The sequence below is a fragment of the Cryptomeria japonica genome, chromosome 2 (genome assembly GCF_030272615.1).
Source record: "Cryptomeria japonica chromosome 2, Sugi_1.0, whole genome shotgun sequence".
Taxonomy (NCBI): domain Eukaryota; kingdom Viridiplantae; phylum Streptophyta; class Pinopsida; order Cupressales; family Cupressaceae; genus Cryptomeria; species Cryptomeria japonica.
The window spans coordinates 548,640,684-548,712,772 of NC_081406.1; positions in this window are offsets into that span (position 1 = coordinate 548,640,684).

Here is a 72,089-nt window from a genome sequence, read left to right on the forward strand (position 1 = left end):
CACTTTTCCGGGCAAAGTTCTCAGAAATCTGTTCACTTCCCACATACGCCCCGGAATCCACCCTAAGTCATTGATCTGTGTTCATCCGACGGTCGATGGTACCTGTTTTAAGATGCAGTGGGTCCCACAAATTTTGCCATTTTTTCTGGCATGTCACCATACTCGTGTCACTTATCGGGTTTGATTTTTAGTCTATTTAATCATTTTAAGCCTCTGCCCAAAAAAAAGCTTTATAGACTTAATTATATTTAATTAAATTTAAAATGTCCAATTCTGGGCGAAGTTCTCAGAAAGGTGTTCACTTCCCACATTCGGGCCGAAATCCACCCTAGTCGTTGATCTTTGTTCATCCAACGGTCGATGGTACCTGTTTAAGATGAAGTGGGTCCCATGACTTCTGCCATTTTTCTGGCATGTCACCATACTCGTGTTACTTTTCGGGTCTGTTTTTAAAGTCTATTTAATCATTTTAAAATTTTGCTCGAAAAAGAGATTTATAGTCTATGACTCTATAGACTATAGACTTAATAATATTTAATTAAATTTAAAATGTTCAATTCTGGGCAATAGTTTGAGGTAACTATTAAATATAATGTTAATATTAATTGTAATTAAAGATGTGCAATAGTTTGAGATAACTATTAAAAATAATGTTAATATTATTTGTAAAAATTTAAAATTCAGAAATATTAAATCTAAAGTATTAATTTAAAGTTTAACAAAATTCTTTGAAAATATGTTTACGATATATAACTTTCAAAAATAGTTTAAAAATATATATATAAGTTCAACATAAATTTAGTGTATTAATTTAAAAAAATGTGTAACTGCAGTCCTCAACCTATTAAGGCGAGCAAATTTGGAAAGTACAAATGCCAAGGTGGCGATTAATTGTTGCACAAGGAGTTGTTTGTGGCATGCCGCACGAAAGGAGGAAGGGGAGGATGGCAGGAAATCTTTTTCCTAATCTCATGGCATTAATGTCTTATCGTGCACATTCATTACCCGACCTATAAGACGGAGGCAGATTTTTTTACCTTTTGATCTGTGTACCAATTTTTGCTTTGAAGCAACTGCAGAACAAATCTGTAGTTCGTAGAATCGTACCTTCTGTAGACATTTTTTGCAGGAAGTGATTTTGAAATTACAGGTGACAATGGAAGCCAATTTCACACTTCGAACAAACAAGAAGTTGGTGCCCTTTTTGGGCAAAGTATCTGATAAACGAATGCAAGGACTGTTCAGGTTTAAGGAGGAGAAGTTGTGGGCGGCAGCTCGACTGATGCTTGCGAAGGAGGTGGCACATATCAGTCACCGGTATCGAACTAACATGGAGGTTTACTCTCTGATTATGGTGTGGGCCTGTGAATTTGAACCGGAAGTGGAAAAGGTAAAACTCACATTGGTCAGATTGATTGATGGGGAGTTTTTTATTAACCTGGATTCAATCTTGGAGTGGGTGGTGTCGGGAGTTGGCATTCGAATTAAGGAAGGGGATGACCAGGAGGAATTGCTTCCTTTTATTCGTGGCCCAGAGGATGAAATCAAATACCAGTGCCGTGAATGAGCCTGAGTGGGGTGGGAAGTGATGAAACTCTTTGTTAAATTAACGAGGGTGGATGAATTCCTGAATGCTTTGAATGTGGTGGCAAGGATAGAGGTTGGTAGGGCATTGAGAGATAGGGCTGAAGAAGGAAGGGCCATACAGCTACTGGCAAGCTTGGAGGGCGACCCTGACTTCGAGTTCCTAAACTGCATTCCAAAACTGAAAGCTGAAGTGGCAAAAGGGAAAGCCAAAGCATCGACCTCCGAGGAGGGAAGGGATTGGGAGGAGGCGACCCAGGGGGATAGTGAGACTGAGTGAGCGGCCTATCGGCAATGAACTAGTTTTTTTGTCTGCTTGCTATAAGTTGTGGGCAAATTTTGTATCTTGAAACTTTTCAATTAATTGAATGAAAAAACCTTTACCAATAAACTTTTGTATCTTGCAACTTTTAAAATTTTGTATTTTGAATGACTATATAGTATATATTTATAAAATTATAATCAACCATAATCAATGTACAAATAATTAATGGAATGAATTAAATTTTTTTTTTATAGCATTACATAAAAAGATCACGGTATTAAATTTGTTTCCATTGTTTAACAAATAATTGAAATAACATAGCTCATATACAAAGAGCATTTGAAAGAAATTAATTAATAAAAATGAAATAGAATTATAGAAAGCATTTTTATATCCATAAGACTGTAAGAGGCAAAGTGAAAAAAACTAGAATTTGAAAAATTATCATTAATATTTATGCTTTTGAAATTTACAATTTTTTCGTCAGAGACTTGAGTCCCCCAAAAACTTAAAAGCCAAAATGAGTGAGCCACAGGCACTCAGCCTGTTAGGGTTCAAGGACATAGGAAAAAAAAACTACAAGTAGTGGAATTGTTTACAAGTTTGCCCTAAGAATCGGGCCCTCCTTCCATGTAGAATTCTTGAGATAGCATAAGCTGAGAGAATTCTTCAAGCCACATGTAGTTTGGAAAGTCATCCAGGAGGAACCATTTCTGGAGGAAGTCCCTACCAATCCGCGCCCATTTTCTATGACGCGTCAGCTGCTCCGCATTCAGGTTTAGGAGAAATGGTTGTTTGGCCACTGGCATTGTTTGGTCAGGGAGGAGAAGCTTGGATAAATCACTCGCCCAAGGGATCCCCACCCCTAATTCTGCAAGAACGATAAGAGTAATGTCATCTACAAGGAAGTCTTCCTTAAAAACCTTCCTCAACAACATCAGCATATCCACTTTGTCTCCTCCCAAGTCCAAAAGAGACACTAAGAAGCGGGATGTAAGGTTCGTGTTAACATGGTACCTATTTTTGTTTCGCAAAAATTCTCTACCCAGCACCATCCGTACAGCTTCATTGGTGAACGACCCAACCTCCTTACAGACTGATTGGAGGGTTGGGTCTCTAACGGAGCCTAGAAAGGCCCTCTGGTCCTCTGCATAAATGCTTCTCAAGCGGATGGGAGTGTCCATCTTGAGAAAACAGATTAACAAATTAAACAATCTGAGCAGTGAGCCTATAAACCTAAAATACCCTGAGCTCTGACAATTTATCTTCCAAATGGCAAAGGCTAATTGAAGATGAAAGAAGCAGAGATCGTATATAAATTGTTGAAGCTCTTGATTGTAATAATTACTTCTTTAACAGTATTAACTGCTATAAGAAAATTTAAATCTTTCGTATCTCTGCAAATCTTTCCCATAAATGCACGAGTGTGCGAAATTGGAAACAACTATGAACCAGTAACAAATTGGCAAGTATCACATTGGAAGTCGTGGGGACAAAGTGGATTGCCGTAAGTGAATAGATATATATTAAATGAATGAAATTATTGATCGTGATTCGTGACATTTGATACGTGTCTATTGAATCCAATTCCATTCCGGGCACTTTCTGGTGAGCTATGTTCTCTTCAGGAAATTGGGCCGAAATAAAACTTCAGCCATTGATATATGATCATCGAACGGTCTAAAATCATTGATAGATTTTAGGTATGTGTCACCCTTTACGTGTCAAAGAGGTATATTGATACATCGTGCAGAGTCCAAACTCAATGTATTATGTGATGTGATGTACTGATGTGATGTGATGTGCCTTGTCTATTAATGGCAATGAATTTATGAAATCACCAATGAATTATATATTGTACCATAAATAACAAAATATTTGCCAAAACAAATTAAATAATTTTCAAGCGGTGGATAAAAATTGTCAATACATTTAAATAATTTTCAAGCGGTGGATAAAAATCGCCAATACATTTAAATAATTTTTCCTTCGGAGTAAAATTTTTCACTCATACAATTATATATTTGTTCCTTTTAACAATAATTATTCGCCTCCCACAATAAATATTTTCCCCATAGAACAAGGTATTATTCGCCAGAAATTTGTGACATTTTCGTACCCTAGAAAAAAAATCGCCAATACAAAATAATTTTTTCGTCATTTAAAAAAAAAAATTCGCCATCGATATGAAAATTTCCCCCCAAAAATAATGTCTGATTCACCAGGATTTTACACAGTTGCCCGGGGGGGTTTCTTAAAGTTATCCCTGGTCCGTATTTTTACAATCAGGTGGGGTTGTTCATCAAGCCTTAGCATGCAAGGTTTAACCCTTTGGAGGAGCTCCCAAATGGGGTTCCATCGTGGGTTCATTTGCCACTTTTTCCTGTGGAATGTTGTCGGGAGGATGTGCTATGGATGCTAGCCACACTGCTTGGGAAGTCAATGGGATCCTCAACGCAAACCCTAGGAAGAAAGGTAATAACTTTTTCTCGTATCTGTGTTGAAATTGATCTTAGTAAACCTCTACCAAATGCTATAGATATGAGTGCGGGCTCTTATTCATGGGTCCAGCAACTAGATTACGAGACTTTACCTTTCCACTATCGTCTATGTCATGAGTATGGTCATCTACAATGTAAGTGCCCTAGATATAAATCGGTGGTACGCCAACCTCAACAACTGGCACAGAGTCAAGATAGGGTTGATAAAGGAAAAGCTTCTATGTCGGCCGAGGTAGAGGGCGCTGATGGTTTTGTCACAGTTAAGACAAGGAACAAGAATCGAGGACAAAAGAGGTCCTTACAGGAGAGACGGGAGGAAGATACCTTTAACAGATTTGAGGCCTTGGATGACCTTAGCCATCAAGAAGTGAACCCAAGGTTAACTCCTTTGGAACTAGGTGCTTCCAGAGGGGGTCAGGAAAGTGGTATTGAGGATTTTACTCAGGCCCTACAAGTGATTGGTAGCCATCAAATGGAGATGGACCAGTCAGTAGGGGTCCAGCTAGGAATCACTTCGGGTTCGGAGGTAAATTTGGTTGGGGGGGAGGGCTCTCTGATAGCCCTGAAATTGGAACCGGCTGGGGCTAAAAGTAACAAGTCTTCCGTTCACTTGGGTTTGCATCAGAAGGATATTAAGAAAAGTGCTACGGAGAAGAACTCAAAGGTTGGCAGAAAGAAGGATTTGGATAAAATCAAATTGATGGGAGAAAATTTGGTTGAGTCAGGGTTAGTAAAGACTTTGGATTCTGACTTTTCCAATCCTCCTAATTGATTGTTCTCTCATGGAATGTAATAGGATTACAATACAATTTCCTAGGTTCAATGCATCTAGACATAATTGGTAACACGACACAAAAAACACCGCCAGAGTGTCAGCACCGCAAAACAATTGGTGGATGGTAACTCATCACAAAATGTCGGTTGGTAACTCACCACAGAGTATTACCGGTTCAAACAAAATACCTGTTTAAGCAAAATACTGGTTGCCGGTTTGACAAAATGAAGACTGGGAAATATGAGTTGTTCCGCTTCGTTCCTTCGTACAGCTTGAGATCCTCGAACCGCTTGGGGTCTTCATACCGCTTGAGATCGGTAAACACTTTCTGCAAAACACCGATAGTCTTAAAACTATAAGACATCATACCAGTTGGAACAAATACCGGTTGAGCTTTAACTCATACATACAAAAAGTGATCTCAAATCAAGTGTGTGTCCATCAATGACAATCACAACATCAATCATAAAAAATGCCAACAATCTCCCCCTTTGGCATTGATGGCAACACTTAGGAAAATTTTGACATCTAAGTGTTTTACAACAAAAATATGCCATAATCAAAATTACTCCCCCTAAGCATATACACTATCCCTTTTGCTGAAAATACAATGTATACTACTCCTTAACAGAAATAACATGAAAGTATACATAGTATGCATCAAAATTTAAATACCAGTACACTTCTCCCCTTTTGTCAACAATGACAAAATATAGCTGAATAACCCCTGTTCTTTTTGCATTAATAACTGATTTAAAGAGTTTATGACAATAAAGAGTAAAACTTGTCAAAAACTGATTTAAAGTCCTGCATAAATGTCTTCATGGATAAAGATCATGATTCAAGCAATGAGGTAGCAACCTCATGCTCCGTTTGCATCTGATAAACCTGCTCCTCCATGGCATCCATGGTACTCATCTCTTGAGTAACCGTTAGGGCATCTATATTGAGGTAGCATTTTTGGAGAATTTGTAGTCTTGGCAGTAGGACCAGTTGAAGTTCCTACAAATTACGTGTCTGGTTGCTTATCTCTACCTCTAGTCTTGCAGACTGAAGTTGAAACTGGTGAGCAGTTTGTCCATATGTGGAGAAGGAGTCATATGGCATCTTGAAGGTGCTAATAAATGACTGCATATCAGTTTGCAGTTTGTCCTTCTGAGTGAGCACATCATCACAGAATAAATGAGGTTGACAAATCTTGCTGAGTAGTAGGTTTCCCTCATTCATTGCATCTCTAATGTCCTTTTGTGCCTTCTGGAGATCAGACTGGAGCTCTGTTAACTTTCTCACCAATGCAGTGTCTAGAGCCTTTTGATGTTCCTTCTTGGCATTTGCTTCTGCAACCTCTTCCAGGCTTTGCACCTGGTCTTCTACAACTCTGCATAGGAGCTTCAATTGTGCAAGTGAGGAATCGGTACTGGGAAGGTTCGTACCGGGTATCAAACCAGTAAGAGTGTCCACCGCAACTTGGATCACATCTTTCTCCTTTTTCCTCCTTATCACTTCCAGACGTTCTTGAGCAACCTTAATGCTCTGCAGCAACTCTGATTCATTTGTAGACTGGAGGTCAATGGGACTAGTAATGTCAGCCAGTTTAGCCTGACTACAGGTTGCCATTGGGGTCTCCACTTGTGTGCTCTTTGCCACTACTTCCTTGTCCTTGGCTTTTTGCTTATTTTCTTGAGCCTTCCTCTACTCCTCTTCTTCTTTCTTTCTTTTCTCTTCTTCTTGTCTCTTCTCTTCATCTTTTCGCTTCTTCTCTTCTTCATCCTTCTTCTTCTTCTCCTCTTCCTTCTTTCTCTTCTCCTCATCCTGTTTCTTCTCTTCCTCTTGTCTCTTATTTTCCTCTTCTCTTCTCTTCTTCTCTTCTTCTTTCTTTTCCTCTTCCTTCTTCATCTTCTCTTCCTCTTGTTTCTTATTTTCCTCTTCTCTTCTCTTCTTCTCCTCTTCTTTCTTTTCCTCTTCCTCCTTCTTCTTCTCTTCTTCTTTTCTCTTATCCTCTTCCTCTTTCCTCTTTTCCTCCTTTTGTCTCTTATCCTCTTCCTCTTTCCTCTTTTCCTCTTCTTTTCTCTTTTCCTCCTTTTGTCTCTTATCCTCTTCCTCTTTCCTCTTTTCCTCTTCTTTTCTCTTATCCTCTTCATCTGCCTGTTTCTTCTTTTATGCTTCCCATTGCTTCTTTTCTTCTTCTACATGCTTCTCATGTCCTGTTCCTTCTGATGGTGTACCCTGAGTAACTTTTTCAACATCTAAGGCATCAACGTCAATGGGTTCCATTTATTCAGTGACCGGTTCCCCTTCACTGTCATATACTTATTCTGATTTTGTTATTTCTTGTTCTTGCTCAGCCTTCTTGTTGGATTGACGCAGTTCATGAGTATGTACAGCAGTCGTCATATGAAGATGAGTGTCTTTTTCAACATCGTCAATTCTCCCTTCTAATAACTAGAGTCTTCTCCTTCTAGTGAAGAAGAGTCCTTTGTTTTGGTTAATGACTTCAAATAGCTCAAAATTGGACAGGTCAGGAAAGTATTGGGCAAATACTTTCTCCCTTATTTCCTGTTCCTTCTCTATGGCAATGTGCCATTTGTTATCTAAAGAATTATACAAAGAATCCGGTGTCTCAGATCTAATTTTTGAAGGCGACCGGGCATTAACACACAAATAGTTAATGATTTCTTGTTCAACTTCTTCCTTTTCATCATCATTGAAGTCATCAAAACAATCAATTAAATCATTCAACAATTTTCTCCTAATATTCTTTATAGTTCTTTGACAATGTGTCAAAGGTTTGTAAGAAGAAATATCAATATTTACCGGTGCAGATGTTGCCGGTTCATTCATTGTCTTTTTCCTTGTTTGCCTAATCTTCTTAGGTGGTTCTTCTGACACAGTTTCTTCTGAGTCTGGTGTATTGCTTTTTGTCTTCCACTTCCTCTCAAAGACTTTGGCAGGTGCAGCTTCCAGTTTCTTCTTAGCTGGTGACCGCTTTGTCACTTTGGGACTGGCTGCAGTAACCGGTGTCGATGTTGAAGGCACTGCCTTTCCTTTCTTTTCTGAGGGTTCTACAACCAGTGTAACCCTTTCCAAATAGGTGTCGGTTCTCTTTGCCTTAAGATCAAGGGGTGAGGCGATTAGGGTAGAAGCATACCCGTCCAACATATCATACATTAACTCATAGCCCATAGGCTCCACTTCTTCCTGTCTGGGCTCAACGGCCTCCATTATGCATTCATCCACTTTGATGGTGAAGTAGATGTCTTCCTCATACTTTTTGACTATATCATTGGATATTCTTACCCTTTGGTTCATTTTGCATCTGAACTCATCAAAGTATTTGTTCAGTGCTTCCAGATAGCCGGTTCCAACCGCTTGTAGACTTTCCTTGATTGCTTTGTCACTGGTTGGTCAGCAGACCACTGAATGTCACCTACTCCTGGAAAGTAGCCTTGGAAGTAAAAGAACAACCCAACCAGTAGTTGTCCGAACTTAAATATTAGTGCATTGTCCTGTTTGATCGAATTAAGTTCAACAAAAGTTGTCTTTGCATACAAGTGCACAGATCAAACAATGCATCTTCCTTGATCATCTTGTAAGCGGCATTTACCATTGTAGCAGAGACAGAATTAATTCTGCTAGAAGAGAACATCTGGTAACCTATCACCATGGAGGCATACTTGACCAGATCATCCTTGATTGAGTTGACGATCATTCCACGTGAGTCGCTCACTGAATCGATGAGCTTGGACATTACAGTCTTGCTGACCTTCCTTAGGGCTGGCACTTCCCCTGTGTTACAAAAACCGATGATGGCATGAATCACTTCTGGTGTGATATCTTGTGTCTGCTCTAGGTACATCTTATCACCGTGTACCCTACTTAGAATAATGCGAATGTGATCATCCAAAAATTCTTCAAGAAATTAAACTACATTGTGAAGTTTCTTCTTTTCCAGAATGTTGAATTTCGGTTTAATCTTCTTATCCTTTCCGCAGAACAAGCTCAACTGGGAATGGATCACAAGAGACCCTAGGTCTTTGATTGTGCAGTCTATGTAATCGAAAATGCCTTCTTCCACTATAACACCAGCAGGTACTCGAGACAGGGCATTGTATTTCGACTTTCGTTGAATGAAGTCCATAGAATCAACGGGTGCACTAGAGTTATCATGTGATGCGGAAGCCATGATAAACAGAGAATTTTGAAAAATACCTTCGTAGATCAAAATTTAGGGCTTCACAATTTGAACTATGCTTCACACTCCTTCGGTTACTGAAATACCGCTTTGCGTTCTACACTCCTTCAATAGATGATAGCTTCAGATTCTTTTTCAAGTTTTTGATGGATTCCTTGAATCGCAATGTAGCTCGCTTTTCTTCACTTTGTACTTGAAAAACTTCTTTGCTCAAAAAATGATAAGTGAGAAATGATTTTGAAAATTCCTTTTAAACGGGTTCTCCACCTATCATAATAAATGCTCCACTATTAGGGCGTAAACCCTAATTTTCCTTTTACCATTTCCGGTCTTCTGTCAACTAACAGGTATCACATACCGGTTAAGGTCTTTTACCGGTGTAAACTGGGGGTTCGAATTATTTCTCCGTTTGCTCCCCCTAAGCTTTTTTTATGCTTAGTTTTTCGGTTTCGTGATTTCCACACTAGGTGCAGAAACCGGTTCTTCTTCCAACACTCTCGGTTTCTCTTTCTAGGTTTTGTTCATATCCGCTTGAAGAGTTTCAATATCAATCTTTCCTTTCGGAGTGACCGATATGTCATTTGATATGTTCTTTCTTGTTTTGCAGAATCTGGCAATGTGACCCAGTTTGTTGCAATGATAGAAGACCATTCCGGGTGCTCTCCATGGTCCATTATTCATGTTACCATTCTTCCTCCTACATGTTGCAGTAGTGTGACCATGACAATGACAGATCAAACAGTTTTCTCTCCATCTGGTTGTCGCGTGATAGCCACCGCTTCCTGACTGATGATTAAAGGTATTAAACCGGTTGGGATTCCGGTTCACAAAAGGTTTTAGACCAACTCCTTGAGTCCTCTGAGGATATTTTCTAGGGTTGTTCATAAAAGACCTGCATTCAGATGCTCTATGCCCAAACTTGTTGCATGCATAACAATTACCATTGAACTTATTTGATCTAGGTACATTGTTTATAAAGTAAGGAAAATTATTGTAGGCTTTGCTCCTACACACATTAGCAGTATGTCCTTCTTTAAGACTGTTAAAGCAAATAGGTTTGAACTTTTGCTTACCTTTACCTTTGAATGTTAGTTGCTTCTTCAATGCTTCAACATTTGCACCAGAGGTCTCACCTTCCTCATGACCGGAGTAGCCAAGTCCATCAGTATTCTTGACAGGTTTGGCTGATTCAAGCTTTTGCTCTAGCTTAACAGTACTCTTGTTGAACTTAGCAAGTATTTCCTTTGACTTCGAGAGTTCTCTAGAAATAGAAGCATTTGTTTCCATCAAGTTTGCATTCTCAGAGATGGCTATGTTCAGTTCTCCTTGCATGTCTTCCTTTTCCACTTTGCTCGCATGGAGTTGAGCGATTAGGGCACTGATTTCTTGTTTTAACTTGGAGATCTCATGATCTTTGTCTTTTACAAGATCTTCAACTTTCCTCCGGTTCTCAAGATATTGACACATTCAAATAGTCAGTCCTTCCAACTCCTTTCTTAGGTTGGAATTGGATTCATTCAACTTTTCTACTTCTTGAATTAGGGCTTCCATGTCCGCTTCATCGGTTTTTCAGCATGTTCTCTCATTTTTGCCTGAGAGGCCTTATATTTGACCATAAGTTCATCATAGGCTTGCTCAGACTGAGTGAGCCGATGAGTAAGTTCCCTCACAGTGTATTCCCCCATATCTCTTTCAAAGTGGTTAAACTTATAGAAAGGTTGGCTCTGATGCCAATTGATGAATACTAAGAGGGGGGGTGAATTAGTATGCCAAAAATTACTGTACTTAAACACTTTACTAGTCTAGCAGTAAATCGGTAAAACAGTTTAGCAAACAAACTGGTTAGCACACATGCAAACCAAATAGAAAATAATGCATTCACCCATAGAAGCACAATCACCATAACACAAGAGATTTTGACATGGAAACCCAAATGGGAAAAACCACGATGAGATGAAACTCACAAGTAACTATCTGCAGAATAGGAACCAGACCGGTTAAGGTCATACAATGTTCTTTACTAGAACAGATCCTATTAGGAATCTCAATCTCTGTTAGGAGATAAGTCCGATTAAAGACTACCTTGCTAGAGGATTTTAGATCCACAGATGTGAACCACCTTGTTAGAGGATTTACAAAAGGCTTTTTGGGCCTACCCGGTTAAGGGCTTCAGACTTGTCGAAGATGTGAGTAATCGACAAGTGAGTGATCTAGCAAATAACATAGATTGCTTGGTTAGATCCTTGATAGCTCGCTCCTAATGCATTCCAGCATTACTTTAGTCTTCAAAACATTCACACTCTATCATCTCTCACAGACCTGAACTTCTCTTCTATAATCACACAAAAACTCTTCAACCACCTTAAACCCTAGCAACAACCTAAAACCCCAGACATGATGTCCTTATAAAGGAATCCGATTTCATGTCGGTCCAATAGGAATACAATACAATTTCCTAGGTTCAATGCATTTAGACATAATTGGTAACACGACACAAAAAGCACCACCAGAGTGTCGGTACCACAAAACAATCGGTGGATGGTAACTCATCGCAAAATGTTGGTTGGTAACTCATCACAAAGTATTATCGGTTAAAAAAAAATACCGGTTTAAGCAAAATATCGGTTGTCGGTTTGACAAAATGAAGACTGGGAAATATGAGTTGTGCCGCTTCGTTCCTTCATACTACTTGAGATCCTCGAACCGCTTGGGTCTTCATACCGCTTGAGATTGGTAAACACTTTCTGCAAAACAACAATAGTCTAAAAACTATAATACATCATACCGGTTGGAACAAATACCGGTTGAGCTTTAACTCATACCTACAAAAAGTGATCTCAAATCAAGTGTGTGTCCATCAATGACAATCATAGCATCAATCATCAAAAATGCCAAAAGTGGCCCTAGACAAAAAGTTGTTCGAGATTTGATCAGGAATCATTCACCTGATGTCCTACTCTTGCAAGAAACTAAACTCTCAGTGGAGAGTATGATGGGTCTGGTGCCGAAGCTCTGGGGGCGAGGCAAATGTCAGTGTATTGGGGTTGTTGGATCCTCTGGAGGGGTGGCCTGTCTTTGGAACCCTTCAAGGATTCACCCTGTTTGGTGGATGGCTTCCAGATCTTCGCTATCCGGGGTTGCCTCCAGTCTGGAGACCGGAGATCTTATTTTGTTTACTAATATATATGCTCCCACCAATTTCCAGGGAAAATAGAACTTATGGTCTCATATTTCATATATGTGAAGGTTGGTCCCTTTCCATCCTTGGATTATGGTGAGAGATTTCAATTCTATCCTGGAGTTGAGTGAGAAGAAGGGGGGTGTCATGCGGTTGGAGCCCTCTTCTCTCCTTTTTCGGGATAGTATTTCATCATTGCATCTTGTGGACATTAAGCCTGGTAATGGTTTGTTCACTTGGAACAATAGGAGAGTGGGGGGGAGGGTTGGATTGTAGAGAGGTTGGACCGATTTCTGGTTTCCAGTTTTTTGGTTGGTGGGGGGTGGTCCACTAGTTCTGAGATTCTTGATTGGAGAGGGTCAGACCATTGGCCTATCAAGCTGGTTTCTTCTTCTGCCTGGGTTGCTCTCTCTCCTTCTTTCAAATTCCAACTTATGTGGCTTCGAGATCCTGCTTTGCCTACTCTTGTTGAGCAGTGGTGGAGGAAGGGGAGGCCAACCTTTGGTACAACTATGTACACTTTAGCCAAGCAACTGCAGTTTGTTAAGTTCCAGCTTAAACAATGGAATCGATAGGGTTTCCGGAACATTTTTCATGCTAAGAAAGCATCCCAAACAGAGTTAAATGACATCACCAGAGAAATCAGAGAGTGTGGTTTGTCTGAAGCTTTGCATAGGGAGGAGAGGGTTGTCAGGGCCTTAGAGGAATGAGAGCTCTGGGAAGAAATTTATTCTAAACAGAGAGCCCGTATTGATTGGCTTCAAGCGGGCAATAAGAACACGGCCTTCTTTTTCAACTCTATGAAAGCAAGACGTCATGGAAACTCCATTCTCGCTCTGGTCAATAATAGAGGTGAGGTGTTATTATCCTTGCAGGACATATCTAGGAAGGATTTACAGTATTTCCAAACCCTCTTCAGTGAGGAGTCTCAAAGGGAAGCGGTGGAGGAGAACCAGGTTCTTGCTTGCATTCCTTCTCTTGTTACCAGGAAGATGAATGAGCAGCTTATGGCCCCTATTTTGCTGGAAGAACTCGAGAGGATTGTTTTTCAATTGAGGAAAGGAAAAGCCCCTGGCCCAGATGGGTTCCTGGTTGAATTCTTTCAAGAATTCTGGGATATCATCAATTTGGACTTACTGGCAGTAGTCCAAGAATCCCAAAGGAATAAATAGATACTGAGGGCCCTGAATACGACCTTCATTGCGCTTATCCCTAAGTGTGAGGAGGTTGACAGGTTAGGCCAGTTCCGCCCTATATCTCTCTGCAATGTCATTTATAAGATCATCTCGAAGCTGATTGCAGAGAGGCTGAAGAAGTGTCTTGGGGGTGTTATCTCTGAGGAACAGAGCGGGTTTGTGGAAAGGCGTCAAATTCTAGATGGTGTGGTCATTGCTACGGAGACCATTCATTCTATGGCTACATCCAAGGAAAAAGGTATGTTTATCAAGTTGGGCATGGCTAAAGTTTATGATAGAGTTCGTTGGTCTTTCCTCTAGAATATCCTTAGGGCTTTTGGTTTTGTTGAGGAATGGATTCAATGGGTTATGAGTGGAGTTACGTCCACTTCTTTCTTAGTACTAATCAATGGGGATCATACCGAGTTATTTGGTGCATCTAGGGGCTTTCGTTAGGGGGACCCCTCTCCCCTTACTTATTCATTCTCCTAGCTGAGGGCCTGGGGAGGCTGATCAAACATAATGTCGGTCAGGGCAGTATTCAGGGGCGGAACTAGGGTAATGAATTGCAGCCGCAGTCTCATTTGCAATTTGTTGATGACACGGCCTTGATGGGACTTGCTCGGATCAGAGAAGCTATGAATTTGCGTAAGGTTCTGGATGTTTATCTGTCGGCCTCAGGCTAGTTGATCAATGAAGATAAATCTTCTATCATTTTCTTCAACGCCCTTGAAGCTATTCAAAGGAGGATTGCTCTTATCTTGAGATTCCAAGTTGGCTCCTTGCCCTTGACTTATTTGGGTATTCCTATCTCTCCTGGTAACCCTCCTTAGGAGTCATGGTAGGGTATCTTGGATAAATTTCGCTCGAAGGTTGAACATTGGACTCATAGATGGTTGTCATTTGCTAGGAGGGTTCAACTGATTCAATCAGTGGTTCAGGCTCTTCCGACCTATAGATGTATGCTTCAAGTGGCTCCTAAGTGGTTCTTGAAGGACCTAGATTCTTTGGCAAGGCAATTCTTATGGGCAGGCAATCTATCCTCATTCAAATGGAGTCTGGTCAATTGGAGCTTGGTGTGTAGCCCGAAGTAATTGGGGGGCTTGGTTTAAGGAAGGCTATTCTATTTAGGGAGGCTCTGGTGGCAAAATTGTACTGGAGGTGGTGTGTCGAGCAAGATCGTGGTTGTGCTAAGATTTTGGCCTTCAAATATATACAAAGGATACCAGCTCAGGAGGTTCCAAGATATCCGCTAAAGGGTAAAGGCTCTACGATTTGGAATACTCATGAGAAGGGGGCCTCTCTCGTTAAGGAAGTACTCTTTTGGATTTGTAGGAGAGGGAAGAGGTCCTTTTCTGGAACGACTCTTGGGATGAGTACCCCACCATTCTTGATCAGTTTCCTATTTTGGGGAACCTTAGCCAAAGGTTTTTGGAGGCAGGGTGGTCAAGGGTGAGTGACTTCAAGACTGTTTATAGGTGTGGGAGGCTGGAGATGGAGCGGTGGAAGGATCTTAATGAGTGGTCGGTTGTTGGGATGGAGGAGGATTGTGCTGAGTTACAAGGCATTCTGGCGAGTAGACACTGTAGTGGCATTAAGGGTAGGGATGGACTTGCCTGGTCTCTGAATCCTAAGGGAGTCTTTACTATAGCTAGTGGTTATAGGGAACTATTGAACCGAAGATTGGAGGGAAGAGAGGTGCACTGGTGGAAACAGGTTTGGAACAATTCTTCTTGGCCGAAGTGCAACTGCTTCACATGGACTCTAGCTTGGAATAGATGCCTTACCTAGGATAATATTCGCAAGCGGGGTTTCTCGAGGCCTTCGATTTGTGCTTTGTGTGGCAATGGGGAGGAAGACTCCTCACATCTGTTCTTCAGATGCCCCTTGTGTTCATGCAGATTCTCTGGTGGAGTTTTGGAGCAATTTGGGCAGACCTCCTATCTTGTCCCCCTTCCTCCAGAGGGTCTGGTATATTGGGCCCATCTTCAATCTCTGGCAGATCTGGCTTGAGAGGAACAAAAGGATCTTCCATGAAGCCAGACTGTTAGTGCAACAAGTGTGGAATAGAATCATGGTTATGATTCGGGAGATGGTGGAAGCTAAATGTGAGGTGAATTTTCCTTTGGATAGAGTTGAGGCGGATATCATGAGTAGGTTTGGCTAGCAAGAGTTGTCTCTTGCCTCTACTTGTGTCAGAAGAGGTAGGTGTGCTATGAAGAAGGTCTAAAGGTTGGGAAGGTGGAGGCCCCCCCAAGATGAGATTATCAAGATTAACACTGATGGCTCCTCCAGGGGTAACCCAGGTCCGACAGGGATTGGAGGTGTTGGTAGGAATTGTTTGGGGGAGGTGGTGTTCTTCTTTTCAGTGCATAAAGGGAGGCAATCTAATAATCTTATGCAGGGACTTGCTATTCTCTATGCCCTGGAGCGGACTTGGGAGTTGGGTAGAAGGAAGGTTATCTATGAATCGGATTCACAAATTATTGTGAATTTATTGACTGAGAAGAAGGCAAGTGGGATTCATTGGTAGCTGGCAGGGATAGTTCATCCGATTCTTCAAATTAGTTCTTTAATGTAGCAGGTGTCCTTCATCCACATTCCTCGTGAATGGAATAAAGCAGCTGATTGTTTGGCTAAGTGGGCTTCGGAACATGACAGTGACTGGAAAATTGAAGGATGGGAGCATCTCTCCCCGGATTACTGTGAGGTATTGCAGAAGATTTTTGCTGAGGATATGGATAGTAATGATGTTGGCTGAGTTTGGTCGGAGCCTGAGGTTCTCTTTTTGAAGCCTCAGCACTTGGGCCCTCCTTGTAATTTATGTTTCTATGTTTCAATAAAGTTTTCACCCCTTTTATTTAAAAAAAATAAAAATAAAATTTCTCTTAGTTGTGCATCTAGTTTAGCTAGAGTTGAGCTTTTTTATGCTCCTCATGCTGGTACTTTAGTTCTCCTATTTTAGCTTAGGGCATCTGCGTGCTTTCTTTATAAGCACCTCATTGTACAATTATAATTCATTATGTTTTGTTTGCTTTTGAGTAATATAGCATTCATTTGTGTAGCTCTTGTTTATGGAAGTTGTTTTTGTTTGTTGTTTGATCTTGCAAGTGCTTGTGTTGCAAAATTTAACATTTTTGTCCCCAAAACACTAGATTCATAAAACCCAAGTATATCCTTGACTATATCATTGTTGTGTGGAATAAGTAGAGCGAGCCACAGGTGCATTCTCAATAACAAACCTTTTTTTTATCAAAATAATACTATAAAAGAATATGCATACATTAAATGGTCATTTATTATTGCAATATTGCATGCTTTGATTTTGGTCTCAAATTATTGAATTTTGTTCAAATGCTCTTTCTTACATTACTATAAATTATCATTAATCATCCTTATTTGTTATATTGTGTTCCATATAGTAGGAATATTATCTTTTTCTTGTGTAGTATGCTCTAGCTACTGAAAGGTTTGAGTATTTTGAACTCATTATATTGTATGAAACTTGGCTAAATGTATTAATCTTCCCATGTGCAACATACGACTTGTTAACGATCACTTTATTGATAAATAATTTCAAACTCTCTTAGAAGGAGAGAAGGGAAAAGGGTGGTGTGATCACAAATGAAATTTTAACAAACTAACGACAAAGGGTGGTTACTTTCTAATGCAACTATAGACAATTTAAAAAATTGTATATTTAATCATTAAGTAATTATAAGAATTTTAGAGAAAACAATATTATAACCATGTAATTATAGAGATTTTAGTGACACGTGTATCATTGCCTACCTTCGCTCTACCTCACTTAAATTGGCACTAAAGGTGAGCTAGGGGATGATAAGTACAAAATAAGATGAATAACCAACAAGCAAAGCTCTCAGACAACCATGTTAATTCTTTGTCTTGGGGACGAGCGCATAGAACTAGGACACCAACATGGCGCGTTGTTGTCCTATATGGAAACAATACAAAGCATACAGAAACAATGGATACGACTATACTCCTAAGCGAATGTTGTAATAATAAGCTTGGCTAAGTAATACAGAATGCATGACACTAAAACAAAGTGAGAAAAGATAGAGGAAGCTTATAACCAATCCAGGATTGAAGCCTCCCGCAAGATAGATAGTTCCTTCTCAAGCACGAACCTGCACACGAATAAGAAAAGAAAATGTTGGCGGTTTTGTTTAGAGGTTTGCCTCAGTCAGACCCTTGTTTTGGTGTTTCCACCTCCACGAACAACCTAGATAGTAGCAACGATAGGAAATTAAATTATAAAGATAGGAAATGGACAATTAAGACAATACATAAGTTAAAATGAGAGATTATATATATGCAAATAAACTAAGAAAGAGAATAAAGTCCCCTCCAACACTTGTGAAGATGACACCACGGGTTCTCCAAGAAGCTACAACAATGGTGGTCTTCAAATGCTAGAAAATCTATGTATAATAAGGATAATGGATGCCAAGAGCTCAAGTTACCTCTCAAAATGATCAAGAATCCCTCCAAATTACAAAAATGCATGAGATATAGCCTCCAAAGAGAATCACGATGTCGATGCCTGGGGATAGATGTGTTACAAACTCTTCTGGGCACAATCGTAACACTTAAACAACCACTTGCAAACTAATAAATTCACGGGATGCTAGTGTGATACGCAGATGTCTCCGCGACACACTAGATTCCATCGGCCAAGTAGTCAATATGCTCAATAAAAGACAAGTTCTAAGTTGACAAGGCAATCCATGTTGATAAGAGGACAAACAAGTGATGAATGTTCCCAATCGGCTTGAAGCGAAGATGCGTATTTGACATAGAATTGCACGAGGTGCAATTTACGACATTACATTTTACCCCCACTTTAGCAAGCATTTCTTTATCGAGAAATGTGAAGCTAAAGTAGAGAGATATTATTGAGATCCACGAAGACGAAGCAAAATTTGTTGATCAGGCAAAATTGCCCTTAGCTAGATGAACTTGAGATAGAGCTAGATTTTACTAGGCTATTTTATGACAAACATGTCGACTATGGTCCAACATGTTAGACGAAAAAGTGATCAGACATTGAATAGATAAGATAGATAAGATAGCGTAATAGAAATGAATCCTGCTTAATGGAGGAAAACCCCTATTATGAAAGATAAGGAGTAATAGCTTCCATGATAAAAGAGATTGTGTTGATATGGGTAGAAAAGTGTGTTATGCTAGATAGCCATATGATAGGGCAACGATTTGCAAGATTTCAGCGATATGAGTAGCAAGTTGTCTTATTCTAGATATCCATGCGATAGGGCAAGAATTCACCAACATAAATATCAAAATGCTAGATAGTCGTGCGATTGGGCGAGATTTTTCCAACGTGAATAGAAAAATGCTAGATAGCATGAAATTGGGTGATTGTAGATTGATTTAATTAGTGGATTGGACCCCACAAAAGACAACAAGATAAATAAAATAGATCGAGTGTTTTGGCCCCCACCAAGGAAAACAAGATAAATAAAATAGATCAACTGGTTTGGCCCCCACCAAGGCAAACAAGAATGCTAAGCTAAATAGATACAAATGTCAAATGCAAATGATGCAGATATGATAGCCCCCCTTAGAATGATATGCATGAAAGGCATGTCATTCTAAGGAGAAAAAATATTGTGTCATGTCAACATAACGAGATATTTCCATGGAATGTCATCTTTGGCAGATGAGACATAAGACCCACAACATCAATAAAAATGCAAGAGCACAAGGGGATTTGATTATTTAGCATTGGAACCCATAACAATAAGATGAAATATGTAATAGAGCTATAGATGGGTGTTTAATCAAAATGCCAAAGTTCTCAGATCTGAAGAACAACACATGAAGACAAAGAGAAAATTAAAATTTAGGTCAACATGGAAGAAGGCCTAAATGCCCCCAACGTTTTATGTCATCCCCAAATTTTGAAAAGCAAGATACGACAAATAGAAGAAGTAGATAAAAAATAGAAGAAGTTTTATGATAGAAAATCTCCTATATCCAAGCACCTACAAAGTAACTTGGGTCCTCCATGAGAGCACAATAGATAAAGACAGTCAACCTCCCATTTCCAAGAACCTAAAGAGTGACCTAGGTCCTCTAGGAGGGAACAAACAGGTAAAGAAAGCATGGGGGAACATAATCATGCACACGCGTTATGCTACAAGATAAAGGAAGGTAATGCCCTACAACCCCTCAATGATCAAGTCATCGTCCACCCAATCTTGATCATACGAGGAAGGAGGGAAAGATCAAAGAAAAACAATTGCAAGGGCATCCGCGAGGGCAAGGGACGAGGCTACAACAATATCCGCATCCACAATCTTGAAAGAGGCAAGGGTCAATAGCCACATGAAGATCATGGACAACGTCGAGATATGCTCTAAAGAGTTGCAAAAGAATACCTCTGTAGAGGAAGTAGGTGACTCAGTCAGAGGAAGTGAGATAGGATTTGGATTGCCAACCTCTGCAAGAGGGGTAGTGACAAACTCAGGAGAAGGTAGGGCCTTCTCAACAACACAAACAAAGAAAGGAGGGTTAGACAAAGTTGCACTAGACACCACCTGCATGTGTAACATGTCCAAAGGTTGGGACAATGGAGGGACATCTGACATCGAGGTGATAAGGGGTGACTCTAATAAAGGAGCAACAAAGACTTGCACCCATTTAGGGGGAGGCACATCAATAGGCCCTGAAACAATCAAGAGAAACATCGAAGATGATGCAGAAACTAGAATATTCGAAGAGACGGGATCGAATGTGACAGGAATGGGTGTCAAAGGCATGCTGCTAGACTGCAAAGCAACATCATGTTCTTGAGTCATGGCTTGTCGATAGTGTTTACGCTCACATGCACGTTGATTGCGATAAAGATGAGGACTAGGATTCGAAGCCTGAGAAGAGTCAAGAGTATCATGCTCCATATGAGAGACCTTTGAAACCTTGTCGGGGATAGAAGTTCCAATTGATGAAACAAGAGGTGCACCCAAGTTAGGCACTACTTTCATGGCAACAAGCACCCTACTCTTCTTGGCTTGAGGAGAAGTTGGAGGAATAGAAAATGCTTACACAAGCTGTGAAGTAGGAGTGAGCGATGACAAATGAGCACAAGGGGGACACTTCCCCTTCTCATATCAAGAAGCCCGAGAGATATCAACCATGATTGGGAGCTCAAAGGGAGGGCAGGTCGCAGACTTTAACAACATGGGTGTATTTCCCTTGTATGCACCAGGTCCAGTTGTAGGAACAAAAGACACCATTGGAGGTTGTGTAGTCTTGGGCAGATGAGGAGATCTATTCAGAGGAATGGACTTAACCTCAACCCTCGATAATGAAGGGGTATAAGGAACTACCCACTCCAACACAAGAATAGACGAAGCAGAGGTCAATGTAGGAAGAGGAAACAATTAAATAGGCTGAACCAATTTAGGGGTCGACTCCCCTATCTTGTACTGATAATATGCTCGGTACATCAAGTCACCACGAGGAAGCATGGGCCCCACCGAAGCAGGCAAAAAATTATCCAGCAAAAAATCCCCACAGGCTACTAGGGGTCAATATCCAGTATCCTGGATGACATGTACCAAACCTTCATGAGGAAACTTTAGGCACTTATGAATCACTAAAGGGACTGCATCCATAGCAATCAATAAGGGAATACCTAGTTTAACTCAAAAAAGGCCCGATTTAGGAATGATCACAAACATAGATGACACAGCCTTGGGTTCCACAAGGACCATCAAGGTAATACTGCCAGAAGGAGAAAGGGAAAACCCATTATGAATTCTCAAAGTTGCACAACACTCATCATATCTGATGCAAGAGCATCCCTGGTTCTTGGCAATCTTGCATACACCAAAAATATTCTCTTTTTAGATTGTTCCCGTTTTGTAGTTTTAGCATTTCATTTTGTGTTTCTTTGCATTTTCTCACCTGATCTTGCAAAGCTAGATTTTGCTTGTGGACATATTCATTTGCCTACCCTATGTTCACGGGACGTTTGGATCTATTTTTGGCAAGTTATCACTTCTGAAATCCAAGACAGTTTTCTGGCTTAGCACACCAGAATCGCTTGGACTTATTTGGTTGTTGGTGAACCTTGCGGATCATTTTTGTAGCTTGCGGAGCTTCAATTTGTGGGTTTCGATGTTCCTTGGCATTTCGCCAACCTTCCTTTTGGTCTGCACTTCATCCTTTGGATTTTTCGGAGGATTCTCTTTGGCAAAGGTCTACCTATTGGTTTTACATGCTTCATTTTGTTCATCGGCATGTGATTCTTCTTGGACTGACGTGGATCCCTCTTGATCATATAAATCAATGTAATTGAGCTTGTAGAAATCATTTCTTAGAACATAGAGATAGATCTTGAGATCAAGAGGTCTGGAGTTGACCTATACTGTAATTGAGCATGTAAGTATTCAGGCCAATGAGCCAAATCTTGTAGCCCGCATGTTGTCGACAAAGTGTAAATGATTTTCCTGATATAATTCAGTCAGTTTTGTATTGCCTCCATCAAATGGTCTTGCTTCTATTGTGTTTACTCTTTCTGCACAGTTTGAACTATTCTCTTTGAGGACCCTCCCACCATTATTTCCCCAAGTGGTATAAGAGCGAATTTTCATTCCGGAGATTGCATTGTCCTATAAGATTTTGTTGTAGGGTGGCGTATTGCAGATTCAACCTACAACTGCAGAGGACTTGCATAAAGATGGAGTGAAGAGGAAATAGGAATGGTGGAGCGCGTGGGAATGCAAACCTTGTTGTGATTGAAGTGTTGAGAAGAATTGTAGCCCAATTAGAAGTTGTTGAAATGACCTAGAGAAGAGGTTGACATGTTGAAGATGTGAGCGAAGATGAAGAAGAAGAAGTGGCAGATGAGAAGAAGTAATAAACCCACCGACGAATGACCCAAATGAAGAAAGGTTTATAAGAGCATTGTCAAGAGAAAATACCAAACCACATTTTAGTCCACCGAATTATGATGGCAAGTTGGATTCAAATGAATTGTTAGATTGGAACATGGAGATGGAAAAGTATTTTGATTTTGAAGGTACCACGAAAGATAGGAAGGTAAGATATGCTTGCACTAAGTTGAAAGGTCATGCATCTCTTTGGTGGGGACATTTGCAGGTTCATAGATAGAGAAGAGGTAAAGAGAAGATCAAATCTTGAGAGTGTATGGTTAGTAAGTTAAAATCAAAGTTTATGCCTATTGATTATCAAGTGAATTTATTGCGGAAGTTGCAGAACCTGAAGCGGAAGGAATCTAGTGTGAAGGAGTATACAGAATAATTCTACAAGTTGAATATCAAATCCAGACATGTTGATGATGATGTCAAATAAGTTGCTAGATATTTGAATGGGTTACGGATGTCTATACAAGATGAACTCAATTTAATCAAGTTGCAAAGTGTTGAGGAAGCTTATCAATATGCCCAGAAGGCGGAAGAGAAGTTGAACAAAAGACATGAGCAAAGACAAAGAGGTAGAGTTGGAAGGTTTTCTAGAGGAAGAAGATATTTTGGAGGGAGAGGAACCTGTGCAGACCAAAATAAGGTCAAGGAAGTTAGCAAAGATAGTAGTTCATACCGAAAGGATGACAAAAAATTTTTATCAAAGGAGAGAACCTGATGGATACCAAAATGATAGTTATGAGAGAGATGACAGAAGACATGATAAAAGAGTGTTTAGAGGAACCTATTTTAAATGCAGAGGAGAAGGACATCATTCTTTTGAATGTAGGAAGGTAGAGAACACCAGAAGGACAAAATTGGTAGAAGAAGACCATAGCGGATCAGCTAACTAACTAGAAGATGGGGAACTGTTGACGATGAGGAGAGCTTTGTGTCATACCAGAGATTATGAGGAACCCTTGCAAAGGAGGAATTTTTTCAAGACCAGATGTAAGGTATCCGATAAGTGTTGTAAAGTTATAATTGATAGTGGTAGTTCGGATAACCTTATTTTATAGGAGATGGTGAATAAGTTGAATCTAGAAAGACTAAAACACCCTAAACCTTATCAGATAGCATGGATTTAGGATGATCATAAGATATTCGTAAGTGAGAAATGTTTGGTGAAATTGAAAATTGGAAATTATCATGATGAAGTTTTGTTTGATATTATGCCTATTGATATTTATCATATCTTGTTGGGAAGACCTTGGTAGTTTGATAGACAGGCAATACATGATGGGAGAAAAAACATATACACTATTTTTGTGAATGGGATGAAGCAGACCTTGTTTCCCTTAGAGGAGCCCCTAAAGAGTGAAGTTTGTACAAATTCTAGAATCTCTTTGGTGGATGGAAGGAAGTTCTTGGATGGAATGAGACATGAGAATGTGTATTTTGCCTTAGTTACTAAGAAGACTGAGAATACAGAGCATGAAGAAGAACAACCAGAGGAAATAAAGGAGTTGTTGATAGAGTATGTTGACATCATTTTAGATAATGCACTTGATGGATTACCCCATGTGAGAAGTATCAGTCATTACATGGACCTAATTCTCAGAGCTAGTTTTCCTAATAAAGCAGCACATCGAATTACATTGACAAAGAATGAGGAGTTGAATAGACAAGTGCAGTATTTATTAAGGAAAGGTTTGATCAAAGAAAGTTTGAGTCCTTGTGTAGTACCAACAATGTTAGTGCCTAAGAAGAATGGAGAATGGAGGATGTGTACTGATTCCAAAGCAATAAACAAGATCAGAGTGAAGTATCAATTTCTTTGCTCAAAATGGATGACATAATGGATTGTTTGAGTGGAGGCAAATACTACATAAATATAGACTTGAAGAGTGGATACCATCATATCAGAAGCAGAGAAGGAGATGAGTGGAAGATAGTACTCAAGACAAATGAAGGACTATATGAATGGTTGGTGATGCCTTTTGGATTGACTAATGCACCAAGTACTTTCATGAGGTTGGTGAATGAGGTACTGAAGAAATTCTTGGGTAGGTTTGTTATTGTATATTTGGATGACATTTTGATTTTTCAGTAAGAGCAAGGAAGAACATTTGTTGCATTTGAGATAAGTTTTGCAGAGGTTGAAAGAAAAAAGTTGTTGATAAACATTAAGAAGTACAGTTTCATGAAGGAAGAGTTAGTCTATTTGGGATTTGTGATATCTACGGATGGATTGAAGATGGATCCTGAGAAGGTAAAAGTAATTGTTGAATATCCTATACCAGAAAGCATTGGAGAGGTAAGATCATTTCATGGATTGGCTAGTTTCTACCAGAAGTTTATCAAGAATTTCAGTTCAGTTTGTATCCCTATGATAGAAGCAATGAGAGGAGAAAGAAAGGATTTCAAGTTGACAACCGGAGCAATAAAATATTTGAATTGTTGAAGCAGAAGGTAACTGAGAAACCTGTGTTAGCTTTACTGGATTTTAGAAAAGTATTTCAAGTGAATTGTGATGCAAGTGGAAATGCAATCAGAGTTGTGTTAAGTTAGGAAGGAAGACCAATAGCTTATTTCAGTGAGAATTTGAATGATGCAAGGAGGAGATATTCAGTGTACAATTAGGAATTTTATGCCATAATTTAGGCATTGAAGAAGTGGAGACATTACTTGTTTCCTAAGGAGATTGTGTTGTATACAGATCATCAAGCTTTGTAGTATTTGAATAGTCAGAGTAAGCTGAATCAGAGACATATGAGATGGGTAGAGTTCTTGCAGAGTTATACCTTTGTGTCAAAGCATAGGAGTGGAAAGTCAAACAATGTTATTAATGCATTGAGTAGAAGGCAAAAATTTTTGACAGAGATGAGAGTGACAGTGTTCTGGATTTTGCAGAACCTTGGAAAGCATGTAAGGAACCGGTTATGATGGATAGGAGTAACTAGTTGGACTATTTCATTTAGGATGAGATGTTGTCAGAGGAGATCAATTGTGTATACCTAATAATTCTATGAAGGAGAGTTTGATAAAAGAGAAGCATAGTGGAGGATTAGTCGGACACTTTAGAATTGACAAAACAGTGGCTTTGATAAGTGAGAATTACTTTTGGCCTCAGATTCATAAGGATGTCAGGAAATTTGTGCAAATTTGTAGGATTTGTCAACTTGAAAAAGGTAGTAGTCAGAATGTTGGATTGTATAAGCCTTTGACAGTTCTAGAAAGACCTTGGGAGGACATAAGCATGGATTTCATACTTGGATTGCCTGAAACGCAGAGAGGAAATGATTCTATTTTTGTGGTGGTGAATAGATTCTCAAATATGACACATTTTATACCTTGTAAGAAGATATCAGATGTAGTGCATGTAGCTGACTTATTTTGCAAGGAAGTGGTGAGATTGCATGGATTACCTAAGAGCATAGTTTCAGACAGGGATACTAAGTTTGTCAGTTATTTTTGGATGAAACTTTGGAAGAAGATGAAGACAGATTTAAAATTTAGTTCTACTTTTCACCCACAGACTGATGAACAGACAAAAGTAGTAAATCAGAGTTTGGGAAATTTTTTGAGATGCTTAGTTGGAGAGAAGACCAAAAGTTGGGATTTGATTATTGCTCAAGCAAAGTTTGCCTACAATAATTCAGTGAACAGGAATACTAGAAGAACACCTTTTGAGATTGTTACCGGAGTACACCCTAGAGGTATATCAAAACTAAGAGATATCAGTAATGAAGACAAGAGAAGTGAAGAAGAAGAAGAATTTGCAGATCATATGAAGGTATTACCAACATTTGGAAGACATGAACAACAAGTATAAGGTGAAAGCAGATGAAAAGAGGAGATATAAGGAATTTGAAGTTGGAGATGAAGTGATGGTATATTTCAGAAAAGAGAGATTTCCAATTGGAATCTACAACAAGTTGCAAATGAGGAAGTTTGGACCTTGTAAGATCTTGAGGAAATTCAATTCTAGAAATGCATATGAAGTGGAGTTACTGGATAGTTTGGGTATTTAACCTATATTCAACATTGTAAATCTACATCAGTATTATGAGATGGAATTTAGTGAAGACAGTGTTGCAGACTTGGAGAAGCAGATGCCCCATAAGTAGTCAGATCATATTGAAGACATTTTGGATAGTAGGATTGGGCGTAGCACCCAGAGCAACCAGTATAGACAGTATCTTGTGAAGTGGAAAGGTAGACTAGTTGAAGATTCATCTTGTATTTCTCAAGCAGAGGTGAACCATCTTGGTTTCCCTCTGACCCCAACAAAGTGAGGGTCTCATTTTTTCAACAACTCCAAATGTCTGATGCAGGAGCATCCCTGGTTCTTGGTAATCTTGCATCAACCAAAAACATTATCTTTTCAGTTTGTTCCTATTTTGCAGTTTTAGCATTTTATTGTGTTTCTTTACATTTGCTCACCACAACTTGTGATGCTGGTTTTTTCTTGTGGACATGTTCATTTGCCTTACCCTATGTCTGCAAAACATCTAGATCTATTTTCGATAGGTTATTGCTTCCAGAATCCAAGACAATTTTCTGGCTTAGAACACAGGAACCGCTTGGACCTATTTGGTTGTTAGCAAACCTTGTGGATCATTTACGTAGCTTGCGGAGCTTCAGTTCATGGTTTTTGATGTTCCTTGGCATGTGGCCAACCTTCCTTTTGGTTCGCACTTCATCCTTTGGATTTTTCGAAGGAATCTCTTTGGCGGAGGCCGACCTGGTGGTTTTACATGTTTCATTTTATTCATTGGCATGTGATTCTTCTTGGGCCAACACGGATCCCTCTTGATCATATAAATCAGTGTAATTGAGCTTGTAGAAATCAATTCTTAGAACATAGAGATATATCTTGAGATTAAGAGGTCCAGAGTTGACCTATACTATAATTGAGCATGTAAGTATTCAGGCCAATGAGTTGGATCTTGTAGCCCACATGTTGCCGACAGAGTGTAAATAATTTTCATGATATAATTCGGTCAGTTCTGCATTGCCTCCATCAAAAGGTCTTGTTTTTGTTGTGTTTACTCTTTCTGCATAGTTCGAACTATTCTCTTTGAGGACCCTCCCATTGTGACTGCACCAAAATCTCGGCCTATACCATCCATTAACAAACAAGATTTCCTCTATGATGAAATTGACTCTGCATGAAGGGTCATCCATCACACCTATAACGGTTTGACCATTGAGCTTTGTAGGGATGACCAAAGGAGCAGGTTATCCACAATATGAGGCATCCAGAAGGGTGAATGATATATTAGACACTTTCATCTTCTAGATAGGAGGCAAGATAAGAGTGATAGTAACCATATTAATATAAGGACCATCATCTGACACTGAATCTGATGCAGAGATGAAATTAGACAAATGTGGTGGCAACGGATCTATGTACATTTGTAATTTACAGTTTGTTTTATCAACAGACTTGTTAGATTTATACTTTTTATTGCTAACCTTTATAGCTCCACTGTCGATGTGTTCTTGGACTATGTGTTTAAGTGTAAGGAAGTTAAGTAGCGGAAACAACTTCCTACACTAACCTTGAGAGGAGGGTAATGCAAAACTTTTTCAGATCATTACAACAGTTACAGAAAAATAGAAATAGGTATAATAGCATTCATACCACAACACAATGATTTACGTGGGGAAAACCCTTTCGGGAGAAAAACCCCACCCTCCAAAAGCAGCTCAATATTTTATTCAGCAATCAAAAACAGATTACAACATACTTGCAGAGCAAGCTCTTCGCAGGAGTACCACTAATCAGAGATTTAGAGGCAACTCAATAGCCATAAGACTCTTACGCACAACCTCTATCTCACACACCTCATAAATAGGAGATACAATACAAGAAACCGTCAAACGGTATTACAAAACCATGGGCTAAAACCACCCAATAAGGTGTAGCCGACCTTATCTTCCTTCTAGATGCCCTATGACATGTTAAAGCACAGATCAACACATGTCGCTCCCTTTTTATAGCTCATTTATGTATTCGATACAAATTATTTTTCCTATTTCAAGAGTACAAACTTCCGGAGGCCATAACTTGAGAACCGGGTGTCCGATTGATGAACCGTTTGAAGCGCCGGAAAGCTCGCGAAGTGCTCTATCACCTCGTAACCCGCTTCGCCGGTTACGGCCACTTTTTAGGGTGTTTCGGAGCCTCTAAAGCCCCCAAAATTAAGTTTAAATATTTTATTGCACCCCTCCAAGACGAAAACATTAATATCTTCAAAACTAGCTGTGACCTTGCGACACAACTTTACCGGAATGCTTATCTAGCCAACTAGAAGCTTCAGGGAGAGTTTCGCACCATTTCGTGCTCAAATGAAAACTTACTATAAATAGTAACCTCGCATAAATGCAAGGTTGAGACACCATTTTTCCCAACAAATCTCCCACTTGTCGAACACCTTGCAAGAGCGGAAGGGAATGTCAACACAATGAATCAATTGCTAGGGGCCATAAGGCCCATAGACTCTGAACACCATCTGAACTTCTCTGTGCTCACAGCCTTAGTTAAAGCATCTGCAACATTCATCAAAGTTTCCACCTTAACCAGCTTCACCCTACCATATCTCTAACAAAATGATACTGAACATCAATATGTTTGGTCCGGGCATGAAATGTCGAGTTCTTAGCTAGGCTAATTGCACTCTGACTGTCACAGTAAACTGTCACTGTACCTTGTTTTATTCCAATATTCGAACACAGTCTCTTAAGCCAAATGGCCTCTTTATAAGCATGAGTAGCTGCCATATACTCTACTTCAGTAGTGGATAGAGCAACCACAGCCTGTCGCTTACTCATCCAACTAATTGCACCACCAAACAAAGTAAACACATAAGCACTGGTGGATCTTCTGCTATCAATATCACCTGCCCAATCTGAATCCACATAACCATGGATATCAAGGGAAGTCATGTCTCCAACTGAATTACCATGATAACACAAAGAATACTCTGAAGTACCCTTCAAATATCTGAAGACTCTTTTGACTGCATCCCAATGAACTCTACCAGGATTAGACATATATCTAGAAAGTACTCCCACTGCTTGGGCAATGTCTGGTCTAGTACAGACCATAGCATACATCAAGCTTCCAACTACACTCTGGTAAGGCACTCTGCTCATGTCTTCCATCTCCAATGGGGATGTAGGACAATCTGAAATAGATAGTTTCATTCCAACTGTAAAAGGAACACTCAATGGTCTACAATTCTGCATGTTGAACCTCTGTAACACTGAATTCACATACTTACTCTGGCCTAGCCATAGCTTTCTGTTCACCCTATCTCTTCTAATTTCCATCCCAAGAATGTGCTTTGCTGCACCAAGATCTTTCATTTCAAATTTAGCAGCAAGCTGAGACTTCAGTTCTGAAATCATACCTTTCCCTTTGCCAATGAATAACATATCATCAACATACAATGCAATGAATAAGAAATGATCACCATAAGATTTATAATAAACACAGTGATCTGATTTAGAATGTTCAAATCCCAAACTCAACACATATGTATCAAATTTCTGGTACCACATCCTAGGACTTTGTTTGAGGCCATACAAAGATTTCTTCAAGTTACAGACCAAATTACTTTTGCCTTTCACCACATAGTGCTCTGGCTGTGTCATATAAATATCTTCCTCCAAATCACCATGAAGGAAAGCAATTTTCACATCCATTTGCTCAACCTCTAAATCATAACCAGTAGCAATAGAAAGCAAAAATCTAATGGACGTCATTTTTGCAACAGGAGAAAATATCTCACCGTAATCAACACCCTCAACCTGAGAGTAGCCGTTTGCAACCAACCTTGCTTTATACTTCTCAATGCTTCCATCTGAACCAATCTTTTTTTTGAACACCCATTTACAACCAACAGGTTTTCGTCCTTCAGGCAATGGTACAAGATCCCATGTATCATTCTTTTTCAAAGCTGCCATTTCTTCCTCCATAGCAATCTTCCAGGATTCTGCATCATTCATACCTAATGCCTCTTCTACAGATTTCGGTTCATCCACACTAGTATTTAGAGAAAAAATACATCTCCTATCATTAGGTGAATACCTTTCAGGTGGTTGTCTATGTCTTGTAGACCTTCGAACAAGCTGAGTTGGAGGTTCTTCCTCCTCTTCTGAAGATTCAGAGCTAGACGAGCTCTCCTCAAATTCTTGCCTATCTAGGGGTCTCGATTCAACTCTTTCAGGTGTAGAAGGAAGTTGAATCACATCTTCCTTTTTAGTCTGTTCTGGCTGCAATGTAACAGAAGGAGACTTAATTTCTCTAAAAATAACACTTCTACTGTGAATTACCTTTTGTGCAACAGGGTCCCAAAGCTTGTATCCTTTCACACCATAACTATACCCGATGAAGATACATTTCACAACCTTGTTCTCCAACTTTGTTCACTTCTCCTTTGGCACATGTGCATATGCCTCGCAACCAAAAACTCTAAGATGTCTCAATGAAGGCTTGTGACCTGACCATGCTTCCATAGGCGTTTTATCAACAAGAGCTGATGTAGGAGACCTGTTAATCAGGTAGCAAGCAGTGGCAACAGCTTCAGCCCAAAACTTTTGTTCGAGACCAGCACCACTCAACATACTCCTAGCCTTCTCCATCAGTGTCTTGTTCATTCTTTCTACAACTCCATTCTGTTGTGGAGAATACGGAGTTGTCTTATGCCTGTTAATTCCACAGTCTTTACAGAATCTATCAAAATCATTAGAGCAAAACTCACCGCCATTATCAGTTCTCAAACATTTTATTTTCTTTCCAGTCTGCAAATCAACCATTGCTTTAAATTCTTTAAAACGACTAAAAACTTCAGATTTACTCTTTAGAAAATATACCCATGTCCTTCTACTAAAATCATCAATAAATGAAACATAATATGTGGATTTTCCAATCGAAGAGACATCTACTGGACCAAACACATCAGAATGAATAAGATCCAAAACACCACAAGTTTTATGAGAACTCGAGTAAAACTGAACGCGGTTTTGTTTTCCATAAATGCAATGCTCACAGAAATCAAAGTCAAGATTACAATCATTCAAACCTTCAACAAGATTTTTATTTTTCAAGGTCCTTAGACCCTTTTCTCCAATGTGGCCAAGTCTCTGGTGCCATAACATAGTCTTCTCTGCAGGTAACTTTGCTTCAGACGAAAGAGCACCCTTAGGTACCCAAAAACCATTTCCATCTGCTGAAGGTGAAACCTTCAAATCTTCCAATGAAGTATCCATAGATTTACTTTTTACAGAAGTGCTATTACACTCAACAGTGTATGCTTCAAGCTTATACAAAGTGCCAAACCTGACACCTCTAGCAACTACCATAGCACCCTTAATCATCTTACATCCTGTTTCATAAAATACTACCTGCACACCCGCATCTATCAATTTGCTCACAGATAACAAGTTTCGTTTTAATCCGGGGATATGCAGCACACCATTAATCCCTTTTATTCTACCATCAGAAAACCTGATTCTAACTTTACCTCGACCAACAATGTCTAGAGGTGAATCATCACCCAAGTACACCTTACCTCCATTAAATCCTTCATATTCAGAAAACCAATTTCTATTGGAAGTCATATGAAAAGATGCACCTGAGTCAATTAGCCAGGCATCATTACCTGCATGAGTCGCCAAAGCCGCAATAAATGCATCGCCATCTTCCTTGTCAGACTCAGAATCAGAATCGAACCTTTTCTTTTTCTTCTTCTTCTTTTCTTCTTTGCAGTCCTTACGGATGTGACCCGGTTTACCGCAATTCCAGCAAATGACTTTGGACTTTCCAGGAGATTTCGATCTCCCTTTGGATTTGGACTTGTCATGCTTCTCATTCTTCTTGCCTTTCTTCCTAGGTCTTCCACGAACGGTTAGGGCTTCCTTTGAACTGATGGATACCTTCCTTCGCATCTCTTCACCGAGTAGGGCACCCACCACGTCTTCAGATTTCAAAACAATAGAAGTACTACCGATAGCCATAACAAGAGAATCCCACGAATCAGGCAAAGAGCAAAGCAAGATCTGACATTTCTCCTCCTCATCCATCTTAACACCGACGGATACTAATTGAGCCACCAACATATTGAATGCTTCCAGGTGGTCTGCAATTCGTTCGCCCTCTTCCATCTTCAAGGAATACAATTTCTTTCTTAAGAAAATTTGATTTAATAAAGATTTCACTTGATACATCTCACCAAGCTTAGTCCATAGCTTCTTTGCAGAGTTTTCTTCATGGACATTGATTAGAACAGAGTCTGCTAGGCACAGTCTGATTAGACCCTTGGCTTTTCGGTCCATAACATCATATTGAGCTGCCGCAGTAGGATCTGAGGGCCTTTGGACATTCGCATCAACAGCATCCCAAAGATCTCGATCTATTAGCAGATCTTCCATCTTCAGCTTCCACATCTCAAAATTACTTCCGTTAAATTTCTCCACCTCTATTCTCCCTGACGAACTCGCCATCTGAATATTCCTGCAACAAGATCAAAAAGTGTCTTCTGCACAAGCTCCCACTCAAATCTGGATTAGTTCAAAAAACCCAACTGCCCACAATTGAAACCAAAGGTGATCAGGCTCTGATACCACTTGTAAGGAAGTTAAGTAGCGGAAACAACTTCCTACACTAACCTTGAGAGGAGGGTAATGCAAAACTTTTTCAGATCATTACAACAGTTACAGAAAAATAGAAATAGGTATAATAGCATTCATACCACAACACAATGATTTACGTGGGGAAAACCCTTTCGGGAGAAAAACCCCACCCTCCAAAAGCAGCTCAATATTTTATTCAGCAATCAAAAACAGATTACAACATACTTGTAGAGAAAGCTCTTCACAGGAGTACCACTAATCAGAGATTCAGAGGCAACTCAATAGCCATAAGACTCTTACGCACAACCTCTATCTCACACACCTCATAAATAGGAGATACAATACAAGAAACCGTCAAACGGTATTACAAAACCATGGGCTAAAACCACCCAATAAGGTGTAGCCGACCTTATCTTCCTTCTAGATGCCCTATGACATGTTAAAGCACACATCAACACGTGTCACTCCCTTTTTACAGCTCATTTATGTATTCGATACAAATTATTTTTCCTATTTCAAGAGTACAAACTTCCGGAGGCCATAACTTGAGAACCGGGTGTCCGATTGACGAACCGTTTGAAGCGCTGGAAAGCTCACGAAGTGCTCTATCACCTCGTAACCCGCTTCACCGGTTACAGCCACTTTTCAGGGCATTTCGGAGCCTCTAAAGCCCCCAAAATTAAGTTTAAATATTTTATTGCACCCCTCCAAGACGAAAACATTAATATCTTCAAAACTAGCTGTGACCTTGCGACGCAACTTTACCGGAATGCTTATCTAGCCAACCAAAAGCTTCAGGGAGAGTTTCACACCATTTCGTGCTCAAATGAAAACTTACTATAAATAGTAACCTCGCATAAATGCAAGGTTGAGACACCATTTTTCCCAACATTAAGATGATATCGTCTCTTGGTGTCATGACTAGGCACACAGTGATATTGACAAAATTTTGAACCATCATACCAATCAGGGTATGGTTTGTTATCAGGAAAAGGTCTAATCTTCGAAAGGGTTATGAGATTGTATTTCAATAACCTTTACATTATGCTCAAATAGGAGTCATTCGATTTGGTGAAGACCCTATTGTGCTATTGTTCTCGTGCAACAACTATCAGAGGAGTAGCTACGACATTAGCCATATCTTTTCTCTTTCAGGACCCTTCCATGGACACGCTTGTAAAAGTACCAATACAAGGGTTCAAAGAGGACTCTCCAAACTAGGTCGTTGTATGCTGGTAGTCAGTGAGCACATAACATAGATTGACAAAGTTTTGATAGCAATTAAGGGATAATTTCTCCCTCAATGTTGACTGCAGAATTTTTATGAATATCCTTTACAAATCACTATCTCACATGGAAAAGGTGATCTTGGTAGAGATATATTGGTATCATGAGATAAATTCTATAACCCTCTCATTCGACTTTTGCTCTTACAATGAACAAGGCCAGCGATGGTGACTCTGCTGCTAATGTTAGCCTGGAACTGTTCAAGAAACAGATCCATAAGTTGGTGAAACATTTGGATAGAGTGATTATGTAAAGAACAATACCATTCTAACGTGGTCCCCTTAAGAGAACGTGAGAATATTTTAATCAAGATGAAATACAAACTTTGGTATTTGCCACAAATGGTCATGAACGAATCAATATGTACATTGGGATCTCCATCACCATTAAACCAATCAAAATTCAACTACTCAACCCCCTGGGGAAGGATGGTATTAAGGATGGTTATGTCAAGTGAGATCTTCCAATAATACTTGCATGCATCGAAGACTGGCCAATGGCAGATACAAGGCTTGTGAGCTGCAATTGCAACTACCCTATGTTCTGCAATATGGTTTTTAGGACAAGATTAGCAGGTGGCAGAGGAGGAGGAGCACCATGTGCACCACCACCTCCACCAGCACTAACATGAGGACCGATACTACCAATAGGGATAGCACCAACACATGGACCAACACTAATGAAAGCGAAGTGTCCTGAAGTGAAAGTGATAGTGGATCTACCAACCATACATGTATAACCAAGGGGAATGGTAGAAGCACTAATACTAGGATGGTGGGTGTGAGATCAACCATGTATATCGTCAAACCAGGTATATCAACACCACGTTGAGAACCACAAGTGTCAGACTAGCTATCCTCAGGAGAAGTACCAACCAAGGGCACGTAATTATTGACAATCATAGATAATGCCCTCAATATCTCCAAGCCTCTTCTATCTAAGATCAACATGTCCCTCAAAGTGCTTACACCATTTCCAGCCCGAGTGAGCCTAGGAGGACATTATCCCAGTTTAGGAAACAATCAAAGTCTCTCAGATTTAGGACTAATATGTTAATCTATTCAAACTCAATGGTGATAGAAGAATCATGATAAACAATAGGAGGAGAAGATGAAGGGGAATTCCTCAAATTATTATTCTAAGAATTTGATTGTGAATCAGGTGGAGAAGGCCCCCCTGTCCAAATGGTTATGATAGGATGAGAGGCCATAAAGTCATTAGGATCAGGCTGCAGATCATTAAACATCAGACCTAGCCTAGGAGGATTGTAGTGATTTGTAGGATTACTCTTCCTAGCAATCCTTCTTACAACAACTCTTGTGGCAATCTAAGTCATAAAGCTCATGGAAAATCTCCACAACACTTTGACCACTCTATGAGGATTTCGCAAGTCTACAATATTCAAAGTTGAAGAAGGTTGAATCAAATTAGGTTTAAAGGTAGAATGTATTTGTGTTTGTCTTTTTGTATTTATTTTTTTACCTTGCTTTAAATTTTAAATGAAATTATGAAATAAATACTAAAGAAAATGACAATGCAACTGTTCATGTCGAGTTCACCAAAATGTAGAGGATGGGATTTGTTACCCTCAAGGTGATGAACCTCAAGGAACAAACCTACCTTCACTCTACCTCACTTAAACTGGCACTAAAGGTGAGCCAATCAATGCTAAGTATAAAATAAGATGAATAACCAACAAATAAAGATCTTGGATGACCCTACGAAGTCTCAATCTTGGGGACGTGAGCACATGAAATTGGGACAGCAGTGTGGCTTGTTGTCATCCTATACAGACAAAGTACAAAGACTGTACAAAAATTATACATACCACTATACTAATAAGTGAATGATGTAATAATAAGCTAAGCTAAGTAATACAGAATGCATGACACTAAAACAAAGTGAGAAAAGATAGAGGAAGCTTACAACCAGTCCACGATTGAAGCATCTCACAAGATAGATATTTCCCTCTCATACATAAAACTACACATGAATAAGAAAAAAAATGTTGGGGGTTGTGTTTAGAGGCATGCCTAAGTCAGAACCCTATCTTGGTGTTTCCACCTCCACAAAAAACCTAGATATTAGCAATGATAGGAAATAAAATGATAAAGATAAGAAATGGACAATTAAGACAATAGATAAGTTAAAATGAGAGATTATAGATATGCAAATGAACTAAGAAAGAGAATGAAATCCCCTCCAACACTTGTGAAGATGACACCACGGGTTCTCCAACAAGCCGTAACAATGGTCTTCAAATGCTCAAAAATTTGTGTATGATAAGGATAATGGATGCCAAGAGCTCAAGTTACCTCTCAAAATGATAAAAAAATCCCTCCAAATTATAAAAATGCATGAGATATAGCATCCAAAGAGAATCCTGACATTGGTGGTCGTAGACAAAGGTGTTACAAACTCTTTTGGCAATAGTGTAACGCTCAAACAACCACTTGCAGAATGATAGATTCACGAGACACTAGCACAAAGCACATACATCTTCACGGCACACTATAGTCCATTAATCAACTGATCAATATGCTTAATAAAATACAAGTTCTAAGATGACAAGCAATGACCTCAATAGTTGATCCTGAAAAAATATATTGCAATAAAAGTAGTCTAAGCCTGTAGATAGAGTGGACCTAAAATAACTTATTAAATATTTCCATGAATCCCCAAACATCAAACATATTGGTATACAACATCCTAAGTCAACAACAAGATAATGTGTAGATGAAACATCTAGCACTTAACCAATTGGCCCAAAATATAAGATCCAAATGATTACACAATGCAGTTCAAATTGAGACATAGAAGGGCTAAAAAAACTCAACACGACCTCCAATGTTGGTGCAAACCCCTAAATGTATAGCATAAGAAAGAGAATAAGATATGTCTATCAAACAACCACAAAATACCATGTAAACTAATTCCAAACAAAATTTGGTACCAAAAGCATCAACCATTATTATACAGGCCACATAGAGACATTCCAAGAATGCTCTAAAATATTCTCATAAACTTCTTTAATACTATCATTGCAAAACAAGATGGCGCAACTAAACGACTACAAAGTTTTTTATACCTAGAAGTGTAGGAAACACAATTATGAGATATAACATCATCAAACATACTTGTCTAGTAGATTTCATCATCTAAAATCTGAAACACTACATAAGCAATATAAGCATGTCCACAAAATCACAAGAGCGGAAATATCAATGCAAAGAAATGCAAAGCTTTTTCTAGACCAGTCCTAACAAGCAACCAAACTACAAATATACTACATTCACTCAAAAACATCTGCAGGAACACCAGTGACCTAAAAAGGTAGTAATGCAATTTTCACAAAATATACAAGTTAAATCCCAAACCACAAGAGAATATATTCAAATGTGGTGAAATGTGGAGCATTCTCCTAGACAATCTTCAAAGTGCATGTATTTTCACACTTTATCAATCTACAGAGACCAAAACATCCTTGTAGCACCATTTGCTTACTCAGGAGCAATAAGAGAGATAGAGAAACATCTTGTAGCATACACAAAACCATCAACACCATATCCACTTCATCACCATGCTTCTAATCCTCATCCTAATACTCTTGATCCTCATTTTAATGCTTTTAATCCTCATCTTAATAAAATATCTTCATGATAACATCTCTGCTGACAAAAAAACAAGGCATGACATCCAATCACCATTATCATCATTATTCTTCACCATAATACATCAACATTATCATTACTATCAACATGCAAGTATCAATGCAAGCACCAATAACACCACAACACATTGAGTATGGACATTAGTACCAAAATGATAGTTGACATCTAACAATGAACTTCATGAATAGATTCAACAACATGTCAACACATATTGACACCACAGCTACACCTAAGACATCAATGGCAACACCTAGACATCAATAACAACATTCTCCCCCTTTGTTATTGGTGTCAACAGTCACAGATAGAACAATAATTTTCACTCTTTACTTAGCATTCATTTGCACCCTCCCCTTATTGATCATCTGAACTCTCTCCCCCTTTGACATCAAGGAAAAAGGGCAAAGATTCCATTAACTGTCAACACTCTCTTCCATACATGCTCTTCCTCTCAACAACAACCATCCAGCTACTTGCTCCCCCTAAAAGGCACTCCACATCAATCGAGGAGAAAAAGATATACCTTGAATTCTCCCCCTAGATAGATACACCATTTTATGCCTCTAATTATACGTAGGAGGGGAAATAACCCCTAGCTTCTCTCTATACCAAATGTATCTTTTGAAAGAGCCTTTGTGAAAATATATGCAATCTGATCCTTTATAGGAACATATTCTAATTTGACTTCTTGCTTTGCAACCTTCTCCCTTAGAAAGTGATACTGGATAGAAATATGCTTGGTCCTTCAATGTATCACCAAATTCTTTGAAATTTTTGTAGCACTTGTATTATCAAACAAAATTACAATAGGCTCATCATATTCCCTTGAGATGATGATTGATTGTTCACACCTTACTTTCTACAACTTCAATAAACATGAGAAGCATTTTCATGATGCCTTTGAGAGGAAATACTAACTATTTAGAAGAAGATATACAATGAATTTAATTAGAGAATACCATGATCCGGTTCCTTCTTATTCATCTTATGAACAAAATTATTATAATTTTAAGCATTTTTCATTCTATTTTTATTTCATCTATAACTTTGAATGTTTATCATAATTTTTAGTACTAAGAGTCATATTGATATTGTTGATACATCAATTTATAGATTGATGCATTCATTTTAACTATTAGAAACTCAATCACTAGGTTCAATAATAAAATACTACAATAATTTTCAATAGATGTTACTCTATCTCCTATTGAAATTGAGACATCAAGAATATGTGAAGAAAACAAATGGACACTGAGAGGGGTGAGTCGGTGTATTTTAAAACTTTAAGTTTAGTGTGCATATTTTAAGGATGTAATGAAAACATAAACACACACACACAAGAGCATGTCACATAACACCAGATGTATAAGGAAAACCCATTGTGGGAAAAACCTCGGTGAGAATAGTTGTTGGAGTCTACTACTCCAATCCAGCCTCACAATAAATAACAGTTTATAATATTTAGGGCACCAACCCAAGGAGCACCAACCCCTGAAACTTTAGGGCACCAACCCCTGACTTTATGAGCACCTACTTAAAGGAGCACCTACCCCTGCTCTGAGCACTCACTCAGAGATTTACACTATTTGTTCAAGTTTACAATTGCAATGATAAAGCCTTGTTACAAATGAGTTTTGTAACATTTACAGATTTATCATATCATGAGAATGACTTTCTTTGCCTGCTAAAAGTTTTCCTTTGTTTCTCCTCCTTCCTCTGGTTATCTTCTTCGCTCTATTACAACACTACTCTCTAGAATGCTCTGTTCTTGCTTTGTGTTGACAAATTCTACTTCTGTAAATTTTCTCTATTTTCTCTTGGTGGCTACACATTGTATCCCTCTCTCAACAACAACACACCTCTCTTCAGCACTGCCTTCAACAATCGACTAGTGGAGATATCTTTATTTCCACCTCTATGTCTCTATAGCCAAACCTACCACACTGTCGAATCACATTTACAGCTACTGCTAGATTAGATCGACTCTGTACACATCATATTTTTCTTCTACTATAATATTTAATATTTTATTCAAGTCGGTTGTCTTGGAGGTTTGTGACTCAAGAGATTTTATTCTCTATCCTGAATAAGATCTTAGATCAACTACCTGAATTAAATGCATCATATATGTCTTCAGATCATTCTCTATACTTGGATTACTAAGTTTAGTAATCTTCCTCTACCCAAAACGATTTGCAATCCTTCCTCGAGCCACACAACCTGCCTGCAACTCGATCGCCATTAATGTGTCTTTCATCCTCTTTGAAAAGTTCTACAACTACTACACTGAAATCCACCATTACCAACTTCTACATATCTAATTTATTCTTTGTTCATTAGGAAGCCTCTTGTCTTCATATTCTTCGTCCAGATCAGATGGTCAAGGTCGATCGGTCAGTCTCCACGTGGATCATTTTGCCTATCGGCATGCAGACATCTTCCTATTCAGTTCCATGTCACTTGGTAAATCCTATTCAATCATCCATGTGGACCTCTAAGTCTATCGGCTTGAAGACATGGTCGCAAAGTCAGTCACAATCTTCAATTTTGTCGGCAAAATACCCTTTCATCTTTTCGACAATTATCCTTTAATTTGCTCCGTACATGCCACATCATCGGGTCAAACTTGGTCAATGCCCATGTGGACTATCGAGTTGCTCATATCCATTGAACTTCATACTGTGGCTAACCTTCATGTTATACGCCTCATGTATGTTCTACTCATGTGGGATAAGCTTATGTCATTCTCAATAAGCCTTCCTCTTTCTTTGTTAGCCCGCATCAAATTAGCATAGTCTCTTAGCCTATGTGGGATAAGGTTTTCCTCTTTTGTCTTTGCTTTTCCTTATCCCGCAAGTCTCTTCTCATCCCTTCTTTGTCACACAGGATAAGAAGACCCTTCAATTCCTACTTCAATTTTCCTTATCCCTCGACCTTCTTCACATCCCATCTTGGTCACAAGGGATAAGCATGCCCTTCACTTCATTTTGTTTTCTTATCATGTGGGCCCAATGGCATCCTCCTCATCTCATGCGGGATAAGCATCTTCAAGAAATCTCCCTTTGATTTCCTATCCCGCGAGACCATTTCTTTCTTTTGACTATCTCATCCCAGACAATCATTGTTGATCACTTTTGACAACACAGGATAAGAGAGACCACTTTGTTCAACAAAGTTAAGTTATCCCACACGACCATCGGTGGTCACATTTTGACAACGCGGGATAAAGTATAACATTGTTCTCTTCACTTGGGTATTCAACACTCATCCAACATACTGTGGGATAAGAAGAAACATCATGTGCACCTCACAAGTGTTATTCCGCGAGGTCAACACTCTCTCTCAGGAACGTCGCGGGATAAGAGGATGGCCCGTTTGATCCATCAACAATGTTATCCCGAACAAAGAACCTCCAAGCCAAATGACCACATAACGTAATACTTTGGTCTATCAGCATAGTGGGAATATGTTATTTCACCTTCAATAGCTACTTTGATACACATCCTCAGTCTCCTAGTTGGTAGATCTATTCTAATACACTGATATTAGATTAGTTTATTCTATTGGTATCTGTTGGCAATTGACACTCATCCGGTTTAGTTTTGTTGTCATTGATGACAACACACATCATTTTGGGTTGGACACTTAACCAGTACTCATCTGTATTTATGATTCGGCAACTGACACTCAAGTCATCTAGCAGACAAGGGAAACTAGAAAAATAGGAACCGGTATATGAGGTCGACATAGGAGATTGATCCAGCAGGTCTACATGAGAACAATCAGCGGTATCAATCACAAAGTTTAATGTATTTATTTTTGTCTAGGCTGACATGTAAATAAATTGTAATATCATTGTCAGCCGACATAAGGCATTCATGTTTGTGTTTGGGAAGGGTATTTAAGTTCGTTCGGTTAGGTTATTTTGGATATACATACAGAGAGAAGGAATATATAGTGGTGTGATATTGTGCAAGCAATGTTGATCGACTAAATGCAGATATAACATTCAGTAGTCGGTCTTGGTTATTGGTTTAGAGGTTTGGGATGTGAAGTAAGTTACAATAAAGGAGGACATAGTGTAAACCTATACAAATGGTACTTGAATCGAAACTCATTTAGCATAGCAGATGCATTCTCTGAGTTCAGAATTTTGTTTGTAAACCAATATTTGGTGTTTGTAGTTAGTGAGGCTCCTTTTGTGATGAGCAATGTGGTCTAGGCTATTGGCCTTCTTGCATGTGCAGGCCCTGATTGTAATATTTATTCATTTGGTCAATGGATAGATATTGTGGGTCACCAATCCCACTGTGGTTTTTCCTCTTTGAGGTTTTCCACATATAAATCTATGTGTTATGGTGTATGTTCTTGTGGTGGAATCATTCCTACTTATAGTTATATTCTTTTATGGTTACTAGTTATTGAATTACTTTGTTAATAAGGTTAAAATTGATTTTACCAATAGAACACTAATTCACCCCCTCACCCCCCCCCTCCTCTTAGTGTTCTTGGATTCCAACAATTGGTATCAGAGCTTGGTACTTGGAGTAAGTCTAACAGCTTAAGGAAGATCCTGAATCCGAAATCCATGGAGATGAGTTTGGAGAAACAATTTGAAGTAGCACTTGAAGATTATGATGTTGAAAGGATGAAGAACTTGAAGTTGCAAGATGAGTTGAACTTTACAAAGGAATTCATTCTTATCCTACAGGAGAGGTTGTCATCTGCTCAAGCTAGAAGAAAGGAACTTTTACATAATCAAGATGATGAAGAAAAGAATGCCCTTAAAGAACAATGTCAGATGTTGAGTCAGGAGAATATTGTCATGAAGAATGAAATGCAAGCCCTAACCATGAGGATGTCCAAGGATATTGAAGATCGAAAGAAGAATGAAGAAAATATTGGCAAATCACTGAAAGACAGATCTGAGGAATGCATTAGGCTGACACATGAGAATGATATGTTGAGATCTGAGTTGGTGCAAACCCAAAAAAATGAGCAAGAGCTGGAAAGATTGATAACAGTCCTAAGAGGAGATTTAAATATTGCAAATGAATACAAAGACAAGTTTAAGGACAGTTCTACAAAGCTTGATGAGCTATTGAAAGATCAAAGGCACAAGGGAGACACTAGAGGTCTTGGATTTGAGCATGGAGAAATCTCTGGTACTGCAAATGAAGTTGAAGCAACTGATCAGAAGGAGTACCCACCTGTCAACCGAAACCAAAAATCATCGATAAGGCAACCCAATGCACATAAATTCAATGGTAGATGTTTTGTTTGCAATAAATTTGGTCATATGGCAAGACATTGCAGAAATAGAGCAAATCAGGACAATAATGCAGTTCACGGTCAGTGTTCAAATTGTAAGAAATATGGTCATAAGACAGAAGATTGTAGAATGAATGTGAAATGTCATGCATGTGGAAATTTTGGACATATGGCTAATCAATGTAGGTCAAGGAATGATCAAGGATACAATAAAGCAATTCCAAAAAATAATGTCACTTTCTATGCATGCAACAAAATAGGACATATTGCTAAATTCTGTAGAAGCAAGAACAATCTGGTAGGAAATTATGAGAAAGGAAAACAAAAAGTTGATGATATCCATAAGGAGCATTAGAGGAAATGGGTTAGGGAATCTGAAGATCAACTGATAGAGACAAACAACCTAGTTACTCAACTGACAAAGCAGAATGTTCCTGCACCGGTAGGAAACTCATCTGGTAACTAAGGTATTAACCTTAGGGGAGGCAAATTAATGATAGATCTTGCATTACCCCTGGTAATGGTCTGAAAGCTTGTTTCAGATCTTGGAGAAGTCAATCTGAAGGTTATCCGGTACTAAGCTTATGAATTTTAAATCTGGTATGATAAGTCAGCACGCATTTATGTCAATGTCAAATTAGGGTTTTCACAAAATAAGAGGGAAATACTGGTTCATTTCTAATCACACAGCATTCAGAGCAAAGCATAGAAAGTTCAAGGCGATTCAAGGCGATCAAGATCATTCTCAAGCGAATTTCAGTGCATTTAGAGTGGATTTTCAAGAGCTTTCACCGACGAAGGTTGTGAGGTATTTTATCAGTTTCAGAGCTATCTTTTGTTTGCAATGGCTTCTGGATTAGCTCCCGTTCTGGTAGGTTTGGATACCCCTATTGTTGACATCAAGGATCGTCCACACCCGATTTCAAGCAATTCCCTCAGAATGCCAAGGTCGATGATTTAGTCGACATGTTTTCTAGGATTCCAGACGGAGTTCTGTATATTGGAGATGTTCGTGTATATATCCACTGTACTAGAGGATTTAGGTTCTGCTGAAATCAAAAAATGTATATACATAAGAGGTTAAGGTTGAGCAGGTTACTGCACCAAGTGGTGAAGTCACCGGTGCCAGTCAGCACGTTGGAGAGTCTAGTAATTCATTATTGGCACTTGGCTCATCCGATCAAGTTGATTTTGGACAAAGGAATATTGAGAAACTGAGCAGTTTTGAATTGATGTATGTTGCAGGTCCAAAGTTAAGGAAGGAAGGAACATAAGACAAGCAAGTCATTGAGCAGGCCATTTCGGTTCTACAACAGCTAGTTCCAGAATACACTAGTCCGGTAGCTAGCCCCTCTAGTAAGCTTAAGAGTTTAACTGAAAACATTGAAAAAGAGTTTCAAACTCTTCAATAGATATCAAATCGACAGCTAATAGAGAGATATAATGCAGCTAGGAAGGTCACCTGTGACAATATAATCATATCACACAAGGTGAAGATGATAGAGCAACTAACAAAGATTGATGAGACTCTTAATCAGTGTAGTTGTATATATAGGTCTCGTAGTAACACTGACAAAATTACAACTGACCAGGAGGTAAAAATAAAAGTGGAAAAGGATTGGTTGGAACATCTGGCTAACAATTTTTATGGTACTCAATCCTTGACCATTGCTATTGATGGTCAATTTTTGGTTACAGAATCAGAGATATAGGCCTTGGAGAAAGATATGGACAGGTTAATTCGGCGAGCTAGGGAATTGAGAGGATTGGTAAGTCCTCGGTTGAACACTTTGTTACTTCATAAGCGGGAAAGTTTAGAATTGATGAATAAACCCACACTCAAAGACCTAACTGAAGAAGAACTTTATTCTTAATGGGTTTGTATATATTTTGGGAACATCGAAAACCAATTGGGATACTTAGGATTTTTGAAGGGTTCTTACCCGAATATATTTAAGTACATCTAGATCCGGTAAACACATTCTTTTACCCCGCCTTTGTCATTGATGTCAAAGGGGGAGTGGTTGTTGTGAAAAATGTTAAGGACATAAAAAGGAATGTATAGCTCAAGGGGAGCTGGGTCAGTTTTGGTCATCAATTTTTGGGAGGAATCGGGACAACACTTCAGCGATCCATTTTTTTCACATGAGTGTTGCTGTCAATGCCAAAGGGGGAGATTATTGGGCAATTGACACTCATCCAGTTTAGTTGTGTTATCATTGATGGAAACACACATCATTTTGGGTTGGACACTTAACTGGTACTCGCCAGTATTCATGATTCGACAACTGGCATTCAAGTCATTCGACAGACAAGGGAAACTGACAAACTAGGAACTGGTATATGAGGATGACATAGGAGATTGATCCGGCAGGTCTACACGGCAACAATCAGCGGCATCGGTCACAAATAATGTATTTATTTTTGTCTAGGGCGACATGCAAATAAATTATAATACCATTGTAAGCCGACATAAGGCATTCATGTTTATGTTTGGGAAGGGTATTTAAGTCAGTCTGGTTAGGTTATTTTGGATATACATATAGAGAGAAGGAATATAAAGTGGTGTGATATTGCGCGAGCAATGTTGATCGACTAAATGCGAATATAATATTCAGGTTTTTGTCTTGGCTATTGGTTTAGAGGTTTGGGATGTGAAGTAAGTTACCGGTAAAGGAGGACACAATGTAAACCGGTACAAATGGTACTTGAATCGGAACTCATTTAGCATAGTAGATGCATTCTATGAGTTCAGAATTTTCTTTGTAAACCAATATTTGGTGTTTTTAGTTAGTGAGACTCCTTTTGTGATGAGCATTGCACTCTAGGTTGTTGGCCTTCCTGCATGTGCAGGCCCCGATTGTAATATTTATTCATTTGGTCAATGGATAGACATTGTGGGTCACCAATCCCACCGTGGTTTTTCCTCTTTGAGGTTTTCCACGTATAAATCTATGTGTTATGGTGTATGTTCTTGTGGTGGCATCATTCCTACTTACTGTTATATTCTTTTATGGTTACCAGTTACTGAATTACTTTGTTAGTAAGGTTAAAATTGATTTTATCAATAGAACACTGATTCGCCCCCCCTCTCAGTGTTCTTGAATTCCAACAATATCACCCAAAATGGTTACTCTGCCTTTGTCATGCAATTCCGATGCGACTAAACATGACAGAAACTCAACATGACTCGACATCGACCCGACTTACACCGATAAAAATTTCCTCCACATGACTCTGTATCAACCTAGTTATTCTAACCAAACCACCAGAGAAGATATCACCTGCACAACACTTGATCAGATGAGTTATCCCGATATGATCACTTCTGCAACCTACAACACTTGTTTCTCTGCATCCTCTTGGCATCCCTACAACACTTGTTTCTTTGCATCCTCTTAGCATCCCTGTAGTACTTGATGACATCAATGACAATAATTCCAACAATCTTCCCCTTTGGCATTGATGTCAACACACATAGCAACGCACACAGGCATCTCTTTCTCCCCCTTTGACAACAATGGCAAAGGGACCTGCACACCACCTATCATAAGACCTGTACACTTATTCTCCTCCTTTGAAAGATGTTCAGCCTAAAAAATGCCTGTCAGATGAACCATTATTACAATATAAAAAGCAGTGTTAATACTAATTATAGAGATTGCAGAAATCCCCCTGAGACAGACGTGAGGTTCAAGGATGAAAAATAGGAAAAAAGTATGCTCCCCCTAAACCACAGACCTCAATAATACGTTTAAGTGTTGTAAGAAGGTTGAACAACACCTAGCTTGTATCTTAGGTACTCAAATGTGTCCTATGGAAGAGACTTTATAAAAATGTCAGCAACCTTCTCACTTGTGGGAACATATTCAACCTTTACATCCTCATCTGCAACCTTCTCCCTAAGAAAATGATATTTGATTGCAATGTGCTTTGTCCTTGAGTGCATGATAGGGTTCTTGGAAATGTTAATGGCACTTGAGTTGTCACACATAATAGCAATAGGATCTGAAAATAATACCTGAATGTCCTTTAAGGTATGTTTCATCCCCAAAACCCATGAACAACATGTGGCAGCAACTATATACTTTGCTTCAGTAATAGATAAAGAAATGGAATCATGCTTCTTGTTGTGCCATGAGACCAATCTATCTCCAAGGAAGAAATCTCCACCATTGGTGCTCTTCCTATCATCTATGCAACCTTCCCAATTAGTATCAATAAAGGTTTGTAAAGTGAAATCTCTTTTCTTTGGATACCATAAGCCATAAGTGAGTGTCCCCTGTAGATACTTGAATATCCTCTTACAACATTGACATGTGATTGATTAGGAGATGATTGAAATCTTGCAACCATGCATACAAATTAAACTATATTAGGCCTTGAAGTTGTAATATACAATAGGCTTCCAATCATGGATCTATACAAGGTTTGATCCACACTAGGTGACTCATCATCTTTTCTTAACTTGCATCCTGTCACCATGGAAGTACTAACTAGTTTGTTGTCGTCCATTTGAAGCTTCTTTAACATGTCCTTGGAATACTTGGTTTGAGAGATGAATATCCCCTTATTCTATCATGGTATTTGTAAACCAAGAAAATAAGATAACTCTCCAAGCATGGATATTTCAAATTTTGACTGCATCTAATCAACAAATTCTTTGCATAGAACATCTTTGTTTCCTCCAAAGATGATATCATCTACAATTACCACTACTATGATCATGTGATCTCTATCTACCTTGATATATAAATTGTTGTCAGCATTTCCTATTCTAAAACTTTGTTGATGGAGGTACTTATCCAACCTAGAATATCATGCTCTAGGTGTTTGCTTTAGACCATATAGTGATTTCTTCAATCTGTAAACAAAATTCTTATCTTCATGCGGCAGAAAACCTTCAGGTTGCTCTATGTAGACCTCTTCTTCAAGATTTCCATTAAGAATATAGATTTGACATCCATTTGATATACTTTGTATCCTTTATATGTTGAGAATGCCAAGAACATCCTTATAGCTTCAAGCCTTGAAACTGGTGCAAATGTCTTCTCAAAGTCTATTCCTTCAGCCTGAGCATATCCCTTGCACACAAGTCTTTCTTTGTTCCTTATCACTTTGCCTTCTTCATTCATCTTATTCCTATAGACCCATTTAGTCCCAATGGCATTTTTGTCAACAGGTCTAGGAACCACTTCCCATGTTTTGTTCTTTTCAATTTGTTGCAACTCTTCTTCCATTTCCTTCATCCACTCTTCACTCTTGCTAGCTTCATCAAATGTCATGGGTTCCATCTCTATCATAAGGAAGATATTTACTTGCTCAGTGTTCCTAGCTTTCCTTCTAGTTTGTACACCATCATTTTTGTTTCTAATAATTTGATCCTCAGGGTGATACTTTTGCACATATCTGTTTGGGGATTTACGAGGTGTTTCTTCTTCATGTTCACTCTCAGATTGATCTTCATCTCCAACATATGATACTTTAGTCTGAGTAATTGAGTTTTGTCTTCCTTTATGTATATATTTGTCTACTTTCACATGTACACTCTCAATTACCTTCTTTAGTATTTTGTTGAAACACTTGTACGCCTTGCTCTGAGTAGAGTATCCCAAGAAGATACCTTCATCATTTCTTGAATCAAAACATCCTAATCCATCTTCATCTCTTTTGATGAAGAACTTGCTACCAAACACCTTGAAATACTTGATTGATAGTTTCCTATCATACCATAACTCATAAGGTGTCATTTTTTTGTTCACTCTGAGTTGAACTCTATTTAATGTGTATAGAGCAGTATGGACTACTCTTTCTAGTATACATTAGGTAGATTAGCTTCATTCAACATTGTCATTTCCATATCCTTGACTATCCTATTCTTCCTTTCCACGACACCATTTTGTTGTGGTGTACTAGGGGCTGAATATTGCCTTCTGATTCCATGTCTCTCACAGTAGTCTTCAAATTCATTTGATGTAAACTCACCTCCACGATCTGATCTTAAACATTTTAGTTTGTATCCACTTTCCTTCTCAACCATCTTCCTAAAGATTTTGAATTTTCCATAGGGTTGAGACTTTTCTTGCAATAAAGTGACCCATGTCATCCTTGAAAAATAATCTATGAGGAGCATGAAGTACCTTTCTCCATTTAGGGCTCTTGTTCTTGTAGGCCCACACAAGTCAATATGCACAAGCTCTAGTGGCCTTGTAGTTGAGTATTCTTTAGTCTTGAAGCTTACTTTAGTTAGCTTTCCTCTTTGACACTCATCACAAAAGATGCTTGTTGGTTTGATAATCTGAGGTATGTGCCTAACATACCCTCTCTTGCCTACTTTAACAAGATTATCAAAATTGATGTGACCTAGTCTTCTATGCCATAGCCAGCTCTCATCAACTTGTCCCATCATACAATGTGACTCAAAGCATTCCTTAAGATTATATACATTGTCATTTGTTCTTTTTCCTTTAGCAACAAGATATCCATTTCTTCTTTTTTTATTTGACATCCTTTTGAATAAAATGTATACTTAGATCCTTTGTCACACATTTGACTCACACTAAGAAGATTGTGTTTCAGACCTTCCACATAATATACATCATGTGCTTTTAGATTATCATCAATATTGAGAGTACCTTTGCCTTTTATTTTGATGGATGAATTGTCTCCAAACCTCACTGAACCACCATTCCAATCTTCTAATTTGAAAAATTTATTCTTATCACCAGTGATGTGGTTGGAGCAACCACTATCTACTACCCACAAGTTTTTCCTTTCAGCATGTAGGGCAATTTGAACAATCAAACTTGACTCAGCCTTATCTTTATCCTTTTTTGCCCAAACTTGTTTGGTTTCTTTCTTCTTTTCTACTGTCTCATTTCGTTCTGATTTTGCATTAAGTTTAGATGTCGACTCTATCTTATTTTGCTTAGCTTTCCTAAGTTTACAGAGTTTTGTAATGTGGCCCAAGTTTTGACAATGATAACATTTTACATTTACATTGAATGATGAATTTGAAAATCTATTGTAGGACTGAGATACATTTCTCCTACATTCATAACTTCTATGACCATACCCATTACAATGATAACAAATAACATTCTTATCCCTTAGAGCAGCAAATTGGATTCTATTTTCAAAACTAGGAGGAGGCCTATGCATAAACTTACAATCAACTATGACCATAAGTATTATATTTATAGCAGTAGACATGGAATTGAGATACATACCAATCATTATTGAAGTTGTTTCTCATTTGTCTCCTTGAAGCAGCATAGTTCAGTCTTCTTGAGCTCACCCTTCATGTATCCTTGACCTTTGTGAAGCCTCCATTATCAACGTTGGCTTTTTTTTTAGGATCAACATGTTGGTTTCTTGACCGATTCTTTGTAGCAGCAACATATGTCTTCTTATCATTGGGCTTACTCATTGTAAAGGTTTGTTTGACTTCACTTTCACTTGAAGAGGTTAAGTGTATCTCCTTGTTTGATGAATCTTTACTATTAGAACATTGACCAGCCTCAAATCCAACACCCTTTATGTCTTTAGAGTGCTTTTGTTTGCTCAACATTTTAACCAAAGCATCAATGTTGCCCTCATACTTGATTCTCACCTTGAGTTCATCTTTTCACTTTTCAAGTTCCCTTCTCAGATTTACAAGATCTTCCTCCATCTTTTGATATTCTTTCTCTTTGTTTTCTAAATCTGATTTAGTCACTTCATACATTCTTCTAGCTTCATCCAATTGAGTGGTTAAGGCAGCAAGATTGCTATTTGATTCTTCAATATTCTTGTTTAGTAAGTCAAGCTCCCTTCTGACAGACTTCTTGTATTTCTTGAACTCTTTTCTTACTTTGTTAAGTTCCTCAAGAGCACAAACCACTTCTCCTTCAAGGTCAACCACAACATCCGCATCTTCTTCCTCACTGTCATCTATATTTTCAGATTGACCACCATTAAGGATCTCTTGAGCCATGAAGACACTAGTTTGTTTTTCATCTTCACTGTATTCCTCAACCGAGTCACTTTCATCATTAGAGACATCACTATCAATTGAGTAAAGAACCTTCTTCTTTTGAAAAATTTCTTCTTCTTGGTTTATAAAATCTTTTACCCTTATCCTTGACACCTTCCACATTATTGTCTTCCTTCTTCTTATAGGGACACAACCACAAAATGTCCTATTTTACCACAGTCAAAGCATTTGAAAGGTAGCTTTCCTCTATACTTGCCTAATCCTTTCTTGAGCTTTCTAACAAAGTTAGCTTCAATAGCATCAGAGTCATTTTCATCTTCATTTGTAGCTTGTTCTTTTCCTTTTTGTGTGGTAGTGAAAGCAACTTCTCTCTTTGAAGGTTCAACACTTATTGTTCTCATCTCATAGGTAGACAGAGAACCAAACAATTCATCCATAGAGAAAGTTTTTAAGTCTTTAGCTTCCTCAATAGTTGAGACTTTTGTATCATACTTTGAGGTTAATGATCTCATAACCTTTTTGACACTAACTTCATCTTTGACATCCTCTCCAAGTCCTCTTATAGCACTCACAGTCTCATCCACTCTTCGCAAATAATCAACTATCTTCTCTTCTTCTTTCATTTTTTAGATTTTCAAACTGAGCTCTTAGATTTTGTAGTTTGGCTTCTTTCACTTTGGTATCTCCTTCATATACACTCTGCAACTTGTCCAAAGTTTCTTTTTTTGATGTGCAATGCATGATATTGACAAACTCTGTATCTGACAAACCACTTAAGATTGCATTCTTAGCTTTAGCATTATTCTCATATTCCCTTTTAGTATCAGGGTTGGTAGAAGGAACTTGTGGAACAATATATCCATTTTTTACTGACATCCAAACATCAAACCCAAAAGAAGACAAATATGTCTCCATTCTTCTACTCCAGAAGGCATAGTTGGTGCCATCAAACATAGGTGCTTTAGAACATGAGGATTCATTCCTAGCCATTGTGTTCACTAAGCAAGATCTACCCAAGCTAGAGAAAGCTTTTACTGCAAGGGAACCTCGACTTTGATACCAATTGAAGAACACAAGTGGACACTAAGAGGGGGGGGTGAATCAATGTATTTCAAAATTTTAAGTTCAGTGTGCAGATTTTAAGGATGTAATGCAAACATAAACACACACACACACAGAGGAGTACATCACATAACACTAGATGTACGAGAAAAACCTAATATGGGAAAAACCTCAATGAGAATAGCTGTCGGAGTCTATTGCTCCAATCTAACCTCACAATAAATAACAGTTTACAATATTTAGGGCACCAACCTAAGGAGCACCAACCCCTGATTTTATGAGCACCTACTCAAAGGAGCACCTACCTCTGCTCTGAGCACCCACTCAAAGATTTACAGTGATTGTTCAAGTTTACAATTGCAATGATAAAGCCTTGTTACACTTACAAATTTCTCGTATCATGAGAATGACTTTCTCTGCCTATTGAAAGTTTTCCTCTGTTTCTCCTCCTTCCTCTGGTTATCTTCTTCTCTCTATTATAGAATTACTCTCCAGAATGCTCTGTTCTTGCTCCATGTTGAAACTTTCTACTTCTATAAATTTTCTCTATTTTCTTTTGGCAGCTACACACTCTATCTCTCTCAACAACAACACACCTCTCTTCAGCACTACCTTCAACAATCAACTAGTGGAGATATCTTTATTTCCACCTCTATCTCTATCTCTACAGCCACACCTGCCACACTGTCGAATCACATTTATAGCTATTGCTAGATTAGATCAACTTTGTACACATCGGATTTTTCTTCTACTGCAATCTTTAATATTTGATTCAAGTCGGCTGTCTTGGAGGTCTGTGACTCAAGAGAATTTATTCTCTATCCTGAGTAAGATCTTAGATCAGCTGCTTGAATTAAATGCATCATGTCTGTCTTCAGTCATTCTCTATACTTGGATTACTAAGTTTAGTAATCTTCCTCTGCCCAAAACGATCTGCAATCCTTCCTCGAGCCACACATCCTTCCTGCAACTCGGTCGCCATTAATGCATCTTTCATCCTCTTTGAAAAGTTTGACAACTACCACACTAAAATCCACAGTCATCGACTTCTGCATATTTGATTCATTCTTTGTTCATCAAGAAGCCTCATGTCTTCATAGTCTTCATCCAGATCAGATGGTCAAGGTCAGTCGACCTCCACGTAGATCATTTTGCCTATCAGCATGCAGACATCTTCTTATTCAGCGTCCAAGTCACTTGGTCAATCTTGGTCAATTGTCCATGTGGACCTCTGAGTCTATCGGCTTGCAGACTTGGTTGCAAATTTAGTCACAATCTTCAATTCTGTCAGCAAAATACACTTTCATCTTTTCGACAAGTGTCCTCTAATTTGCTACATACATGCCACATCATCAAGTCAAACTTGGTCAACACCCATGTGGACTATCGGGCTACTCAGATCCATTAAACTTCATATTGTGGCTAACCTTCATGTTATACGCCTCATGTATGTTCTACTCATGTGGGATAGGCTTCTATCATTCTCAATAAGCCTTCCTCTTTCTTTGTTAGCCCACACCACATTAGCATAGTCTCTTAACCTACGCGAGATAAGGTTTTCCTCTTTTCTCTTTGTTTTTCCTTATCCCGCGAGTCTCTTCTCATCCTTGCTTTGTCATGCAAGGTAAGAAGACCCTTCAATGCCTACTTCATTTTTCCTTATCTCGTGGGCTTCTTCACATCCCATCTTGCTCACGCAGATAAGAAAGCCCTTCACTTCCTTTTGTTTTCTTATCCCGTGAGCCCACTGACATCATACTCATCTCGTGTGGGATAACCGTCTTCAAACAATCTTCCTTTGATTTCTTATCTCACGAGACCATTACTCTCTTTTGACTATCTTGTCCCGGACAACCCTCTTTGATCACTTTTGACAACGCGGGATAAGAGGGACCACTTTGTTCAACAAACTTAAGTTATCCCACACGACCATCGATGGTCACATTTTGACAATGCAGGAGAAAGTATAGCACTGTTCTCTTCACTTAGGTGTTATCCCGTAGGGTATTCAACACTCATCCAACATACTATGGGATAAGAAGAAACATCATGTGCACCTCACAAGTGTTATCCCGTGAGGTCAACACTCTCTCTCAAGAATGTTGTGAGATAAGAGGATAGCCTGATTGATCCGTCAATAATGTTATCCCAAACAAAGAACCTCCAAGCCAAACAACCACACATCAGAATAGTTTGGTCTATCGACATAGTGGGAATATGTTATTCTGTCTTCAATTGCTACTTTGATACACATCCTCGGTCTCCTGGTCGGCAAAGCTATTCCAATACACTGATATCGGAGTAGTTTACTCTATCGGTATCACCCAAAATGGTTACTCCGCCTTTGTCATGCAATTCCGATGCGACAAAACATGACAAAAACTCCACATGACTTGACATCGACCTGACTTACGCCGATAGCAATTTCCTCCACACGACTCACTATTGGCCTAGTTATTCCGATCAAACCACCAGAGTAGATATCACCTGCACAACACTTGATCAGTTGAGTTATCCCGATATGATTACTTCTACAACCTGCAATACTTGTTTTTCTGCATCCCTGCAACACTTGTTTCTCTGCATCCTCTTAGCATCCCTGCAGCACTTGTTGACATCAATGACAATAATGCCAACATATAGAGGTCGATAGATTGTTATGTAGAGAGAAGTTTGTCAAAAGAAAATTCATTTTAAAGCTATCAACCCTTAAAGTTAGGCTCTTCACTCTAAGTAGAAAGAGAATTCAGGTTATTGGCACTCAAATCTATAGAGGCTATAGCAAGTAAATAAAGATTGCAAGGTGTGAAAAGGGAAAAAGGAAAGGGTATTTTATAGTCCACGATGCCAACCATCTATGTATGGGTTTACAGATGGATTAGAGACCTATGGGACTACCTCATACTCCTTGCGGGGGTACCTAACTGCACTACAAATGAGGCGTACATACCTTACCCCCTTGTGGGATTTTAACTTGTGACGACTCTTTCAGGAACACAAATTCTCCACCACTAAGCCAACTCAGACTGTACTGCAAAGAAATTACCATGACCCAAAGCATCCATTCTATAATGTTCCTGTTAGAGCTCTTTTACTAAACATCCATGCTATTTGTGATCAGGAAGCCATAAGCAATGAGCCGACTATCATTCAGAATTAACATGATTGCTAGCCGTCTGTGTTCAATGGTCTGGTCTAGATTAAATACCCCTCTAAGGCTTCTCGTAATTTCTATTCCCTGCGTAAATCCCTTACTGCATCTCCCTTCTCTTATTCGCACACCCCATTTTATTACACTTTTCATGCATCCCCCTTAATCGTCACCTGCACTTTTTATTCTGATCTCTGTATATATACTGAAAAAAATTATGCACTAAAAGAAACTCGATCTTAAAAACATGCTTCCCCACCGCAACTAGAATTAGCATGTAATGAAAATATTCCCTGACTGGTAGTTTTTTACTCATGAAACTCATCTTATGAAGATCCTTTCTCACATGGTTCGATAGTTTTTTTTTTTTGAAAAATCATTTTTTTTTTAATATTAAAACAAAGAGTCTATTGATCTCTAGTTAAAGAAGGTAGGAGCTTTATACTATTTTATATTAGAAGCCCTTAAAATCTTTCCTAAAATTTAAGAAAGGAATCGATAGTTTAAGAGGGTAAAGATTCTTTCTTTTAAAAAAAAGAAAAATTAACTTTTATTTAAATTTAAATTTTGTTTTATTTAAAGCATGCAATAAGGATATAATATGATTTATAATATTTAAGTTATAATTAAAATTTATTTTTAAAATTAAAATATAAATATAAATATATATACATATGTGTAAATATATTTTTAATTTTTTTAAAAAGAGGTTAATTTTATTGGGGACAAAAATAAATATTTTATTTTTTTACATTTCTTATTAATTTTCTTAACCAAATCAATTTAATTGTTGAATAATAATAATTATGTTATTTAGGGTCGTGACAACAACTAAGAAATGATGACAACCATAATACAAACTATAAACTATATAAAACATGTTATTTTTGCATGAAGCTACGTACATTAGGAAGAAAGACATATTGAAGGATTGACATATGAATCTCTAGAAAAACATCATTTGCCCATGTTGCACACAAAATACAATGTAGAGAAGGTTAACACTTGCTTTATTGATCAAAAAGACGCTTACAATAGTTGTACTTATTTGAATATGAGTTACAATACACAATAGGCAAGAAAGAGCCTATTTTCAATTACAATACAAGCCTATAGTAGCAAGAACTATCTTGAAAATGATGCCTAAGCTTGAGCTTGATAGCTGCAACAACTTGCTACAACAAAGGAACATATGCTCACAAGGGCATTCGCTATATTGATTTTTCTTGGTAAATCCTCCTTGGGCATCCAAGTTATTTGTTGTTAATTTTTAGCCTTCAAATCAGCTCCAAAAAGTGATTTTTATGAAGAAAAGTCCTTCCCAACTATTATCCTATTGATTAGGCTCTTTAATCGGCTCCTAGATGTTGGGAAAGGCCTTGGAAGTGGTCAAAGATGCCCCCTAAATTTCTTCAAATGTTTGAAGAAGTTTCAATCCTAGATGCTCTCAACCACTTGAAAAATTCTTCAAATTGCCCTCCTAAATTTTGTCAATTGTTTGAAGAAGTCTTCAACCACCTCCTAGATCTACTCAAGCAACTAGTCAAGTCATCAAATTGTCCTATATTCTCTCCTCATGTTACCAAACTTCTATTTACCTCTTCCAACCATAGCAACTTCCTTCCATATTTATAGGACATGTGAGAAAACAATCCCTAAATTTTAAGACTCAAAACATGACATACTTAGGACCCTTAGGAAAGCTAACAAAAATGATAAAAATAAAACGGAATCAAACCCATTTTAGCATAAAATACAAAAATGGGTAGCATTCTTGACGACCTTTGCTAATGTTTTGCCTGTTAAGACACAAAAGATCAGCTGCCTTTATGCATCGATTGGGCTACATAGTCAAAAGACCTAAAATAAACTCTCAAGCAAACTTGACTTGTTTTTTATGCTTGTAAACAACAAACAACCTACTAAAACAACACCTACAGGTGATACAACTGAAAAAAAAAGCGCAACAACACTTGGAAGAATAAAACTAGCTGCAAAACATGTGCTACAACACTTATTGAAAAGGAATTCTAACCTACATTAGACTAATCAACCATGAAGCTTTCAAACAAAACCATCGACTAATTGTGTGAAGTAGCTACCTTTTCTCACTAACTTGCAATTTTTTACATGGTTATGAACAACCAATGAGAGATGGACAATAGATAAAATGCCAACATAGAGCTATAATGTGTCTTGAATACCACACACAAACTCACTCACCTCCTCATTTTGAGTATACGTACTATTGTAGGAAAGTGGATTGGTGAGTTGGAGGTGCTCTTCTTCTACTGCAACTTCATGCTTGGGTGCAAGCATGACTACTGGTTCTTTGGTGGTCTCCATCCTGGCTAGATGGCTTATAGGGTAACCTCTTGAAAGGATGAACTTTGAGATCTCTTTGCTGGTCTTTAACTGGTGGACAACTTATTTGACATCCTTTTACTAGTTGGAAAAATTTCGTTAATGCTTATGAGCTATTTCTTTGACATTATCTTGTTGATTAAAAAGAGGTGGTTCAAGTGGCTCAAATTGAAACAAAGTTACCTCTTTTACTTTACCATATTGTTCACAAACTTCTAATTTTAGAAATGTTGATTTAACATCCAAACTTGAAAAAAATACCTCCAAATCTTTCCAAAAACTATCTTCTTTAAAATCTTCTTTGGTTTTCTGCATAAGAGGACTGGTTATTACTTCAAAGCAACTCTCTTCAAGCCTTCCAAACTTTAAAAATGACTCATCTTTATGTTCTTCTTCATTGTTCAATGTCTCAACGTCTCATTATTTTTTGTGGAGTAACAACTCATCTATCCAACATGCTCTCTTCATCTTGGTCAAGAAAATAAGGAAGTTCATCAAACAGGTTTAAAAAATCTTGCTTGTCATTACTTCCTTCCTTCTGATCGTATTGTCCCAACTCCTTAGCTAAGGTTGATATTTGCATATTTTCTTCTTCAACAAAATATGGAAGTTATTCAAATAAATCAACCAACATTTCATGTTGAGCACCGTTCCTTTGGTCCATATCTTGCTCCTCCAATTGATTGTACTGAACACTTAGCTTCAACAAATCTAATTTTTCCATTTCTTTATCATATGAAGACTCATCAATGGTAGTTTTTTCATCTTTCCCTCAAGTTGTGCCCTCTCTTGGTCATCAAACCAAAATTTTATCCAAATGATAGGTTCATTTGGGATCAATAATATAATACTAGAACAAGAGGACTCATAAGATGAGGGAGTTTGACAAATTTCTTAGGTTTCTTGCATGTGAATAAATGTTTGAGGGGGCTTCTCATAGAGATTAATGGATTGATCTTGGGCATGTGTGGGTTCTTGCAAGGGGTGAAAGCTTCTAAAACTTGGGATTTCAACTTTAGAATAATTACTTAAAGGTTGAATAGGATCACCTTGCTTGAAACTTGAAAATTTATCCTCACAAACCTTTTCTTCAACAAAAAATGGGTTTGGAAAGGAAGGAACTTATTGGGATTCTACCCTTTGTAATTGTTAGAGTATTCGGGTATTTACTTGATTAATTAAACATTATTTGTTTAATTATTTAAGTTCCCTTTATCTCTTTTACACTTAAGCTAACTTTAGGTACATATAATTAATTATTTTAATTAATTATTATGTGCAAACCTAGGTTTTCCCTTTTAGGGTTTCTTGACCTATTAAAGGTTGAGTTCTTTCTTTTCATTGTATGAAGAAGGATTATTATTGACAATACATTTTGGAGCATATTTTTCCTATGTATTCTTTCCTTCTGTGATTTGCTTCATTGCTTCTCCTTGTAACAGGTTTTTCAGCTTGAAGAGATTATTTGGGCTCCTGTGGTGTTGTATTTTCTCAACTCCTATAGTAATTTGACAAGCAAAAGTCTCATTTGTTCCTCTTTTACAACCACCTCCCTTATAAGATCTTCCTCATATTGCCTCCTTTGTGTCTCCAACTCTTTCTTGCGAAGATAGGCTTGGTAAGCCCACTCATCCTGTTGTAAGTTAAACTCTTGCTCTGACTTATCAACCCTCATTTGCTCTTGAAAATCCAACATCATATCCTTGAATCTCATGTTATCACTGTCTTGAGGATGGCTAGCATAGTAACTATGTTTCTTGGAAATAAAACAACCTTCTTGGGGTTGATTAAACTCATGTGCAAGCTGATAGGAGGTTTGAGTAGGGGTGGGTGGGTGGTAAGCATGCTGAGGATGTTGATGGCTTGTGTTAATGAGATACTCTAGATTGGAGTAGTAGCTTGTTGAGTTTGGTTTTGCAATTAAGAAGTTATATAGACAATATTTTTATGATATGGGGGGGAATAAATCATCTTCTCAAGAAATTTTGACATATTGAAGCATCTATACAAGCTGAAAATTCATTGAAACATCTTCCAAGATGAGAATAACCAGGTCTGATTTTTTTTACAAAAACAAATACATAATAGCACTTGTCCACTTGAAACCAATAGATATTATTCTAGAGTCACCAGGTGTGTGAATAAATTGCCTCCAAAGGCATAAATTACTAATATAGACACCAAATTTAGCAATTAATGAAATTTTTTTGAACTGAAATGGTTCAAACTATCCCACCAAGTGTGCCAAAAACTGTTATCAATAAGATTTGCACCTTGCTAAAGTTAGAGTTCAACAATCTATTAAAACATGGAAATACTCTTGGGCCTGTGGGTTGCCCAAAACCTAGAGTTAATCTCCAAAGAAGATGGTTCTTATTGGAACTATCACCTAAACTAATTGCTTGTAGGTAGGGAAAAGGGAAGATAAATTGTATAAAATGAAACCTACAACTAGTGGTGATGAACCAAATTAGTTTTCAAACCTATACATTTTGTTTTAACACACAATCTGTCTCGAAAACAAGTTTTTTGTCACACAACTCAAGCTCCACATGTTTATACATCATTGTTTCATAGTAAGGTTAATATTTCAAACTTCGTAGAAAGAAAATACAAAATTTTCACCGCTAAGAAATGATGAAATCCATAACACAAACTATAACCTATATAAAACATGTTATTTTTGCATGGAGGTACTCTAGGAAGAAAGACATATTAAAGGATTTACATATAAATCACTAGAAAAACATCATTTATCCATGTTGCACACAAAATATAAATTAGAAAAGGTAAACACTTACTTTATTGATAAAAAAGATGCTTACAACAAATGTACATATTTGAATATGAGTTACAATACACAATAGGCAAGAAAGAACCTATTTTCAATTACAATACAAGCCTACAGCAACAAGAACTAACTTTAGAATGAATCATAAGGTTGAGCTTTATAGCTGCAACAATTTTCTACATTAAAGGAACATATGCTGAGAAATAAATGACAAGAAGGACATGTGTTAATTGATTTTGCTCGGTCAATCCTCCTTGGGTGTCCCATTTGTTTGTTGCTATGCTTTAGCCTTCAAATAAGCTCCAAAAAGTGGGTTTTATGAAGAAAAGTCCTTCCCAACTATTACCCTATTGATTAGGCTATTTAATCAGCTCGTAGATGCTTGGGAAAGGCCCTGGAAATGGTCAAAATTGCTCTCTAAATTTCCTCAAATGTTTGAAGAAGTCTTCAACCTCCTCCTAGATGCTCTCAACCACTTGAAAAAGTCTTCAAACAACCCTCTTACATTTTCTCACTTGTCTGAAGAAGTCTTCAAACTCCTCCTAGATCTACTCAACCAACTAGTCAAGTCATCAAATTGTCCTATATTCTCTCCTCATGTTACCAAACTTATCTTTACCTCTTCCAACCATACCAACTTCTTTCCATGTTTATAGGACATGTTAGAAAACAATCCTTAAATCTTAGGACTCAAAACATGACATACTTAGGACCCTTAGGGAAGCTAGCAAAAATGACAAAAATAAAATGAAATCATACACATGTTAGCATAAAATACAAAAATAGGTAACAATGGTCTTTAGGGAGCATTCACTGTTGTGTGTTTCATGACTAGAATCACTATCTTACTTTCTTGACCAAGGTACTGTCACAATTGTCCTATACATGGGCTCTCACCCACTCTTTTTTTGTTCTAGATTGTATTAACAATACTTCTAAATATGATTATAAACCCCTAAAAATTGTCTCTTGAAGAGTTCATGGTGGTATTTGCTTTCACATACTTGTTATGTCCTCATAACCTCACTGCTTTGTCCTATCTCTTCCATCCACTGCAACATGAGTCTCTTTGATCTTGTCACTATATTTTTATTGTTTTGAATCCTTGACACCTTATATTGAACTATTTTTTGTCTTAGACCTACTCTTAGGACATCCCTATTGTTCTCTTTCATGGATATTGCTCTTTAACCTTTGACTGTAACTTCATTGTTTTTATAACCCTTTAGCCTTCATGCCTAGGAAGTATTCATTAGAATCTATTGAATCTGCTCTTTCTTCAATTAATTGCAACTGTCATTGGCCTGTAAGGTGTAGGCCCAACACCGATCCTCTATGGAGGATCTTTTATTTTCTGAGTCCGAGCTTATCTTCTTGGATGTGTAAGAAGATTGTGTATGCTCTTAACATGATCATCTTTTGATCTTTGATAACTCCTATGCAAAGTACACTTTTTATTGTATGACCTATTAATCAATAGGACTATCACTTTGCACTATATTTTGCTGATTGTTCATTCATTTTAAAACTTTCTTTTAATTGTGAGTAGTTTGCATATTCCCTCAAGATCTATGACTGTCTTTTTTCCTTATCTGACAGTGAATACTTTTGGCTCTTTGAATACATTTTTCTATGCTTTACAAATTCGATATTCCCCTTGTGACAACCTTTGTTCTCTTTTGACTGTCTCCAACTTGTTGGTAAGGATCCTTTGTTACTATTTCTACGGGTTTTTGAGGGAAAACCTAGAAAGGTATATTGAGTATAATCCTATATCATTTCTCTACTTAGACTATGATAAAATGGTTCAAAGGCCTTTTTCTACTACAATCACTATTGAATATTCTCTTACAAAGCCTTTGCTTTCAAAAATAGAAAATTAATGAAACCTTTTTCTCTCAACATATGGAAAGACTTTGTTCCTCCAATCAAGATGATAGAAGAAACACGAGATTAGAACAAACTTGTGATAGAAGGTATGCATGATGAATTCATGGTCTATTGAGTATGATGTGCATGATCTGAAACATGTTCAACAAGCTCTTTTAATTGGGTCTAGGCCATTCTTCATGTGAAACAACTATAACATTCCATCAATCCTTTGAAAACCAAAGTTACATCAAATAAAAATCCCTTATGCTTGCAAATTGAAGGTGAATGTATGAGAAAAGATTGTTTGAACTGCTATTGGACTACAACTTATATTTTAGCCGCCATAAGATCTGGTTTATTTATTAATGAAGGCTATGTTTACTTCCCACAACTTCTATTCTGTGGACATATTAGGGATTTTATCTTAACTGCATTTCAAACCCAGATCATCCACTGAAGGTTGAGCCAATGCAAGCAAGCTTAATCTTATTTTTTTTCCTCCAACTACCAAAATGAAAATGACTGACTTTATTCAATGTGGCTTGAAGACATACTTCTTTTTAAAACTTTGGGAGCTTGAATAAAAGGACAAAAGACTTGATTTATCTCTTTTATTTGAAAACATGAGCTAAAACATTTGAGATCACTTCTATCATCCAAACTCATCAAGTCCACCTATGGAGACCTAGAACTTGCTATAAGCCTATTTTTAGCCTCTAAAGTAAAAAAATAGGTAACATTTTGGTGACTTCTCAGGGATGTTTGCTTGCTAAAAAAATTAGACTAGTAGCCTTAGCATTCATTGGGCATAGAGTCTCAATATTTGACTTGAAACAAACTTAGACTAGACCATGCCATAGTTGTTACAAACTTTGAACAACAACAACTACCTACAAACTAAACTAGAAACTTTTGCAATAACACTTACATAAAGGAAATAACTGAATTGAAACATGTGCAACAACACTTAGAGGAATGACCAAATCTAATCCTATGCTAAACTAACCAAGAATGCCACTTTTTCAAACAAAACTATTCTCTGGTTCTTGAGAATAACATCCTTTTCTTCCCAACTAGGGATGCTTTATATGCATATGGATAGCTAAGAAAACCCGAAGCACAAGATGATACTCAATGAATAGTCGTAATGCTTCTTGAAAATTATAAACAAGCTCATTTACCCCTTCATACTGAGTAAAATAACTACTCTTTTGAAGTGGGAAAGTGACTTGGATATCTCATGCTTGGATTTTATTTTGGAAAGATGCTTGATTGGGAATTCTCTTGAGATGCTCACCTTTGGGTTTTCTATATTGGTTTCTTCTTGATCTTTTTCTTCTTCAAGCATAACTTCTCCTTCATTACAATTCTTCTCCATTTTAACCATATTTGCATTCGTACCAACCTCTAAACCCTTCACAACCATGCTCTCCTTATTTATTTTCTCACCAGTCAAAACCCTGTCAATGTGTTTTTCATGCTCTTGCTAATCACGATCTAGCAGTTTTTTTAGTTCACACATACTCTCTTTATCATTACTGACAAACAAAGGAAGCTCAACAAATAAATCAGCTTGAACCTAAGATTAAATAACTATTTCATTCCCACAAAAATTGTTGTTCCTAATTATCTTCATGAAAAGATGAGTGCTTGGTGTCTAAACTTGAAACAAATACCTCAAGATCATTCCAAAATGAGTCCTTTTCATTCTCATTTTTTATTTTTCAGTGGGAAAGGAAAATTTTCTACCTTGTTGCAACTCTCTTAAGCAATCAAAACTTCAAAGTTTTGAACCTCTTCTTGTAGTTCTGCAGTCGATATTGTTGTGATTTGAATTTTATTGTCTTCATCCTTCATTAAAAGTGGTAACTCGTTAAATAAATCAGTCAAGACTTGAAAATTATCAGCCTTTTCTTGATCTAGAACCTATAGTTCTTCATCTATAACCTCTTTGTTTATAGGATTTTCTTTAATATAAGATACTGATTGGGTTTCCTAAATGGTTTTTTCACAAGCTTTCTCCTAATTAATCATAGGTTTGTGACTTGAAATATGTTTTCTAAAGTTTGGGAATGCAAGCATTCAAGGACCTTCTTTTAGAGGTTGATCTAGTTCAAGCATATGTTCTTGAAATGAATGAGGACTCTAAAAACTTGGAATTTCAAATTTGGGAGACTTAGGAAACTCCCCTTGTTTGAAACTTGGTATCTTAACCTTGGAATCTTCTTAGTTGGAAAGTAATAACTTCATCTCCACCTCTTTTGTAGAAATTTGTCATTCAAAAGTCTCCTCAAATTGTCCTTTTTGCATGCCAAATTGTTGATCTTGAAGATTTTGGTCTTTAGAGAAACTATTTTGGCAAACAATTGGTCCTCCCAGGAACAATGGAATGGTATCAAGACTAGAAGGTCTAGATGGTGGAAAAAATGGGTGTGCTTGAATGTTTTCTTGAAGAGAAAAGTAGGTCCTTGGGATGGTTGTTCCTTTGGAATTCTGGACTGATTTTTGGCATGAGAAGGCGCTTGGAAAGGAAAAAGACCTCTAAAAATTGGAATGGATATGAATGAAGACTTATGTGGAGATTGAATAGGCTCATGCTATTTGGAACTTGGAACATTTGCAAGGAGCTGATTCAGTTTCCATTTTTTTTATTTGGGTAAGAAAAACCTTTCTATACCATCTTTTGCAACCACTTTCCTTTCGAGATCTTCTTAATGTAGCCTCCTTTGCATCTCTGATTTCTACTGCTCATGAAGATAGGGCTTATAAGTCCACTCATCCATCTATTCAATAAGATAAAATTGAAAAGCTAAATCATCTTACTGTTGATTTAACTCTTGTTGTCTTTTCATATTGTTGGTTGAAAAGTTTGCAAACTGGGGAAGTTTACAAAATTGTGGTTTCAGTCACAGTGTATGAGATTGAATCTCTCCTAATTTCTAAGGGAAGGCTCCCCCTTTAGCCTACTACTCTATTTAAAATACATTTTCTTCTTTCTAATCTAAACAAGGGTGTTACATCATCCTATTCTCTTTTTTAAGAATAGATTTTATTCTTTCCTCTTATTTTAGGAAAGAATTTACAATATAGAGCAGTAGTGATTTTTACAATTTCAAAGTTACAAATAAAAACTTAGAGCATGTGAATGAATAATACAAAATAAAGAAGCAAAGTTTACATAAAGGCTCAAAGTCCTCTGTTGCTTCTCCAGGACGAGAGAATAGTGCTTGAGCTCAAAGTCTCAAAATCACTATTATCCTATCAACCTATCTTCAAATAACTTCTTCTGTAACCCACGGTATCAACTAAGATAATCAAAGTAAAGCACAAAGTCTTTATCTTGATTCCTTATTATAACTTTTGATAATATTTTCTCAAAATAATAATATGAAGCTCAAAGTCTTCAAGTTATTATCTCCCTCTACTAAGATGACAAAACGAAGCACAAAGTCTTCGAGGTGCTATCTTACTATATTTCAACTAAATTTTATCTTGAAAATACCAAAATGAAGCACAAAGTCTTCAAAATGATATCACATGAACACTAATTTCTAATTCTATTACAAAAGTTGAAATATGACACAAAGTTCACAAACCAACAATTGTTTTTGCTCTTTAACAATATTTCCTCAGCTACACCTTTACTTGAGCAAAATAAGAATTTACAAAAAGAATGAAATAAGAACACTCTCACCATAAATCACAATGAATCAAACACAAAGTCTGAATGCAAAAGCTTTTTGTTTATTTCATCAATTTTGTAAAATATCAATAGGAACACAAAGTTTCACTTTTGCTCTTCACTTCGACAAAATTTTGGCACATAGATTAAAGATTCTAGATCTAAAAAGATCAAGAAGATCCCTATTACAATGAGAATCCTGATATATATAGAGGAGAGGTGCAACATGAAACTAGGAAATTTACAACTAAATTGTGACCAAGTCAAAGGAAGAGTTTGATTTGACTTAGGACTGGTGCAAGTTCTAGATGCAAAAACATGAATACAAAATGCCATTGGAGGTGTCAATTGAGATTACAAAATGACACTATGCTAGAGATGCATAAAAATGACTAAGTGTCTGAAGCCTTATCTTGTTCATCATTGTCTCCATTTTTCTTCAGTAAATCTTCATATTGTCGCAAGGTAGCCTGTATTTCATAGTCATCTGTTCCCAAAGTACTAAATCAGGCATCTAAAATGGAGTTGCAGAAATGGATTTGAAGAATTCCCAGAGTTGGACAAAAAAAGACCAAAGATGTGGTTCATGAAGTGCATTTCGAACTTATAAGTCTGAATTGCATTTGGGAAGGGTCATCAATCATATAGGTGCATATTGGAATTACAAGTCTGAAATGCACTTATGCAAAAGACAAGAAATAAATACTCTTTGGTATGAATTGGGGTTATAAGTCCAATTTACACTTAAGAAGGAATCATGGTGCAAGTCATGGTTATAACCCCAATTACACCATCTCTAAGCACTTGGAAAAACAAAAAAGGAAAACAATATAGGTCGGGGTTGTAACCCTGACTTGCACCATTAAGGGAAGACTTGGTGTAGATCGAGGATATGGCCCCGATCTACACCATTTTTAGGGGGCTTGGTGAATGGGCGAACTTGGTGCAGGTCGGGGTTGTAACCCTGCCTTGCACCAAAATGGGAGGACTTGGTGTAAGTCGGGGTTATAACCCCAACTTGCACCAAAAATAGGATTTCTAAGGATTTAGGTGTAGGTTGGGGTTATAACTCCGACTTGCACCAAAAATAGGATTTCTAAGGCTTTAGGTGTAGGTCAACGTTATAACTCCGACTTGCACCTGACATGAAAGACTTGGCTATGAAATGGTATAAATCGGGGTTACAAACCCGAGGATTTGCAACAGACCTTACAAATTTTGAAGGAGAAGTGTAATTTGGGTTTGTAACCCCGATTTACACCAAAACACAAAACTAATTTAAAAAGCCCAAAAAAGGATCAAAACCTTTAAATCAAGAATCGAGGGTCCTAAATCACTCATGAGGGGGAATAAAAACTACCTCAAAAAGCATTCTTAGAGCACATGAACTACAAATTGGACAAAATTTATAGGGGTTATCCTATTTTTGTCACATAGCCAAAAATGAGGACAACAGATATCATCCATCCACTCAGTGAAATCTTGTATGGTTTTTTGCATCATTTGATTCTCATTGCCAAGGGTTTGTAATGGGCCTTTTTATCAAGATAAGCTTTCACAAACTTGTTATGTCCTCATAACCTCACTGCTCTGTCCTATGTCTTGCATCCATTGCTACATGAGTCTCTTTGATCTTGTCACTATATTTTTTATTGTTTTGAATCTTTGACACCTGATAGTGAACTGTTTTTTGTCTCAGACTTGCTCTTAAGAGAACACTATTGTGCTCTTTCATGGATATTTCTCAGTTAACCTTTGACTATAACTTTCCTTTTTTTATAACCCTTTGGCCGTCATGCCTAGGAAGTATTCATTAGTCTATTGAATCTACTCTTTCAATGTCCTAAAGCTGTCATTGACCTATAAGGTGTAGGCCCTGCACTGATCCTCTATGGACTACCTTTTATGATCTAAGTCTAAGATTATCTTCTTGAATGTTTAAGAAGATTGTCTTTTCTCTTAACACAATGACCTTTTAATCTTTAATAACTCTTATTACAAAGTACACCCTTCATTGCATGGCCTATTAATCAATAGGATAGTCATTATGCCCTGTATTTTGTTGTTTATTCATTCATTTAAAAAATTTCTTTTGACTGTGAGTAGTTTCATATTCCCTCAACATTTGGGACTGTCTTTTTGCCTTATCTGAGAGTGAATACCTCTAGCTCTTTGAATATATTTTGTTCTTCTATACAAACTCAATATTTCCCTTGTGACAACCTTTGTTCTCTTTTGACTGTTTTCGACTTATTAGTAAGGATTCTTTGTTACTATTGTTGCGGGGTTTTGAGGGAAAACCTAGAAAGGTATATTGAGTATAATCCTATGTGCTTTCTCTACTCTGATTGTGATAAAATGGTTCAAAGGCATTTTTCTATTAAAATCACTATTGAATTTTCTCTTACAAAGCCTTTGCTTTCAAAAATAGAAAATTAATGAAACTCTTTTCTCTCAACATATGCAAAGACTTTGTTCATCCAATTAAGATGATAGAGAAAACTGTAGCATCGTAAATTGTACGCACTTGCTAGGGTGGTACAATTTCACACCTAGTTTAGCACCCGCCTTGGCGCATTTTGCATTTTGCATTGCATTTCCCCTTTAGCACTTAATTAATTAAATTAATTAGGTCTAGGGTTCTATTTTATCATCTCCCATATCATAAAGTTGGGCCCTTTTCATTAAAGTGTGCCCCTTTCATTTTATTCTTCCAATACATCATTTAATTAAAAACCCTAATTAGGTCCTATTTTGAACTTGGGGGCTTGATTTCGGGGGTCAAAACATCTCAAAATCACCTGTAACTTCGGGATTCTCTCTAAAATCATCATATCCGACGGCCCTAAAAATTTGGTGAAAAGTTGTCGGGACCATGGCGCCCGGAGTGCACACGGTCTCGGATATTTTTCCCAAAATTTAAGGAGCGCGATCCAATCATAAAATAAATCTTAACCCCAAGAAATTGGCGGGAGATTCAATCTCTAGGTCGGCCAAAAGTTGAAATTAAGACCTAGGGTTTCATATATAAGAGCTCTCTTTCTTCATTTGAAAGGAGGGGAATTTTTTTGGTTTCAAGGACCTTGGATGCAGCGAAAGAGAATATCTTTGAAGACTTCAACAACATTCAACATCCATCCATCAAGCATCTATCAATTTCATTCATCCATTTAGGGCTTTGAAGGCATTGAAGAACAATAAGGGATCACCGACTGAAGATTGGCTTGTACCCCTCCCTTGGGGTTAGGTATGATTTCATGTTGTTTTCATGTCTTTGCATAAGCTTCATCATATCATTTGTATTCATGCTTTAGATCACTTTGCATCTTGATTTGGAGCACTTACATTATCATGTACAAGCAATTAGGGTTTACTTTCTAGGTTTCTCTAGCTTGCTTACTTGCATTTTAGGATCTTGCACACACACAAGGTCTGCACACACTACTTTTACAATAAAACTTGGCTATTCGTGGAGGTGGAAACCACCAAAGCGGGGGTTTGACTAAGGCAAAACCCTATATAGCCGCCCACCATACCTTTTCAGATATAAGTGCAGGTTTCGGGATTCGGACGACGCCGCAAGTTGCAGATCCGACGGAAGCAGACTGAGACGGAACAACACACCAAATTTCAGAGCAAAAGACCAGGACAGGGGCGTGGGGCGCCCTGGTCCTGCCAGGATAGGGGCGCTGGGCACCCTGGTCCCTGGGACAGGGGCGCTAGGCGCCCTGGTCCTTCTGTCAGACAGCAAGTTTCAGACAGCTTTTCAGGTGGCAGAACAGCAGTTTCAGGAACAGTTTCAGGGGCAGTATCAGGACAGTGGCGCCTACGCCCCCGTCCCGAACATTTTCACTTAGATTTTAACTCCAGGTACACATTTGCATTCTTGTCTTGTCCTTGTTTTTATAGCTTTCCATTGTTTAATCTTAATTCTGCAATCTTGTTATTAGTTCATACTTGCACTTTGGGATTAGGAATTGAACTTGTATCATTTTATCTTTCAATTACAACAAAGGAATAGAAATCCTAATAGGTATCTCGTGGCTCTCTCTTCCACAAAAAGAAGTAGCCAATTGTGTGATACCTCTAGGCTCTTTCATATTCCACAATGTGTGTCAAAAGGTAGGATTAGGACATGTTAGCCTAGTCTCGCTTTTTCCCCTACACATTTTGGTGAACCCGACGTGAATCTTATTATTGCTTTCTCTTGCATTACATTTGTTAGATCTAAATCTAGATTTAGCGTGTTTCATTTAAGTTTCATTTTCATTAAAAAAAAAAAAGAAGAAAAAAAAAAAGAAGGAAAAGAAAGAGTGTGTTTTGGTTTCTTTGCATTGTTTGTTTAAGTTTTATGCAATTTTTTATTTCAAAATGTCAGATTTTTATTTGCAAGATGTTCATATTTGTGATGATGTATGCAATTATGTTGATTATGAGTTAGATGAAGCTTTAGATGAGTTTTTGAACCCTAAAGATACCAAACCTTCATTTTACCAAAAACTCATAAACATTGTTACTATGCCATTTTGTTGTGATGAGAAAGATAAGTCGAATGATTCCTCTCAAGGGTACATTCCTATCAACTCTTCCACTAAATCTAGTAACATGGTTGTTTTCAATGATCCCCTCTATGAAGAGATATCTCCTTTTGAATCAAAAGATAAACTTTTTAATAGATATGATCATGCTTTGTTGGATGATGCCCTTGATGACTTTGTGGCTCCTAAAAAACGCTCCCTTCATGAGGATCCTTTTGTGCAAGAAGATGACATTATTCCTACATTTCCTAGTGATGGCATTTCCTTTTCCAACAAAATTCCCACTAGAGATGATGAATTAATGATAAATGCTTACCCTTCTCCTAAAGTTTGTCTTACCCATAAGAATCCCTTAGAGAAAGAAGATGAAATAATAAGCAATTTCCTTAATTCTCTCTCCCCTAAAGATCATATTGAACATATTTTGAAGAAAGAGGATGAGTTTAACACATCTATTGATGCTCTCCCTCCTAAGGATGAGGAATTAATAAACAATGTTATCTACTCTCCCGAAATTGACAATACTTCAAACACTCCTTTCAACAACCTCACTATTTGGGATGAACCATTAGAAGAAGGTGTAGATTATTCTCTTCCCCATGAGAGAACCCTAGCCAAAGGGGATGAAATCAAGATTGAAAACTCCCTTGATAGTTTCTCACCTTCCTTGAATCTCAATCACTCTCCCTCTAAAAATAAAGCATCTCCCTCTCCTCAACTTGGTTCTACTCATAAGGAAACCCTAGTTCAAAACAAGATGGTTAACATCTCTTTCAAAGATCTCCATCTTAAAAGCGAGACTTTAGAGAGTAATTTTGATCCTTCTCCTAGAGAGTTTATTCCCCATGTAGATCCTTTGATGATAGAGGATGATATGACCTTTCCTAGTATTACTCTTCCTACTGGAACATCAATGCCTGCCCCTTGTCTCTCTCCTAAAATTGATTTAATCCGTGATAAGATTTTAGTGCAAGAGAAGACTATCAATAATTCTTCCAACACTTTTGTTCATTCCTCTAAACCATCCTCAATCAACTTGATACGTGTGAATGAAACACCTAATAAACCTCTCTTCACTGTCCAAGGTGCTTTTCCTTCTCAAAATTCTCAACCTTTAAATAAGCCTATCTTAGTGATTCAAGGTGGTTATGCTAATGATTCTTTTTGCACTCCTAAGAAACCTATTATTATTGTGCAAG